The sequence below is a fragment of the Plecotus auritus genome, assembly GCF_963455305.1.
Source record: "Plecotus auritus genome assembly, chromosome: 12".
In the NCBI taxonomy this organism is placed as follows: domain Eukaryota; kingdom Metazoa; phylum Chordata; class Mammalia; order Chiroptera; family Vespertilionidae; genus Plecotus; species Plecotus auritus.
The window spans coordinates 44,182,264-44,253,832 of NC_137778.1; the positions used below are offsets into that span (position 1 = coordinate 44,182,264).

The window sequence follows — 71,569 nt, forward strand, 5'->3', positions numbered from 1 at the left end:
GGCAGTTGCTTCCAGGCGGGTGGGGTGCCGCTCCGTGGGCGTCGCTCGGGAAACCAGTCGGGGGACCGGGAAGCGAGGCATTCACCGAGCGTCTCCGAGAGGAGCGGCTGTGTGTGCTTTATTTTGGATGCTTCCGACGGCCGAGGAGCGGGGTGCACAGACACTCACCACGTTTGCTCTTCGAAGTCCCCGCACCACCTGCACCTCCAAAGTGCCATGGACAAGGGACCTGTCAAAAAATCCCCCCAAATCTAGTCTTCACTCTGGAGGAGAGACTAGAAACACCAGAGTGTCCCCCATGGGAGGGGGGCGGGCAGGGGGGCTGGACAGGGGGCCGGGGAGGGGGGCCAGGCCGGGGGCCGGGGAGGGGGGCCAAGGAGGGGGCCGGGGAGGGGGGCCGGGGAGGGGGGCCGGGCAGGGTGGCCGGGCAGGGGGGCCAGGCAGGGAGCCAGGCAGAAGGCCGGCAGAGCCAAGAACAGGTATCAAAGCGCCTGCTCAGTCATTTTCAGGGCAAACGTGTCTTCCTGTTACGACATTCCCCAGCCCGGCCCGCATGGCTGTGCTGAGCAGCGACCTACGAACCAGGAGGCAGCTGAGGGCCCAGTGTCAGGGGAGACGGGAACGGGAGTGAGAGCAACTGCAGAGCCTGCACCCCCACAGGCCATGCGCCCTCCACGCCCACCGCGCCCCCCACGCCCTCCATACCCACTGTGCCCTCCATACCCACCGCGCCCCCCACGCCCTCCTTACCCACCGCGCCCCCCACGCCCTCCATACCCACTGTGCCCTCCACGCCCTCCTTACCCGCTGCGCCCTCCACGCCCTCCATACCCACTGTGCCCTCCACGCCCTCCATACCCACTGTGCCCCCCATGCCCTCCATACCCACCGCGCCCTCCACGCCCTCCTTACCCGCTGCGCCCTCCACGCCCTCCATACCCACTGTGCCCTCCACACCCTCCTTACCCACCGCGCCCTCCACGCCCTCCTTACCCACTGCGCCCTCCACGCCCTCCTTACCCGCTGCGCCCCCCACGCCCTCCATACCCACCGCGCCCCCCACGCCCTCCATACCCACTGTGCCCTCCACGCCCTCCTTACCCGCTGCGCCCTCCACGCCCTCCATACCCACTGTGCCCTCCACGCCCTCCATACCCACTGTGCCCCCCATGCCCTCCATACCCACCGCGCCCTCCACGCCCTCCTTACCCGCTGCGCCCTCCACGCCCTCCATACCCACTGTGCCCTCCACGCCCTCCATACCCACTGTGCCCTCCACGCCCTCCATACCCACTGTGCCCCCCATGCCCTCCATACCCACTGTGCCCTCCACGCCCTCCATACCCACTGTGCCCTCCACGCCCACCATACCCACTGTGCCCTCCACGCCCTCCTTACCCGCTGCGCCCTCCACGCCCTCCATACCCACCGCGCCCCCCACGCCCTCCTTACCCACCACGCCCCCCACGCCCTCCATACCCACTGTGCCCTCCACGCCCTCCATACCCGCTGCGCCCTTCACGCCCTCCTTACCCGCTGCGCCCTCCACGCCCTCCATACCCGCTGTGCCCTCCACGCCCTCACCGCTTCCTGAGGAGGGGGCTCGTCATGCCGCCAGGCGACCCCCCACAGGGCCTCTCTGCCCGACTGAACCCCCTAAGTGTGTCCGGGGCGGGTGAGTGGGCTCAGAGCCCCTCTCTCGTGCCTCGACGACAGACGCTGGGACTGAAGAAGCGGGGACGGGACCCCACACCTGCACAGGGGGCTGGGTGGGGAGGCGGAGCTCCGGCGGACCGTGGGGGGAATCGTCTCCCCAAACGCTGCTGGGATCTGAGTGGGGCCGTGCCCCTGGCTCCAGTGCCCGCGGGCTGTTCCCGGGCAATCACCGGAGCGGGCGGAGGGAGAACGCCGAAACGCTCCTGGCGCCCAACTCGCAGATTTATGGCTTCAATAAAGGGCAGCCCCTTCCCGCTCCAGCCCCGGCTGATTTATAGGGGCTGTGCTGGCACAGAAATTAGATTAGAATTTTTACCGCATCTTGTCTGAAACGCTTACACTTGAAGGGGGACTTCAGGAGAGAAATTCCCGCTCCCAGTCCCCTCGCTGGGCCCGGCTTTGGGGAACCGACATGGTTGGGGTGGGGGGGCGGGGGGTGTCCGCCGGCCGTGGGGGGCGTGTGGGATTGCTCGTCCTGCTCGTCGCCCCAGCGCTTGTCACTCGGGCCCCGCGTGGCGTGTCAGGAGCGGCACCCTCGCCTCTTCGCCGCCCATGAACACGGGAGTGAACTCTTCGGGACCCGCCGTGAGCCGCCTCCCTCTGCCGCCCTGTCTCCAGGACCCTGGAAGGCCGTCCGCGGGCTCAGCACCTCGTCTGGGGCAGCTCCCCGGCCTGGCCCTGCTCCCCGGAGCCGCGTGCCTTCCCAGCACCCGTGAGCGTGGCGCAGGAGATGGACACGCGAGGCCTGAGCTCGGGACCCTGCGTCCCTTCTTCATTCACCCAGGCGTCCTCGCGGGCCGGCTCCGAGGGTGACAGGACTCGGGTTTGACCCTCCGCTCCGGGTCGGACACGGCGCTGCCAGGAGGGGTCCGGGGGGAGCAGGTGCGCTGGGGGGTCCTCCGAGCAGAGGGCCCTCCGCTTCCCGTCCCCGCGATGGGGTGGGCGACCACGCAGACACCGAGGAGGGGCGTGGCCAGAGGCACCGACCACCGTGTCCCGGCAGGAGGCAGAAGCCGTGCCGGCGCCTCGTGTTGTGTGTGAAGGTCTTGGGCCTCGTGTTGTATGTGAAGGTCTGGGCCTCGGGTTGTATGTGAAGGTCTGGGCCTCGGGTTGTATGTGAAGGTCTTGGGCCTCGGGTTGTATGTGAAGGTCTTGGCCTCGTGTTGTATGTGAAGGTCTTGGGCCTCGTGTTGTATGTAAAGGTCTGGGCCTCGTGTTGTATGTGAAGGTCTGGGCCTCGTGTTGTGTGTGAAGGTCTTGGCCTCGTGTTGTATGTAAAGGTCTGGGCCTCGTGTTGTGTGTAAAGGTCTGGGCCTCGTGTTGTGTGTGAAGGTCTTGGCCTCGTGTTGTGTGTGAAGGTCTTGGGCCTCGTGTTGTATGTGAAGGTCTTGGGCCTCGTGTTTTATGTGAAGGTCTTGGGCCTCGTGTTGTATGTAAGGTCTTGGCCTCGTGTTGTATGTAAAGGTCTTGGCCTCGTGTTGTATGTAAAGGTCTTGGGCCTCGTGTTGTGTGTAAAGGTCTTGGGCCTCATGTTTTATGTGAAGGTCTTGGCCTCGTGTTGTATGTAAAGGTCTTGGGCCTCGTGTTGTGTGTAAAGGTCTTGGGCCATGCGAACGGCTGCGGCTGCTTCCACAGCAGCTGGGCTCTCGCGACCCTATCGGCCCCAATTGCTCAGTGGCCCTTACAGGAGGGGGTGCAGCCCAGGGTGCGGCCCTGCCTGTGGCGGGCGCCCTCCTTTGTTGGGAAGGGAAGTGAGTAACTGGCCGGGCACCCAAAGGGAGGCCTGAGACTTCCTGCAGCTCCACCCCCTGGCCCGCCAGCCCCCTGTCCTCCTGTCCCCCCGACCTCATATTCTCCTATCCTCCTATCCCCCTGACCCCCTATCCTCCTATCCCCCTGACCCCCCGGCCCCCGGACCTGAGTGCCTGGTTGCAGTCATCACCTTCCATTCCTCTGGGCCAGGGTCTTCCATCTGCCACGTCCCTTTGCTCCGCGTGGGACCAGCCAGTCTCTCCGCTGTGTCTCGCACCGTCTGTATTCCTCCAGCTTCACAGCTTCTAAAGCCCATCCGCTCATCCAGTCACTCGAGCCAAACAGCACGTCTGTGCAGCACCTACTGTGTGCGCCGCGCAGACTGCCGAGCACAGGGAGACGGAGGGGCCTGTGGTCTTCCAGGGAGAGGCCGGCCGGGGGCCAGCGGGAGCGGTAAGCGGCCACAGCCGAGGGCTCTCCCGTGTTTGTGTTGGGCTGCCTGGTGAGGAGGGTCGTACAGGCTCCAGGCGTGGTTTCCTGGTACAAGGTCTGGGTATCGCACTGCGCCCGCCCGCCCGGAGCCCAGTCTCCTCCCGTCACTCCCGCGCTTACCGGTGCGTTTTCTTTGGGACCCGAGGGCGTGGGGCTGAGTCCCCTGCAGGCGGGAGGCCTGTGGGGGAGCGAGCCGCGAAGCTGCTTCCTCGCCCCGTGGAGAGCGTCCTGAGAGGCAAGCCGGCAGCATGAACTCAGTGAAACAGAAACAGAACGTGACTGGCCTCCCTCCTTGGGAATGCATCAGCGGCTGCTGGTCGGGTTTACAGCTTCCCTTCCGTGGAGATGGCGCGGGGCCGGAGCCGGACGGCGGGACCTGCAGGTGAAAATGCCGAGGGGCGGCCGGGCGTTGGGGTGGTTTCTGCTGGTAACGCAGCCACAGCGCAGGAGGCGGTGCGAGTGGCCACGCCGCCCCGGTGCTACTGGGAGCAAAATCCCTTACCCTCTCCGCCGCCCACGGGATCCACGTGCTGGGACCACGGCCTGGACGCGTCTCCTTGGTGCTCAGGAGGCAGGAGACGAGGCTTTAGACCTAGAAACTGAGACATGTCCGGGGGCGAGGGGAGCATCCACGGCGAAGGGAGAGTGTGCGCAGAGCGAGAGGCGGGGAGTGGCCATGCGGGCGGTCGGGGCTGCGTGTCCTCCTGTGCACCAGGAGGTCAGAGTTCGATTCCCGGTCAGGGCACATGCCTGGGTGGCCGGCTCCATCCCCAGTGGGGGCCGTGCAGGAGGCACCGATGGATGTTTCTCTCTCATCATCCATGTTTCTCTCTCTCCCCCTCTCCTTCCTTTCTCTCTAAAAATCAATAATTTTTTTTTTTAAAGAGAGGTGATGAATGTTAGCCAACGCTGGCGCCCGCCTCCGGGGGGCTGGGCGGTGAGGGAAGGTGGGTCTGGAGGGAGTGGTGGGAACACAGCGTTTCACCTCGCGGTTCAGGCGTGTGGCCGGCTCCCAGGCGGTGGGCTCTCAGCGAGCCTGCAGGGAGGCGGGGTGTGGCCGGATGCTCCCGAGATGAGGTCCGCCTGGCCATTTAAAAACATAACTCCGAAAAACGCCCACGTTTGCGGCCAGTGCGTTCACGTTAACAACGAAAGAAGGCCGTTGCGCCTCGCTGTCACTGGAGCCACAGGAATAAAGGTAGTGCGGCCCATCGAGGCGGCGAGCGCGTTTGTTACTGGAGTTCCTTTGCGGTGACTTCACGTTCCACGGGCCTGAGAGGTAATTTTCCATTCCTTCTGCGTCTTGGTGAACGATGACCTTAAAAAGAAGACTTCACAGCCATGATTCACAAATCCACGCAGCTCCCGTGTTGCTTCGGGAGTATTGTCTTTAAAGGCCTTCCTCGGAGCATCCGACGCGGTCCAGGCTCCCGGCCCTAAGCGGCGGCCGTTTGCATGCACAGTCAGCGCTCTTCGGACAACTTGGCCTCCAGATTCCTGGCTCAGGGGGCCGTTGGCACGCGCTCACAGCCCGGGGCCATTACGATATTAAGAAGAATGTAAAGGCGCGTAGCCGCGTTCTGCACATTGCCACGCGCGGGCCGTTACATACACCGCACCGGCGTGAGGGTGCGTGAACGCCATGCCGGTAGCCGATGTGCGTTGGGAGCACACCGGACGCTCGTTCCCGTCGCCCTTGCTCACAGGACGCAGGGCGCTAGTGGCCCCAGAATGCGTGATTCACGGGAGCCGTCTTCATTCCATCGCCTTTAACCCGGTGTGAGTGCGTCGTCTCGGGGGGCCTCCTTCCTGGCGACAGAGGCGGATCGAGGTTGGCTGCCCGTAGAGAGGTGGGAGGAGGTGAGCAGGTAAAGTGAGTCGCCTCCCTCCGACCTCAGGGCAGAGTGTGTGCATGTGGAAGGGACTGGCTCGGCGGCCCGGCCTCAGCATCTCCCGGCTCAGCCCGCAGGGAGGCGGTGTAAACGGAGCAGGAGAGGGAGTATTTCTATTCCAGCAAACCGAGGTGTGCGCTTCGCCCCACCACACAGCAGCTGTGTGACCTCACCCCAGGACCTACCCTCTCTGGCTGTCCTTGACACGGAGGTCCAGCCCTGGCCGGCTGGGCTCAGTGGACAGAGTGTCGGCCTGTGGACTAGAGGGTCCCGGGTTGGGTTCCCGGTCAGGGCACATGCCAGGGTAGCAGGCTGGGTCCCGAGTAGGGGGCGCGCAGGAGGCAGCCGATCAGAGGTTCTAATCATTGAAGTTTCTATCTCTCTCCCTCTCCCGTCCTCTCTGAAATCTGTACAGATATATTTTTAAAAAGTAAAACGGAGACCTGAGTGCCCTCCCTGAGAGTATTGCTGGAAACTGGAGCCAAGGTTTACTCCCTCTTATTTCCACAGACCGAGGACCCCACCGCCGCCTCCGGGGAGGAGAGAAGAGCGGGGGCCGCCGCCTCCATGTCCCCGCCCGCCACTCGCTTCTTCCCCGAGACCAGGAGAAGCTCCGGGCCAGGTCAGTGCCTTCTGGTTCCTTCTCTTTGCGAACCGCCCGCCTGTCGAGAGGCTCGTCCGGGATCGGCGTGAGCCACGCGGTCAGCGCCAGTGACTGCATGTGCGTCCGTGGGGGAACGTGTAGGACTCGGGGAAACGTGGGCTGAGGTTCCCACGTGACCAGCTCCCGCGTCCTGCCCTCGGCGCTCTCCGAACTGGGGAGGGAAGTGAGGTTACGCTTGGCCCCCTAAACCCGGGTTATGGGAAGTGCCCAGTGCGTTCGCACACCCAGGCGCCCCGGCCCGGTGCAGGCCCTGTGGCTGCCCAGTCCTGGCTCAGCTCTGACTGTCCCGTCCGTCCGCTCCCACGTCCCCATCTAAGGCTCACATGCGGGCCTTGGCCACACTGATGGTCTTGCATCGGGCTGCTCCCCTGCCCTCACCCACATAAACGCACCCCTCACTCCTAGAGCACCTCAGCGGTGGGAGCCGACCTCACTGCCGCCCGTCTCCCTCCCGCCAGCGCAGGCTCCATACGCAACTGGAGTGACCCGAAGCCGCTACGCGCTGCGTCCCTTACCACGAGCTCAGTCTATTCCTGTTTCCCTTTCTAGTCTCATGTCCCATTACTTCCCACCGTCTCCCCACACATGTCCCACCGCTCACAGACATGCACCCCAGGTCAGGATCCCTGCCCCGTGGCTCCACTGCCCCTGACCACGGGCCACGTCGGGGGGATTCTGGGATCACTCACCTCTCCCTAACGGAGGAGGTAGACTGAGGCCAGCCCGAATGGCGAGGGGGGTTTGGGGAAGAGAAGCTGGGCTGCAGGTGAGTCCCCCGAGGGAGGGGCACGGGCTGCTGATGGGCAAGCGGCCACGCAGTGCGCTCATCGGCTGGGAGACGGGAGACGCTTGGCGGACGCTCATTGGAAGGTGAGTCTGGCTCTTGTATAAATCGGGCATTTCCGGGAAACCGGTCTCTGAATTCTGAAGTCCGTGCTCCTGACTGCGCGCGTGAGCTATCTGTCACGTGTCCTCGGGGTCCATCTGCACGGGAGTCCTTCCCCCTCAGGGGCCCACACTGAGTTCATTCTCCAGTTGCCGCAGGTCGGAAATGGCTGCTGTGCCTGTGTCATCTGGGACAGTGCGTCCCCAACCCCAGGGCGAGGAGAGATGCTGTGACCACCACTCCTCCAACACGCCGCTCCCGGGCCTGACATTGTCCCGTCTTCACTGACGTGCCCGGCGCCCTCCCCTGTGGAGCTGGCCCGGCAGGCAAGGCTGTCAGAGTCCAGGGGGCTCAGTTCACATGTTTCCTCCTTCGGACTCACATCAGTGGATAGCAGACGCTTGAGTCAGGGCTGGCATCAGACGTCCGTGTTATCAATGGTGACACGGCTGGAGCCCCCGCAACCACCCGACAGGGACACACCGGATGCGGTTGCTACTCCCCCGGGACCAGGGCCCAGCCAGGGGGAGACTGACCATGGGAATCAGAAAGCCAAGCTCCTTGAATCCAGGTCCACAGCCCTGAGCATCCAAGTGTGTGAACCCTGTGGGAGCCAACACCTCCCCGGCGGGGCCCGCAGAGAGGTGAGGCCCGTGGGCGCCAGGCCCCGCCCGCCTCCCCAGGGAGCTGACCCGGTGAAGGGGCAGGGACAGGGCTGGGGGACACCCCTCCCCCCAAGGGCTACAGGAGCCTGTGCGTGTCGGGGACAGTCCTCCTGCTGGGATAAGGGGGGATGAGAGGGAGAAGGAGGGTCTCCCGATTTCCCATGACGCAGGCGTTTATGATAAGGAGAGACCATTTGCTCTCCCTCCCTGTCCTGGCACCGAATACCCTCGGGCCTGCCTGGGTGGCGCGTGGTGTCTTTGCTGTGTTTGTGGGTGACTTTTGGGAAGCCCCGGGGTGACTGGGCTTGGGGGCTGGTGGTCAGGATCCACCTGTGATTAGAATTGGGATTCAGCCCGCCCCTGGCCTCCTGGGGAAGGGGCTGGGCTCACCAGTTGTGTGTGTGATGAAACCGCCATGCAACCCACGGGGACAGGTCCGGGGCCTCCGGGTGGGTGCACGCGGGGGATTCGGAGCTTTGGTGCCCGCCCCCCCCCCCACACACACACACACCCTCCCTGTGCGCCTCCTGGGGGCTGTTCCTGGCCCGGCCTCCTGTGAGTAGCTGGTGAGAGTAAGAGGGAGGAACCGGTGCTGAGCCCGCAGCCAGTCCCCTGAGCTGAGGGCTGGGCCCCTCCAGCTGCAGCCAGTTAACTGGTCTGTGGCCCGAGGCCCAGGCCACAACCTGGACCGTGGCTTTGGGCCTGCAGGTGGGGGTGGGGAGCTGGCGGGAAGCTCCAAGCCCTCGCAGGGGGTGTCAGGGAGGAGCTGAGTTGCAGGAGGCCTGGTGCAGGACTGCCTGTGTGCCAGCCAAGCCATGGTAACCCCAGCTCACCTTTCTTAGCCTGGAGCCCGCTGCGCCCCCAGGTGATGCAGGCCTCCTGTTAACAGGCTTGCTTTGCTGTGTGGGGAGTGCTGGTGGCCCCGGAGTGCTGGTGGCCCTGGAGTGCTGGTGGCCCCTGTGTGTTTAAGACACGTGTTGGTCTGTGTTCCGATGCTTGGCCTAAGTGCTTCTCAGTATTTGAAATCGCACGCAGCAGCGTTTCTCGTCCAAAAGGCTTAAGTGCATTCTAGGCGTCAGATGAACCCGTGCCGAGGGTCTGCAGACCAGCTGGGCCGCCTCCGTGTCGGGGCGCAAGGCCGGCCCCAGCCGAGGCGGCCATGGGGGGAGGGGGCGGGGCACATGTCCGCGGCAGAGTGCGGGCGTGCTGGAGAGCGGGGAGCTGCAGGTGGGTGTGGAGGGGAAGCGGGGTGTGGAGTCCAGCTGACGGTGTCACACCGCGGCTCAGATGCTGGGCCGGGGCAGGTGAGGGTTGCTATGCAGGGAAGCAGATCCGATTCCCGGTCAGGGCACAGAGAGACCCCACCAATGAAGGCATCAGTGAGGGGAGTGGTGGCTCTCGCTCTCCCCTTCCCCTCTCTCTTTCTCTCAAATCCATCTCCAAAAAGCAAATATTTAAAGCAGTGTTCTGCCCTGGCCAGAGAGGTTCAACTCCTGGTCAACCCGTGGTGCCCAGACAGGAGTGGGACAGCAAGCTCCGTGTTCCTCTCCCCTCCCCCACTCCCTGTAAACACCATCGGTAAAAACCATTGGAAGTCGCTCTGTGACAGCCGTGCGTGTGGGTTCACAACCCTGTCAAAGCTCACCAGGCCTTCGGTCCACACGCCCGTGCTGGCCGCCGTGAGCCTGTGGCCCAGCGATGCCCAGGGCCCAGCGATGCCCACGGCCCAGCGGTGCCCACGGCCCAGCGGTGCCCACGGCCCAGCGATGCCCAGGGCCCAGCGATGCCCACGGCCCAGCGGTGCCCACGGCCCAGCGGTGCCCATGGCCCAGCGATGCCCACGGCCCAGCGATGCCCAGGGCCCAGCGGTGCCCACGGCCCAGCGGTGCCCACGGCCCAGCGATGCCCACGGCCCAGCGATGCCCAGGGCCCAGCGGTGCCCACGGCGCAGCGATGCCCATGGCCCAGCGGTGCCCACGGCCCAGCGGTGCCCACGGCCCAGCGATGCCCAGGGCCCAGCGATGCCCAGGGCCCAGCGGTGCCCACGGCCCAGCGGTGCCCACGACCCAGCGGTGCCCAGGGCCCAGCGGTGCCCACGGCCCAGCGGTGCCCACGGCCCAGCGATGCCCACGGCCCTGCGATGCCCAGGGCCCAGCGATGCCCAGGGCCCAGCGGTGCCCACGGCCCAGCGATGCCCACGGCCCAGCGATGCCCAGGGCCCAGCGATGCCCACGGCCCAGCGATGCCCAGGGCCCAGCGATTCCCAGGGCCCAGCGATGCCCACGGCCCAGCGGTGCCCAGGGCCCAGCGATGCCCCCGGCGCAGTGGGCTCACTCCCATGGGCGGCCAGGCCGGGAGCTCAGTGCCACGCACCCTAGCAGCTCGCCCACCTCTGGGACCCCTTATCCTGTGACACACAGCGGCTGGGGGTGCAGGCCTCCGGGGCTCCCACCCAGGAGCGCATGTCCTCGCCTCCTCCCCAGCCCCTCGCCTGCGCTGCCCACATCGCTCCCTGGCGTGGACTGTCCCTCTCCACCAGCGGGTCCCGCGAGGACAGGGTCACTCAGAGGAAGCAAGAGGCCTCATGGGGGGGGGGGGGGCCTCGCACTAGGGGTCACTGGATGGGCTGGGGGCCCCCTTTCTCAGCAGCAGGAAATGAAAACCCCAGCACCGCGAGCTTTGGGGGGCTCTGTTCGCCATCCGCATTCGTTAGCACCCGGGGCGCCGCCCGGGCTCAGGAAAACAAGGGCCGGCCTCGCATTGCCTCTGGGACACCGGTCCCAGCCTCCGCCGAGCCTGACCATCTCTGGTCCCGTCCCAGCGTCTGACCCCGCGGGGCCGAGGGGGGAGATGGCGTTACGAAAGTCTGAAGTTGATTTTGAGACCGGGATCTTCATGTCCTGGTCAGGCTTGGCAGCGATTGGAACTTTTAGGGAGAAAACTAAGAATTGTTAGCGCATCATACGCCATAAGCGTCTGTGGACACGAGAGGCGGCCTCCCCTACGCGCCACGCGTGTCCATCAAAAACAAAACCTTTTCCCCCGAGTGGCAGCCCTGACCAACTTTAAAATCGTTTTCTGTGAGAGTTTCCAGCTGAGAACCTTTACGAACACCCGAGCTGTAATGTTCCATAACACGCATCGCGAACTGATGTTTTAAGTTAAACCCAACCATCGAGGCGCGTGGCCCGGCTTCCGTTTCGGCCGCGGCGGTTACCCGGTTAGAAAGAGAGCCTTTGCCAGGACGCCCCGCAGCTCAGCCAGGCCCACGCGTGCCCGTTCCAGTCCTGCTGGGGCTCCGATGGAGCGTCATCGCTCATTGTAGGAATAGGGTTACATCTTAAAGGCCGTGAGGGCTACACGAGTCACATGTCGTGTCACGACCCCGGGACCGGCGTCCTCGGCCCACGGGGGTCTGTGCCCGGAGGTGCCGGCGACGTTGAGCACCCGCTCCCCAGCCCGCTGCGTGCAGCTTCGTTTCCGCGCACCGGGGCCTGCGAACAGGAGAGCCCCCTCAGGGCTGTGGTCCCCGCCCTCCTGGGCGCTAAGGCTTCTAGGGCCTCAGTCCACTTCTCTGCCTGGGCCCTCAGCCCTGCGGGCGCCCAGGGGAGGCTTGGGGCCCCATGTCAGCCTTGGACTAAAGCTCCTCACCCCAAGGAGAGGGGGGTGCAGGGGGCGGGGCTGCGCAGACAGAGCCTTCCTTCCGAGCTTGTCTGCGCCTCTGACCCAGCGCAGCGTCCAGGGGCACCTTCCAGCGGGCTGCGCGCCAGTTAGTCCTCCGGGCTCCGCTCCCCTCCATGCGGCCCGCAGCAGTCCGGCCGGCCCCCTGCCCCTCGGGGAGCGTCTTCTCTCCTGGCTCCTGGGGAGGCAGCACTGCTTCCTGTTTGTCCCGGCGCCTCCCAGGGCCACAGGCCAGCACCTCAGTGGTCTGTCATTTCCCATTTACCCCAACGCCCTGAAGAGCATGCGGATGCTCAGACCCCCGGGGGCAGGGCCGCCAAGGTTGGCTATCCCTGCAGCTGGAATGGGGCCGGGATTGCTCTGGTCCCCGGGGTGGGGTGGGGGGGAGGAAGTGATTGACCTCCTGTTCCAGGTCAGAGCATCCATTTCTCTGCTGAGCAAAGGCTCACCCCGGGCTGTTCAGACCTCAGGAAGCCAGACGATTGACAGCGCGTCCCCCTCACCCTGTCCTGGTGGCGTTACAGGCTCCGCGCGCTCGGCACTGGCAGGGCTGCGCCGCTTCCGTGGACACTCCGTCCTATTAACCGGGCCGCAGAGCCGGCCGCCCCGCAGCCTCCTGGGCAAAGGCGTCTATTCAGGGGGAGGAACCTAAAAGCCCGAGGGCTTACACTGGTCAGTGGAATTCTCCCCAACGTTAAGCCTCCGTTTTTAATTAAAAGACAAACCCGATCCTTCGCTGAACGCCTGTGCTCTAAGAGTTCAGGAGGGACATGGACAGAAGGAGGGGATCCCCGGGAGGGTCCCGTGTGGGGTCACGGCGGGCTTGCTCTGCTCTGGGCTGTGATCGGACTCGGCACCCTTGCCTGAAAGAGGCAGCCTGTGCGAATGGGGGAACCAAGCTCTTCTCCCTACAGAGAGGGGCCGTTACCGAGGGGGGGCGCAATGGGAAGGGACAGCGGAGCGTGATCCAAGGCGTCTTAGGCATTCCGAGTTCTTGCCAGATCCAATGCAAATGGAATGGGACCTGCCTGTACTTCCTAAGGTCGGACGGAAAGGCTTCGAATTTCACCCACACACACGCCTCTAGGAGCAAACCCACCCCGGCGTTAGGTCGGGAGAGAAATGGGCTGTTAGGGGTAGACCCTCCCGTTTCTGGACCAGGCAGTTTCCTCCATTCGAGAACTGAGCTCTGAGATGCTCATGCTCTTTCTAAGAAAGGCAGTTACCGTTGGAGCAATTTCTAGAATGAAGAGCTTTTGTCACCACCAAAGGCTATCTTTTGAAACAACGGCCGTGTCACTATTAGACTTCAGTGGTGGGGGTGAGGAAACCATGGTCCCAGCGGCCAAAGAGGCCGTGAAGCCGCTGCCCGCGTGGACGGCACCCCAGGCACCGCACCTGCTCACCCCCCGCACGCACGGCCGGGCGCGGCCACGCCCAGGGACAGCAGGGACTGTGTGCGGCATCAGGAGCTGTGTGTGTAGGATTTGCCCACTTCCCGGTACCGAGAGTTAAATAAAGAAGAGACACACATGATAAAGGTAGTAATATATGCAGCGTCACCCCCAGAGGATGCTAAATTGAAATTTATATTAGAAAATAAATAGAACAGGCGATAAAACTGGGACTGACTGATAGGAGTAAATCTGAGCCCGACTCGAAGCCCGTCTCCGCACTGACTGATTTCCTGATAAACTAGGTTTCCTGAGATTTAACTGGAGGATAAATGAAATTTCTAGCAGCTTCATTACAGCAATAAGACAACTTTAAGACAGTGCTTCTTGAAATTATAATCATGTTTGTGAATTTCAAACAAAGCTCAAGTTCAAAATGCCTCAAGGTCATGTTTATACGAAAACCCGAAAATCTGTAACTGAATGTTGTCTCGCTGCCTTTTAATATTTGAAATGTTAACGCCCCGGGAGAAACTCGGAGCTGAGGGCCACTGCAAAGCCCTCCCAGTTTCACAAACCGGATCATTAACACCGGTGAGCACCGAGCGGCGAGCAAACAGCTGTAAGCGTGTCTGGTGACTGGCCCGACCGTGGTTAAGTGTGAAGCAGCGAACGGTGTGACATGCTCCCTGCTCGGGGATCACGCAGGTCTGCACCAGGACCTGCACTGACGGAGGGCGGGGTGAGGAGCGCGAGGACGGGAAGGCTTGAGCTCCGGTGTCCTCACCGCAGGACGCGTGGGGTCTGCGCTGGCACCTGCCCAGGGCTGCCTTTCTGCCCCTTCCTGCTGCAGCCGCTGACCCAGCTGTGCTGCACTTGACCTCACGGTGAACTATTAGGTGCTCCCAGGTGACAGACACACAGGCACACCTGCCTACACCCCCCCCCCCCCCGCCCCAGCTAACGTGTGCCCACCCACCTCCAAGAATTCTTCCCTAACCAGTAGGGGCTGAATATCCAGTAACAGCTTCCAGTAATTCCATGAAAAACACATCAAACCACATACCTGCTGGCTTCCTGACCTCGCGCCGAAAGAAACCCACGACGGGGACCCGTCACTGCAGTTTCACGGGACCTAGGCGGGCTCCTGGTTATGTCCAATGAAAGGATGAATTTTCAAGAGATTGGAAGATGTTCAAGAACGTATTGCGGAGAGCGGCTGTGCGTTCAGACAGGATCAAGCCTCAGACTGACTTGCGGCAAAGCCCCCCGGATGACGACAGCCAATAGGCCAGGGGCGGGCAAACTTTTTGACTCGAGGGCCACAATGGGTTCTTAAACTGGCCTGGAGGGCCGGAACAAAAGCATGGATGGAGTGTTTGTGTGAACTCATATAAATGCAAAGTAAACATCATTACATAAAAGGGTACGGTCTTATTTTTTTATTTCAATGGTTTTATTCATTTCAAACATTTTAACAAGAAGAATGTAAACACTAATTATTATAATTTGAAACTTCAAAAAATGGAGGAATCATAGCACAATAACATACCTTATATTGAAGATGGCAAAGGCAAAATAAAATTGCCTAACAAAGGAAAGGTACAAAAGCCTTTCAAATTAAACTTAAATATAATAATTTAAAACTAAAACAAATAGAAAAGAACAAAATGTGTAAACAGTAAATTAAACATTTTCTTTAGTGCAACTTCCAAATGATGCCCAGGACGTAGATGTAGATGGCAATGTAGACTGGGTTGAAAGGTTTTTGGTCTTGAAAACATCAACTTCAGTGGGAACAGTGTTGTTGGTCTCCTTTTTAGCTAATGCTCTGATACTGTGCTCTCCAGGGGCGTGTTTCCCTACATCACCACGATAACGTGTCTCCGCATTCCCAGGGTGATGTCGGGGGACGTGTTCGCGGGCATTACAAGGAGCCTCTGGAAGACTGAGAGGTTGTTCCTTCTACTGAATGGGGATATAAATCCGCCCACTCAGAAGAAGGAGCTGCGGCCGTGTTTCCCGACGTTGCCATGTTAACACTGCTGCTGGTGAAGGAGCGGAGGGGAGAGCAAGAGAACCCTCTGCTCTTTCGGCTCCGCGGGCCGGAAAGAACAGCTGAACGGGCCAGATCCGGCCCGCGGGCCGTAGTTTGCCCAGGGCTGCAATAGGCTAAGGTTGTAAGCTGAGCTCACCGCCCGGCCCTGCAGCCCCGGTAGCTGAGGGACGGGGTGCGGGGGGTGCAGCAAGGGCTGCCTAAACAGAGCTTGAGTTCAGAGCAGGCAACAGCAGGGAGGAAGCAATTTGAAACTCGCAGGGACACTGTGTGCACCTCGCCCTGTGCTTCGTGGACCTGACGTAAACTAAAGCTTCGCTTTCAGGCGGGTTCGCTGTGTCCGCCCTCCTCCAGGCAGGGATCGCCCGGCCGCGCCTGTCCTCTCTTCCGTCGTCTTTAACCCTTCAGCACCTCCTCAGGCTCGCCCGGCCGTGGTTCACGTGTAAGACTGTTTCTCGTTGGTGGAAATCCACCGTTCTGGGGTCTGGTTTCATAGGACGATATTTATATCTTCGTGTTTCTGATAGAGTTACAAACACAGGCAACTACATTTAGTTATTTTTAAAACACAAAGGCGAGTGGGGGGAAAAATCACAAAACCTTGAAGCTGATCTTAAAACAAGGTATACGTGGGCCTCACCTGCCGATCCTGGGGAGCTTCTGACAGCTCCCGGGACCGCTGCTGGTCTCAGGGCTGAGTTATGAAGGAAGGTTCTGGGGCCGGAGGCAGTTGTCCTGCTGGTGTGCCAGGCCGGCCCAGCCCGCTGCCACCACAGGCGTGCCTGCAGCCAGGAGGGCGGCGAGGAGGCCTGGCGGGGCCGCGGTAACGGGGTCAGGGGTGGTGGAGGCAGGGCTGCACGCTGTCACTGGAGCTCAGAGCGGTCTGCGGCAGTCCCAGTCTTTGCGTCTGGAATCTTCCATACAAGGTGGAAGTTCCTCGAGTCAGAAACCCTAAACGAGACCAGGACCAAGTGCGCTGTGCCCGCTGGCCTGGGAGGAAGGCGCGCAGGCGGAGAGGCGGAAGGACCGCCCCCGGGTTCAGCCGTGAAGGACTGACTGCTCACTGTTCACAGCGTCTGGAGAAACTTGAGACTCAACCCATTCACATTCATGTTTATTGAAAAGAAATCACTTTAAAACCTCCTTAACATTAGCCGCCATGAGACTTGATGAGGGGAGTGTCCGTGTCCAAACATCCTCATCTTGAGACTCTGAGGTGTGGAGAGCACGGAGCGCCCGTGTGCTCGGCATGCTGTCTGTGTCGGTGCCTATTTGCACACTTTAATTCTATTACTTGCAAAATCTTTAAACTAAAAACCCACTGACTGGAAGGGAGTAAATATGTGGAGAGTAAGGACTCGGTGTAAAGTAGAAGAAAACCCTTCCTGTGCTCACAGACCATTCTGTGCCCACTTCCCTGCGGTAGGTCCCGGCTTGAGGAGGCCGTGCCCTCCACACGCTCCCCGCCGCCCTCGCCCGACACACTCAGCGGCCACTTCCTGTTCACGCCTCTCCACACACACATTTGCACTGTGAGTCATCACAGGACCAACCTAAGCAACATATATGACTCTGAAGCATTGGGACACCAGTGTACCTGTTTGTAAAATTGGCCCGAAGTATTTTGAGTAATATATGCAGCGCCTTATTCAGAACCCTTTCAAAAGCGAAAGCTGTGAATCAGAAATCACTGTTAGGCTTCAACCACCCGAGTGTGTCCCTGGGTGAGAAGACCCTCCCGACACGGCGCGCTCACAGCGCAGGGCTGTGCAGGACCAGACCTCAGCAGACAGAGAGGACGAGAGGTGAAACCGCGAGAGAGCATGGCAGTGGGAGAGGGCGCTGCGTCCCCCAGGGGCCGGGAAAGCGACGGCACGAGCTACAATCGGCTAAGCAGCAGATTGTACCGGGCGGAAAACGTAATTCCGGCTCCTCCTGGGAGGCAGTCCCCGTCTTTCAAATTAAAAACAACCCCCCCACCCCCACCCCCGCTGCATGTTCACAGCATGTGGGTGTGCCTGTCCCCCCCCCCCACCCCCCCTGCCGGGGCCAGGGCGCACAGCACAGGGACAGGAGAGGCAGCAGAGAGAGACAGAGGTGAGCAGAGCTACAGTGTTTATTGAGCATGCCACAGAGGGAGCAGAGTACACACAAGGAAAGTAGACCACCATCGACCTCCTGACTTTGTTAGAAAAGTAATTTTTAATTGTGCCGCTTCCAAACTAGACTGGATTTTACATTTCTAAAGATGTAAAAACTCAACTAATAGAAAATATACATGACCATTCTGTCTACATAGGTAACAGAATCTATGAATCTTGAAACTAAGTACATCAATTTCAAAAAAGTATTGGTCATTTAAACAGAATCAGCAATTCAGATCGACAAGAACTGTTCAAATTAATTTGACCTGTAGATTCTGAGCCATGTTTTTATTAAAGTCAGATCTATTCCTAAATACAAAATATCTTGAAGAGTTATTAAAACTGAATATTACAATGCAAGGTAAATTAAGACTAAAGGCACATAAACTTTGGTCCCACCTGGCTGTCAGTTTTAGGAAACTGTCACAAATTCATCTTCCTGCAAAGGTCTGCGGTGCCTCTGCATCCTGGAAAGACATGCACCTGTCCGCACTAGCTAGACCCGCCTCCATGCTCAGAAATCCACAGCCATGTCCAGTCGTCATCACAAACTAAGGATGGCAATAGGTATTGAAATGCACATAAGTCATGTCAACTTCAAAAAACATCTACGGAAAATATTCAGCCACAAACAAGACGTTACTTAGTGCTGACAGTAGTTATATGACGCGTCCCACAAGAGCGTGTACAAAAGGTTAAGGTTCCACAATGCTTTCCACGTAGGGCTCAAACTTACAGAAATTAATACTCTGCATCTTGTTAATTCAACTAATGCCTACATTCCTAACAGAATCTAGACCAGAATGGTGAGATACAAAAAGGCCAATGTTTTTTAAAGCAATAAAGCCTAAGGTAATAAAACTAAAAAATGCTGCTTTGTTCTTTCAATATCCTGCATCTTATTTGACTAAATAGAAAGAAATGTGACAAGCCAGTAATTCAAAGTACGTTCCAAGCAGGAGAAACAAAAGCTTAACCTTTTCACACACCCCTGCCTATACATAGTGAACCCCATGTAACAGTGTGCCCGAGACAAGCAGTCCTTGTAAATGCCTAGTCAATTGCACAATAGCAACACTAGTTTTCCTTTAAGGCACGTATGTCAACTAAGTTGAAAAAGAAAAGGAAAATTAAACAAATTTTAAACAGACAATAAAAATGGCTTCCCTATCGAACAGATGGAATCAGCAGTTAATACTCTGCCTTTACATATGCCATTTCGTTTAGAACCAAGGAATGGTAACAGCGTGAGAAAAAAAAAAAGGAAAAAAAACAAACTCTGGTCCCCACTTTCTGAACAGTCACTGGTGATGACACAACACTGGGATCCCGGGCCTCGCGCTCAGATGGTGGACTTGGAGAAGGACACTCGCAGGTGGTGGTTCTCGCCCAGGTTGTAGTTGTGCAGGTCGATCAGGGCCTGGATGGCCTCCTCCACCGTGGCCATCTGCAGGAGGGCCATCTTGTGATCTCTTCTGAAACAAAAGAGGAAGTGAGACACTGGCCAACAACCGGGCAGGCCTAGTGACATGCTTGAGCTTTGCCCATTCCAGAAACCACCACGTCTATAAACAAAAGAATAAAACTTCCTTGAAGAGAACTTTCCTTCCATCCACCACCAGAAAGACCGGAAGGGGTGCTTACTGAAAAAACTTAAATGCCTTCACAGTGCCCCCCGTGTTGGCAAACAGTGTTCTCAGGTCCTCCTCCGCTACTGACGGGCTGGGGATCGGAGCAAAACGAGAAGGTTAGTCATCAGCTTTACTCTTCATTTCTCAAGGGCCCACCCTCATCGGCTCCAGCTAACTGCTGATACTCACGGGATGTTGGACAGGTGAAGGGTTGCAGAAGGAGGAAAAATGTTCTGAAAATTTTTGGATCCAGGTTTCTTAAAACGATGCAGTGGGGAATTACCAAAATCTTTAGTGAGACCTTGATCATCGAGCCCCTCCCGAGGTAGCTGGACAGTCTGATGTTTGGAGAGAGTGACACGGATAATCTTCCCGTACATTTTCTGTCCATTAAGATGGTTCATGGCTACAAGAAAAGAAACAATGCCCCAGTTTTAACAAAGTACAGAGCCAAGATGATTCTCATAGTCTAAAATCTGAACTGAACTCTCGGGTTTGAAAGAAGTCCTGAGTGTCTAGTAACCACTGGTGTCACGTTTAATCCACTTGCCCCAACGAAGCATCTGGCAGAAAAGCTGCCTTCACAGAATGAAAACCCCGATGACCACCCCCCAGCCACACCCCGACAACCATCAGCCGTGGCCCCGGAAAGGAAGTGAGCACGCCTCTCTGCCCTCTCCTCCCACCCCAACCCCAAGCTCATCTTCCCCCATCCCCCAATCTAGGCACACTGCACTCATGCCAACAGTCCGGACATACAGCAAAACCAGAAACGAGTCGGAAGGACTTGGTTTAATCCCCCCCTGGTACTGCTCAGCCACAGTGACTGTGGGCACCCGTTCCCCGAGGCCCTGCCCCCCGCAGCTCCCTCGCGATGAGGAAGAAATGCTCCTCACGAGGACCAGCGCCCTGAGCAGAGCGGCCCCAGTGGGAGAAGGGAACACGGTGCCTAAGCCCCCTCCTCAGAGGCAGGGATCTGCACTTCAAGTAGAAAGACAGATGCATCAAGTTCTGTGCATTGTCTGAGCTACCACCATCGCTGGTAAGAAACCCTGCAATTCAAGCTTGCTTGTCTCCAAAGGCCAAAAGGCCCGGCTATCACGTGGTTAGCTGGTGAGTCTCCTTACATGTAACAGCAAAACTACACCAGTCCGCACCTCAAAAACGGCAAACGTCAACATAAAAGTTGTGACTGTGCAATCAGCCGGAGGCACCATCATTCCTGAATCTCAACTAACAGAATTCTCAGCGAGGAACATGCCATTCAATCAGTGTGAGGACTGGTTAGGCCCAAGTATGATATCTGATTCTGATGTAGTCAAATGAGGTACCAATTTAATTAAAATCACTGACTACTTACATGAGCAAAACTAGGTGTAACTTGACGAAAGTGTATTTCTTAAGATCCCAAAAGGGATTGATGGTGTATCTGGCTCAGGTTTTTCATTTTGAAGGAACCTGGTCGCCGTAAAATACATTCTCCAGGTGACTACTGACTTTGAAATGACGTTAGAATTCAAGCAGTCTGGCATTAACTGGAATCCCGGAGTGTATGGACAGCTCACTTCCGTTACAGGGGATAAGCGGGAAAAGGGCTTTATAACGTAAATGCCGTAATTTGTACGTAGTTGTTACTGCATTTTTGGAGCCTGAACCCCTTCCCATGAGACTGAACATGAGACAGTGAGGACAGCAGCACGTTCACCTACACCTCCGACATGGAAACAGGAACATTAACACGACAAGGTGGGCCCTGGCTCCGGACACAATCACGGACGGACCTGCGCTACGGGAAGACGGCAGGGCCGCGGCTTCGCCTTACCCAGCTGAGACTGGTGCCCGTCCGCCATCTGGATCAGAGCGCTGTCTTTCTTATTGTACAAGATCTTCACGCGCTGCACGTCTCCATAAACACCTTTGGTGGAGCCACAGAGGTAATCCAAAAAGGGAATTAATTTTATGTGCAAGTCAGCTAAAGATTATCTTTCTGACATATTAATGAAACATTCAGACATCAACATGATCACTCATTCAAACTCATCATTCTCACAAATGAATAAAGAAAGATCAAGATTTTGAACAGTGAATTTTGAAAAGAACAAATTTTGATAAACCCTCAAAGCTATGTGAATGATATTAAAGACCATGCAAAATAAATCAGCATGCATTAAAACAAATTTTGTGTCTATGGAGAGTTTTAAATAGCAAAGAAAAATAGCAAAAGATTTACTATTCAACTTTAAGCCAAAGTGCTAGCTACAAATAAGAATTAAGGTGAAACCAAAATCAAATCAATAATAAAGTATAGTGCTAACAATAACATACCGAAGAGGGTAAACAGACTTTGGGGCGTAACCATCTTTAGAAGGAGAGAAGAGCAAGCAGCGTAAGACAAGGAGAGAGGAGAGTCGAGGAAGAGCGGAGATGAACAGATCATCCATACGAAGGGTGGTTCCCGCAGAATGGTGAGGTGGTCATGGATCATGGTTCAAGGCGGTTAATTGGGGCAAGTTGGTCCGAGGAACATTTGTTCAAGCCCAGAAGCATGAACAGAGGGAATGGAGACAGGGAATGAAGACAAGGACAAGGAAAATAAAGGATCAGACAGGGGAGGGATGGGTGTTTGGAAAGACAAGGAGAGGGAAGGTGCACACACAGGGGAAAGGATGAAATGGGGAAGGGAAACAGCAATGCAGAAGAAAAAAATAAGGAATTGGGGAACAAAAAAAAAAATAAAATATAGGTCAGTACATAGGAAATGCAGGAATTTGGTCAGAAAATGGTTGGTTTATGTACTGTACAAGAAAAACTGAGTAAAATGTAGTCATCCAAGACAAATATGGGTAAAGTACATCTACATCAAAGAGTAAATTACAGCATTTCATCTCAACACGGGGCAGGAGCATGCACAAGGGTGTAAACTCTGACTGTAACTGCATAAGCATGGCTGGTTATGAAATGCAGGCAGGATCTTTACAAGAAAAACAAAGGCACTCTGATTCAAACCTTTTCACATGCAGAGCTGCGAATGACAGTAGTACCAATGATAAAATAAGCTCAATGTTCGTATTGACAGAGGCCAATTAAAAATGAAACAAATGTTCAAATTAGACACCATAAAGTGATACACTGAGCCTCCCACATTTCATACCAGCTTTCATAGCAATCAAAATAAAACATACCAGACATAAATGTACAACTAAAAAATAACTCAGCGGTAAACTATGTAACGGGGGCGATAACACTGAAAATATCTGTAGGAGACAGTGACTAATAACTGCAAAGAAAAATTACTAAAAGGCGGGAGAGTGCCTCGGCAAGATCTTTGGAAGAACCTTTAAAGAAACACGGATTAGAGTCGTTCACATCAAAGAAGATTTAAAAATACAATGACACATAAGCATGAAATGAACAAGCAAATAATTAGACAAGGCAAAGAGCAAAAATTTTTACAGTTAAATCTGCAAACTGGATTACATTTGCCTTTGAAAACAAAAGATAAAAAGCCAAACTACTGTACTTCACCATATTTTTCTTAGGAAAAATAGGTAGTTAGGTTAAAAAATATATATTTAAAGAGATATGACTATCAGGAAATAAAGTATTACTTAAGTACATAGGTTTTATTCAGAAGTAGAAATATACAAAAATACTTTGACTAATGAATGTACATAAAAGAAAGGCAAGTGCAAAATGAAATCCACATGGAAACTTGCACAGATGGAATGGAGGGAAGGGAGGACAGGACAGGCGGCCACTAACCTCCTCGTTCAGATTGCTAACCAGCAGGACCGTGTTGCCGCCCGCGGAGACTCCGGGCATCCCCACGCGGCCCGCCGCGGCCGCAGCCGCAGCTGCCGCGGCGTTTGGAATGGCCAGAGGACTCAGAGCTCCTGGAACAGCTGCAACAGGAAGCCCTAATTTTAAAATAAAGCGGATTTTACGAAACACACACAAGTCGTTTACAAACACCAACTTTAGCACCAAGGCTGCAGGGCTCAGGCCGCACTCCCGTGGTTCCTGGAAGGCAATCTGTGTAACACGGAGACAGAGCGCTTGCTGACAGGGAGTCTTACAGAAAGACAGCTGGTTTCGGGGAAATCGTTAACCATGAGAATTAAAGGACGGCTGTATTAACAAGTTAGACGGTCCCGTTTCCTATGGAAACGCAAAGGAAGCATGACGGGTGGAATACAGTCAGGTCAAGACGTGCACGCCCCGGGTTTACAGAGAAGCCACATCTAAAAAATCACCTTCAACATACGAGTGACTCACTTTTCACACAGTGCGGTCTTCATGAGCTCACGCCTGAAATCAAACCAGTCATCCCAGCTCATAAACCAGGGGTCCCCCGTTGTATGGACACAGATTTTCAACGGGAGGCTGGGAATGTGTTTAAAACATGCAACCCCTGACTGGCAGGAACACTGACCATGTCCTGGATGGTCCAATAACACCAATGCCCACAGCCAATACGACAGCCATCTGGTGTGAAAGAACCAACATTACACCTATTTTTTTTCATCATATTGGCAAAAAATAGATTTTTTGGAGTGCCACCGAATTTTAATAGTTCATGCACGCCATGAGATGAAAAGGGTTGAAAATCGCTGCCTGAACAAATCACCCCAAATAGTATTTAATGTACTCAAAGGGCCTGAAGGAAGTCTTACCAAAATCTGCTGGCCTTAATTCCACTCAAGTAGGTACCACGAACCCAAGTTCCTCCACTACAGTGCTCCCGGGAGGAACAAGCACACGACCCTGTCACACGGCCTGCCAGGGCTTCCTGTCCTTCCCCACTGGTGGTCGTCCTCCTTCGGACTGCTCGGCTCTACTTCCCAGTCTGCTGCGCTTTCACCCTTAAGGCACTTCGGTTATTTCTTTAGAGAATTCCTTCTACCTCAGCATCTTTACCCACTTTTCAGAGGCCGGTGAACTGCAATCCTTCCTCCTTGCACACCAGCTTACTTCTCAGTGACTGCTCGTTCATAAAGATATGAGTATGTGGTCTCGTCCTCCTTCCCATGATTCAAACCCCACCTCAATGGCGTTAGTGCAGACATACCTGGGCAGGCCTGGCCCTGAGCACTGTGGCCCCACAGCTGCCGTTTCACTTCCTTCCTTCTTTCCAGCCTTCTTGTCTGCGTCACAGGGATGTGCTGTCACCTTTGGTTTCAGATACTTTTCTTTTAGCCAAAGTTTTATCTTTTTACTCTGGAAACTACTATGACCTTCCACTGTCAGTCTGAGGGTAAGATCCACAATTTCTTAGCCTCTAGTTTTCGATGTGAAAACGGCCCCTCCCAGCAGCTGCTTCTTGCCTTCCCTCTGTACGGTTTTGCTCTGGCTGAGTTTATTTTACAACCTCTCGCCCATACCATGGTTTGGGTCCCCCCTGTCTTTTCTTATTTCTCCACATTTTTTTAGATTTCACTTTTTGTCTTGGAAAATTTCTGATGTACCAAAGTAGAGAGACTAGAATAATGAACTCATGTGCCCATCACACTGACCTACAGTCTCTAACTCAAGGCCAATCTTGTCACCCATGCGCCCAGTTTAACTTAGGAGACCTAGAGAGGAGGACCCGCGTCTGAAACGGAGCCTTTGCGTCAGCGTTTCCTCGCGCTCAGCGGGCTCCTAACCAGCGAGGCCAATGCGTCTCTAACCGCTCACGTTAACGCACCACAGTCCTCAGGACACCGACCGGCTGTTGCCATGTAACGTTCCGCGGGCAGCTCTCTTCACTTGATGCCCGTGTCGTCTACGAAGATACATTCTGAACGCCTCACAGCCACTGCGCTGAGCAGGGACCCCCCTCCCAATCAGCACCGTTTCCCATCTTTCCACACAGCTGTGGCCGACGCACGTGGCACCCACCCCAAGCTGGCACCAGCACAACCCACAGTGGTGCCAACGACACTGTCAAGGCACTCCTGTCTCCCTGCCTCCACTGGCTTTTAGTAGAAAGAGTCACTGACACTTCTGTTAAGTTCCTTGGTATTAACGGGATCCAGTTGCCTTCTCTCTCTCTCTCTCTCTCTCTCTCTCTCTCTCTCTCTCTCTCTCAGGAGAAAGAAATGCAATATCAACTCTCAAAATCCCTTTTAACAATATAAATCTTTTAAAAAAGATCCATCAAAGCCACTTGACTGGCTCTTTTCCATAATAAAAAGTTAAAATCAGTTTAATTCCTGGTTTCATTTTCAATTCTAAGTGAGAAACCTCTGAATCTACTAAGAAACCTTACTGAAGAACTAGTTCGTTTCCAAAATTAAAAATGACCTTGCCCTGGCAGGTGTGGCTTGGTTGGCTGGAGTGTCGTCCCGTTCACTAAAAGGTGTCAGGTTCGATCCCCTGTCTGGGCCTGTGAGGGAGGCAACCAATCCATGTTCTCCTCTTTCTAAAATCAATTACAAAAATTGTTTTAATTAAAAAATCTCACCCTGGCCGGCTTGGCTCAGTGGATAGAGCATCAGCCGATGAACTGAAGGGTCCTGGGTTCGGTTCTAATCAAGGGCACATACTTCAGCTGCAGGCTTGATCCCTGGCCCTGGTCAGGTGTACGTGGGAGGTAAACCACTCGATGAGTCACTCTCACATCGATGTATCGCTCTGTCTCCCCCCCTCCCTTCCACTCTAAAAAAAAAATCAATGGAAAAGTATCATTGGGTGAGGATGAACAAAAAAAAGTCTCAAACAGCTCCTAATCCTTAGCATTTTCTAGTACATTCTTTTTTTAAAAAAATATACTTTACTGATTTCAGGGAGGAAGGGAGAGGGAGAGGGAGATAGAAACATCAATGATGAGAGATAATCACTGATTGGCTGCTTCCTGCATGCCCCCACTGGGGATCAAGCCTGCAACCTAGGCATGTACCCCTGACAGGAATCGAACCCAGGACCCTTCAATCCACAGGCTGAGGCTCTACCAACTGAGCCAAACCAGCCAGGGTTCTAGTACATTCTTGACGCAGGACTGTCTCCTGTCGACTCGCATACTCTCACCTCCTCCCACTCAGCTACCCTATGCCCTTGGCCCCCCAGTGAGAAGTTCTCTTGCTCCACCCTTGTCTCCTTCCCCTCTCCCTGCTCAGCCATTCATTCCTTCCACTTCCCAATCCTCCTCACACCCACCTCCAGACCCTTCCACCCGCTCTTCCACCCCGTGCCACACAACCAGAGCCACCTTCACCTGCCTGCTCTCCCGGCACGGCCTGACCGTGAGGCCCAGCTGCTCTAGCTTCCTCCCACCACCCGCTCCCACTCCGCGGGGCAGGCGAGGCTAGACCAGGCTTCCATTCTGGCTATGCCTTCACCTGAGTTTGTAAAGCAGTAAGAGCGACAATCGCGTGCGCGCACCAATTCCACCTTCTGTTAGCCAGCAGTCGCGGAGTTCCCTAAAAAGTACACTAGACTGAAGTCCTGACTCCCACTGTAAATCTCATTGTTCAGGAGGATCAGAAACCCCTAAATTCTTCAACCAATTTCCGAAGTCCTCTCCTTCCACCTGCCCCCCTTTCCCTTTCTTCAGACACAGAATGGGGAAACGAACATGGATTGTAAGGCCGATGACTTCATTTCTGACTCCAGCTCTGCCCCTGAACTTCCGCAGCTTAATAAAAATCCCGCCAGTTCTCAGGGTGGTTCTAGCCAGTATCTCCATTTTCCAGACCCCTGTCCTCCTAATCCAGCCACTGCAGGGAATTCTACAACTGAAGCCAGCCTTAAACACAGCCAACATGAATTGAGCACTCACTATATGCCAGGCCCTGCCAAGTTCATCGAAGGCTCTAGCACATGGAACCCGCACCACGGCCACAGCACCACGTCCGTTACAAGTGAGACGGCTGGGCCAGATCTTGGACTTGGACGTCTGGGTGTGGAGTCCCCGCTGGGGCTAGTGACTGTGCACGTCCCCACTGCAGACACTGCCCGGGCCTGCTGTCCTCCCCCCCCGACCCCCGCCCCATCCTCTTCCTGTCCTCGGCACCCTGCCTGCCTCCCTCAGGGGAGGTGCTTTCTTGTCCTGGTGTATCCTCCCCCATCATTATCTGATATACATACCCTGTGACCATCCTTACGGTAACTACTGAACTGAATAGGCACTTCTCGTTTTAATCCTATTTACTTCATCCCCGATTCTTGGTGCTTTATCTCACCCATGATTTAAATGTGCACTGCTTCAAGTTTCAAGTCTTTAACCCTCTTCCTCTCATGCTTGGCGAATACTAAACTAGGCCACAAAATAATAAACAACCATCTGACATATTCCTATCAAATGAAGACCCTACACCGCAGAAAAAGAGCACTCACGCAGGCGGGGGAAGAACAGCCAGACTCACGTACCGCTCCTGCTAGTGTAAACTAACAGCACCTTCTAAGGCGACATTTGCAGTAAGAATCTGAAGCCTTGAACATTTTCCTTGATCTAGTAATTCTAATTCTAGGAATCCAGCCTAAGAAATAGTTTGAGAACCAAGTTATGCACAGGGTGCCTGTCATGTGCCACTTACAGTAATGAAGAGTATGGAAGCATGTCCAACTAAGTTGCCCACTATCACACAATGCAGCTATTAAAATGATCATTTAAAAACTTTCTTAATAAAATGACACTTATACACAAAACTGCAAATAAAGTGGTTTTAACTTTGTACAAAAGTTTGTATTTTCAGTAAAACTATAACAGTGGTTCTCTCTTATAAATTATCCAAATTACTAGAGGCTACATTATTTGATTTTTAAAACTTACAACTCACCTACTTGCAAAACTATTTTAGGGTACTTCGGGAATAAAAAGCCCCGTTACATATAAGGAGATGCAAAGCCATCGGAAGAGGTAAATGATGAAGTCGCGGAGTAAAGGAAGGCACATTCACCTATTTTCACCCCAGAACGCTCTCCTGCTTCTCCTCAGGCAGAGAACAAACAAAAACAACGTATTCGCCCCAGAGCTGGAAGACAGCAAGCACTCTATCAGGAGCTGAGCGGCTTTACTCCTAGGCTTTCAATGCAAAGATGTAGGATGCTTGAGATTGCAGGGAAAACAGGGATGAGTTCCCTAGAAAAAAAACCGGGACGTCTAAGCAAATACAAACACGGGCAAAGGCACCCAGCACCTTCGGGCCCCAGGACGTGGGTATCTGGTATCAGCTGGGGTGTCTTGGTGTTTTCCTGTGACACCGTTTCTTTAATGAGTTGCATGCGAATCTTTTAAGCTTCTCAGAAATGACGTGTAAGACCTTGATGTCATCTTCTCCTTTGTTTGACACCTTTAGGGTCACACTGTGTGCCTGCCACGTCCCTAACAAATTGTCTAGGGCCTACAAGATACTCAAGAAACCTAACAACACAACTTCTACTGATGAAGTCTTTAAGAATCTACAGTGATAATTATAAACAAAGGCACGTGTCACTGGTTCTCTCAGCTTTACCTTCACAGAGGGTACACCTGAAATAGTAACTCATTTATAAACTGATGTGAGGGAATAAAGGCTTAAATTAGATCCATAAAGTAACAGAGCTTTTCAGGAAACAATGTTATCAAAACAAAGCATCCATTATCCTCAGGATGAGCAGATGGCTGGTGCGAGATGTAGCAGAAAATTAGAACAAAGGGTCAGTTTTGTCTGAAGTCACCAGAATTCATTTCAAATGTCAATTGCTTCTCTTGCATTAGGGTGCCTCTATTCCAGATGTATCACTTCCATTACATTTTTACAAAAGGCTAGTGCAATGTTACATATCCACAGTAAATAAATATCTATTTTTGAGAATTATTTCATTATAATACTTTTTCCTTTTTTTAATTGATGGACATAAACTTAACTGTAAGAGCTTCTTTGAGACTCATGAAATCTTGGTTCCATATGGATAGGAATTCTAAAGACAACTTTACAAATGTCAGAAATCAAGAATGTCCCAGGCACATCAAGTAAAAGGAAACTAAGATTTCACCTTAAGTGATGACTTCATTCATTTTACTTACAAAATACCATTTTCCTTATTTTTTCTCCACCTTGACTCCAACTCTATCAGCTGCAAATTTGTGCACTGTTTTTGTTAGGTGGGTCACATCCATTGTCAAACAAGGTGAAATAAAATAAATACCAAAACTAATCTTATAGAAAATTCTTTCCAGTGTAAATTTTTTTTAAGAGTATAATACGCCTTCCTCCCGTTCCACATTTGTCTGTTGACATCTCACTGCTTCTATGCTGCGCGAAATGAAAACAATCAGATTAGCTCCCCTGCCGCCCCCCACCCCGCCATATGCACAAGGGGCCTGGACCTACACTTAACTCCAGGCAGCATGACATCCACGTGAAAGGGTCAATATTCATGAAGAACTCGGCATTTTCTCCACGAGAGCTTTTCTCCTCTGCTTTGGGGACACGGTGAGGGTGTGAAGACACATAACTGATGTAATTTTGATATACCTTATAAAGAACACTAAAGTTTTTCTCAACAGTATCCATATGGCTTCTTGCCCAAGAAAAGAAAGATGTGACACAATTTGTTAAATTCCAAACGGGGGGGGGGGGGGGGGGGGGGGCGGGGGCTCCCTGAACTTACTGGAGTTTAACAGGCCCTCTCCCACTGGCTAACGGGGGACAATGGCACAGACAGAAGAAGCCATACCTAAGAGGGAGGTCTCCTTGGCAAACGCTGCGGCAATAGCGGGGTCCAGTGCGGGCTGTCCATCCCCAGACGGGAGGTCAGGGCGAGTGTAATCCCTACTTTTATCATTGTTGTATTTTACATTCAAATTCACAAGTTTGGAAAAATCAATCCTTAGAGTACAGCAAGCGTTGTAAATATTCTGACCATCCAGGGCCTGTGAAAGGGAAGAAAGCACACGAGCATGTTAAGGAGTGACCGTTAGCAGAAGGCGTGACTGACAATGACACAGGAGCGGCCAGGAAGGGATCAGACCCCGTCCTTCCCTCCTTGCTGTCCCCGCTGGACAGGAACTAGCTGTCAGAGGGACTTTCTTCTTGAGAGAGAAAGTGCTGCTTGAACCTGCACTTCAACCCGTCAAGCACATGCACACACACTTCTCCTTTTAAAAAGCTGCGAAAATTAACAAGGGTCCCACACAGTCCTGCCACCAGTGCCCGAATGGCCGGCACGGTGACGGCGACGGCGACGGCGACACCTCCCCCTCCCCCTCCCGCGGGGCCTGCTGAGGCTTCCTGGGCTTCTGTGGCTGCCGCACTGACGGGCGCCACGCAGGTAACTATCCCTGAGGCGCATCTGGCAGGTCCCGTGGAACGGGCAAGGCCGCTCCCTCCCGTGCGGCGTGCAGCTGCCTCCGAACAGCCTGGGACGAGCCGGGCTGCAGAGCTGGAGGCCTGCTCTCCCTCCAGCCGGTCACCCAACACCGACAGGCGGGCAGCGGCCATGCATCCCCAGGTGGCACCTGGCGGAGGGCCCAGGACAGGGGGCCCAGGACCACGCAGCTGCGCTAAGTGCGCTGGTCCTGCACCTCGTCAGTGCCAGGCCAGTCCCGCCGGACACCAGCCTGGGGCAGGGCGTGACCGTCCCTCTTCGTGAGCGCAGCCCCGCCCTGGGTGAACAGTTGGGACCGAGGGCTGCGCTTAGCACTTCTAACTCATGGGAAAGGAAACCCCGTCTCCTGTCAGGTCAGGGCTGGCGTTGGCGAGAACTGTAATATTTAACACTGAGCCCGCACCTTCCCACCTGCGGGATGTGGGAAGCGTTTTAATCGCCTCCGTCTGACTATTCTGACTGCACGTGCTGGCTAAGGAAGTAACGGAAGCAGACTGAGGAACGGCCAGGAGCGTCCTGTTACCACCGGAGACCGCGGTGACCACTCAAGCCCACAGGTTTATAATTCACTCAGCGACTCCCGCTCTGAAAAAGGACGCCCCTTCCCTAACACACAAGATTAAGTTTATGTTAATACATTACCAAGCTTAAAACTAAAAAATAAGTCAACACAAGTTCACCCATTTCAAAACAATACCGGTGAAAACTCCCTTAAAGGGACCACACGCACACGCACACGGATTCCAATCTCGCCTGCGTGGGCAGGCACCTAGCATGGGCTGCCGGCCAGCGTCATGTCCGTGTCAGGGCAGCGCTCCGCCGCACAGGCAGACCGAGCCTTTGCTCTGCGGCTCCCCACGGGGAACCAAGGCCCTGACTCAGGACCGGCCTGCGGCACAGCAGCCTCAGCAGAGACCTGGGCGACAGCCGCAGTGCCCCGCCCGACCCTCGCTCACCAGCCTCCACCCTTCCTTCATGCGCTTTCCCCGAGTCGTTATTCTCTTAGAAAGCACAATGCTGCATTGACCAGCAGTGTCCCCAGTTTCCAAAAAACCTCAACCAACCGATCCCCGAGTACAGGGCTCCCCGCCCCAAGGCTGGCTCACAGAACACGGCGCGCTCCCCCAAACGGGAAGGGACGCTGCCTGCTACTGGATCCCAGGGCTCCGGAGCGGCTTTCCACGCCCACCCTCTGAAAGGGCATCGCTGCACGTGACAGGGAGGCTCGAGTCTCTCCCGAGCTCTGGCTCCTCGCAGGGAGCACAGCAACCAAGTGACCAAGTTTAGAACCCACTGTGTACGCTGGGATGCACGCGGACGGCTGAGAGGCGAGAGCTGTGGCACCAGGTGTGGGGAAGCTGTGAAGGGGGAGCAAGTCCCAGAACCCACATCAGTGCCAGTTCTAGGAATGCAGCAGAGCACAGCAGGCGTGGGAGCAACATCACCCCACGGACGCCAGTCGGCGCCACCTGTAAGGCTACATGCACGGCGCAGCTGAGCTAATCGGCATTCACAGGGCCATACGTGCAAGTGCGTACCCGCCCAGGAAAAGATCACATCTCACAAACAGCTCTACACTTACTAGTTTTGCTTGCTGAGCATTGACTGGATCGCCGTATTGGAGGAGAGCTTGAAACTGGTTATTTTTTGTAAATGTGATTATCTTCAATACAGCACCAAACTTAGTAAATATCTGGTAAGACATTAAAAGGAAAGCGTTATCTACTCCATGATTACTTCTCCAACCTGTCGGCTGACGTGCACACGCAGACAAACGTACCTGGTGAAGAACGTCCAGGGTCACGGGGTAGTACATGTTGTCGATGATGATTCGGAGCACCGGGCTCTGGGCGGGGGTCACTGCGCTCTCGCTCACGGTGGTGCCACTGAGAGGCGTGTTTGCTGTCTGCACGGCGGTCACAGCCTGGAGAACAGCTTGGGCACGCTGAAACGCAAAGACCAGACTTTGGAAACACGCAGGGTTTTCACTTACATTCTGCTACATGTGACAAACTCAGCTCGTTTCTTTCCTAAACACACACAAATAAAATTTAACACTCAAAGTATCCTTTTGGCCAGGCACTGTTTTAATTCGAATATCCTAGCATTGACTCCAAAATAATCATCTAGCATTGGGAGCAATGCTGAACAGGCCAAGACAGGCCATGTGCTTTACTCCCACAAGAACGTTAAGATGCAAGTTTTAGAGAACAATAAAATTTCAATCTAACAATATTCACCCTCTATAAAAAAGGCAAATGGCCAACCTCAAAAAGGATTACTCTATTATCCAAAAGATTTCCCACAGTCTTATTTCTAATACAATCTTAAAATAAGAATATTCACAATACAATTTAAGTCTTTTTTCATACTAGTGTAACATCTGACATCAAAGTTTTTAGAAAATTGTTGTACACTTTAGTTTATAACCATTAGATTTTCAGGAACACTTCAAGATAAAATATGGAAGACATTTCCTATATAACGTTATGGTATTCAATACACTATTATTTCATGTTTGACTAGTAAGACATTGCTAATAAACCATGATACTGAATACTATAACAAACGTCTCGATATCTGAGATTTTAAAATGTGAAAAATATATCTACACTAATAAAAGACTAAGATGCAAATTGACAGTACCTTCAAGACACCCACCAGCCAATCAGGAGTGAGTATGCAAATTAACCCAACAAAGATAGCGGGTTAATTTGCATATGTAGGCGCTGAGTGGCCAGGGGCATTCCGCACCCCCCCGCCACCCCCACGCAGCCGCTCTGGGTCTCTGTGCAGCATGGGAAGGCAGAAAGGCGGCTCTGGGCCGGTGCAAAACGTTGGCTCCAGCTGGAGCGAAGGCAGTGCCGGCAGCCAGGGGAAGGCCCATTCTTGCACGATGATTCGTGCATTGGGCCTATAGTATATACAGAATTGAATGAGGTACAGTTTTTTTTGGAAATCTGTCAACTAAATCATATGTTAAATACTCCAAAATGACTACCTTGACTACAACTACTATGCTATTCCTATTATTACTATGACAGATTCACTGATAAGAAAATTTCTTTCCACCTTATCTGGGGTCAAAAAATCATTATAAAAGGAAATAATGGTTAAATGTAACAATGACAAGTACTCTACACTGCTCCACTGTTTACAAAGCTGTACTGGCAGATGAGAAGGAATACAGAAGGGATCAGTGATGAAGGAAAAGGAGAACACAAAAGAAAACACTTAGAGAGCAGACAAGAGTGTCAGTGCTGGTTTTGGAGGCTCATAGACTAAAATCAGAATAGAGATTAGCATGGCTGCTCTGCAATGACGACATACAAACAAATTCGTAGAGTTCCTTTTCTTTTTTGAGATGTGAGCTGCACTATGGCGGCAATCTCTGCGCAATATGTAGGTGTCAAATCACATTGTTATGTCAATTATATCTCAAAGCTGAGGGAGGGAGAGAGATGTTCATTTCACTGAAATACTACATAACCAAGGGTCACATATAGCTTTTAAATGCTGATTAAGTTAACCTATAACTGTGTTAGCTGAAGAGACTAACAAATACAAACTATAAAAAGTCAAACCAAAGGCATTTAACTGATGAAAAGTAGAGTTGTGTAAATGGCTTATGCTAATAGTCCTGCGGCATAAACAGTTTCTATATAAAATTTTAACTTGTAACAAGAATATTTTGACCAGGTCCTTAAAAACATTGAAAAAATACTATTTAACTAATTTACATAGTACTAATTTAAAATATGAAGAGATCAACATACTTTTTTTTGGTAAATAAACATAATATTTAACACTTAGGAACATATTGCAAGAAAATGTCTTAAAAATAACAAGATGCCCATAGACACAGCTTCAGAATGGTTAAAAACTGTACTTTCTGTTAATATGAGATTCTTACTATGTTGTAGGCCATTTCATTTATGTGCCTACACATACTCACTTGGTTTAATGTGTTATCTGTTTTCAGTTCCTTGTGATTGGAGTACTGGATGTAAATCGGTTGGTTACGAAGATGAGGTGTCACAGCAGAATAGTAATTCACCATAGTAATAGCAGCTTCCTCTGTTGCTAGTTCCAAAAATGCCTAAAAATTTAAATGCAAAAATATCTCACGCTATGAATTAAATTCGAATGGGCTTTAATGTTTGCCTAATCTATTCAGCTAACTAAAAAAATCAGTATCTACAACAGGGGTGGGCAAACTTTTTGACTCGAGGGCCACAATGGGTTCTTAAACTGGACCAGAGGGCTGGAACAAAAGCATCGATGGAGTGTTTGTGTGAACTAATTTAAATTCAAAGTAAACATCATTACATAAAAGGGTACCGTCTTTTTTTATTTTTTTATTTCAATAGTTTTATTCATTTCAAACATTTTAACAAGAATGTAAACCAGGGGTGGGCAAACTTTTTGACTCGAGGGCCACAATGGGTTCTTAAACTGGACCGGAGGGCCGGAACAAAAGCATGGATGGAGTGTTTGCGTGAACTAATATAAATTCAAAGTAAAGGAGCAGAGGGGAGAGCAAGAGAACCCTCCGCTCTTTCGGCTCTTTCGGCTCCGCGGGCTGGATAGAACAGCCGAACGGGCCGGATCCGGCCCGCGGGCCGCAGTTTGCCCACGGCTGATCTAGAATATAACCTTTCCGGTGACTAAGATGCTCTCACAAGCAGAAGTGGAAACCCTTCCCTGAAGGCTAGGCACACAAAACCCTGGGCCACGGTACTTCCGTCTTCCACCTGTTTCCCAAACGTCACCAATGTACTTCCCCCATAAAAGCTGGAGAAGCCCTAACCGGTTTGGCTCAGTGGACAGGGTGTCGGCCTGCGGACCAAAGGGTTCTGGGTTCGATTCGTCAAGTGCACGTATCTTGGTTGCAGACTTCTCCCCAGCCCAGGCCCTAGCCTGGGTGCGTGCAGGAGGCAACCAATTGATGTGTTTCTCTCACATTGATGTTTCTCTGTCTTTCCCTCTCTCTTCCACTCTCCCTAAAAATCAGTGGAAAAATATCCTTGGGTGAGGATAAACAAAAAATATAAAATTAAAATAAAATAAAATAAAATAAAATAATAAATAAAATAATAAAATAAAATAAAATAAAATAAAAAAACTAGAGAAAAATAAATCTAAGTTTTTTCTAGCATCAGAATTTTACCACTAACCTAAAGAATAAAAGAGATCTCAAAGTCATTTTTAAAGCAGTATGATTTAAGAGACAAAAGAAAAAAATTAAATGTCAGATTAGCAGTAGCATTAATATTTAAGGGAATGTTAAATTTCATAGTGCTTCTAAATGGTATTGGAATTTAAAAACAAAATGATTTTTAATATACCTGGACCCTACTGTGACGGGCTCGTCTACTCGATGACGAGTATCTAGGACTAATGCCTGTTTCTTCCAAGGCTGTCAGCTAAGTACTTCCAGGGCCTAAGCTCAGAGCCCAGAGCACAGGGGCAGAGACACAGCGAAGCCCTGCATCCCACGTGGGGGAGCCTCGATCTGAGTCTCAGAGCGCACGCCAGGTGCTCCTTCGGCCCCGGCCTGACTTCCCAGGAAGAGCACGCTCTGCTCCACCCTCTGCCCGCCCGTGCCAGGAGACAGCCAGCACGCCTGCTGCCGGGCTGGCTCCCAGCTGTAGGTCTGAAAGAGGCGCACCTGGTTTTTCCCTTTCAGCATAAGGATGTTGGTCACCTTCCCAAAAGGTAAGCCTAGAGCAATGACCTCGGTCTCTGTCACCTCCCCAGGCAGCTTTCGGATATGGAGAACACGAGAAGGAGCCCCATCCATTTTATCTTCTCCTTTAAACTTTTTACTGTCATTACCATTGGCTGAAAGACATAAGCAAACAGTCTTCAGATTAATTTTCCTTATCTGCATTACAAAACACAAAGCAATGTTTATAAAAGAACCTAAAAACACAGCGGAGTGTACTGGAATAATTCCTAAAAATTCAAAAACGGGGGTTTCAAAGAAACGAAGAGAATCCTATCTACCAATTAATTAAGATTGCCACCGGGTAAATGTTTCTAAACAGCGTATGTAAAAAATAGTAAGTGATAATGTAAGCTCATAAACAGATTGTCCAATGGCGAAAGAACATAATTATCTTGCAATTTAAGTATATTACAGACTAACAGAAATTTTTTAAAATGTAAAAATTTGAGTTGGCAAATATTAGGATTATAATTTCACCTGAAAATTATAAATTGTTCAGTTTGGGAAATATCATATTCCAAAGTGGGATCCAAGAAAGCAACACTGTAAAAATAATTATGTAGGCAGTCCACATGGTGCTTACCCCCGGAACCTCTGCTAATTCAATATTACCACCTCATCTCCCTAAATGTCTTACCGCTGTCAACATCTATCTACTATAATCATTCATGGACTTGACTACCTTACCACTGAGCGAAGAAAAACGAACGCTCACACTCTCCATTCCTGTCCGGGAAACAGACTCCTAGAGAGTTAACCAGAAACGAAGGTATGTAACAGATAGACGGTACTTGGTTTTTCTGCTAGCTCTTTCGTTAACTCCAACAGCTAGCACACATTTACTAGGCTGACGGTGACGTCTGCTGTGACTTGCCTTTCCGAGTAGTGGCACAGCCTAGCTGTCTCGGTGCCCACTGCCCGAGGTGGAGAACTCAGAAGGCTCAGTGAGAGGAAGGCAGGCTCTCAGGCCTCTCCATGGAAGAGGACATGCTGGCTAGAACCCCCACGAGCATTCAAACTGTGACACCATGTGCGGGAACACTTTAAGCATTATAAAATGAAATGACAACACTGCCTGCACATAAAAATTAAAATCTCAGAATTCTGAGTAACGTACTAGAATGTGAGATGATGTCAGTTTCAGAATAAGGCAAACCGTCACACTTTGAACGGTAATAAAGCCTGCTCTTCTGAAGTAACAACATGCAGCACTGGCAGATATGTCTCCCCACCTGAAAGGCCAGTCCACCTCCACAGCCTGAAGAAATGACTCGAGAGAGAGCAACGTGACAATTGTCAAGCCTCTGCCCAACCACCAAATAGCTACAAATGTCTCTCCATAAAACCCAATCCCAGGACTAGCCGCAGCTAGCTGTATTTTGAAACGTCTCACTTTTATTTCTGAAAAAACTAGTTTATTACAAAATCAGTCTTAATATATAATGAGTTAAAGTGAACATTAACTTTTCTCACTTGTAAAATTTTTTATTCTCTGACATAAGGAAGCAGTAGGAAAGCTTCTGACAGAGCAAGGCTGTTGAGACAGACACGCTGGAAACAGAATCCATAGTAACGTGAGTCAGGAGAAGCATCTGGTAAAGCGGAAATGTAAGAATGAAATCCTGCCCTGCATCTGCTAACCCTGACAGTCTCCTTAGAGTAACGTCTGTGGCCGTCCTGTTGAGACATCCGAACAATGGTGTATTTTTCCAGGGAAGCGTGATCACTAGCTTTTGAAGGTTTTTTTAAGCTCTTATAATAAGCAACAGTATTCAAATGTGGGCTTGTTAGCACACACACAGCTGCTCATCTTTCTCCGTTAGAAAAAAGAAACCTTAAAGCTCAGTGTTTCCTCTGTGCATAAGGATAACGAAGTTCACTGTTCCTTAACTTAAGGTAAATGTGCACGTGGTCTTCTCACGTGACAACCAGGCTGGAAGGGATCTCGCTCCATCACGACAGGGACTGGCTTCATTCTTTACAGCAGCAGCTGCCAGCCCCTCGGCGACTGCTGCCTTATAAAGTACATTAAGTGTCATTCCTCGGCATAATTTAAAAAGGTACAGTAACAGATTATTCTTTTCAACCCAAACAAACCCTGTTCCACTTCATCCCTTTGTTAATGGGGCTGTATCACTCAGACCCAGTGATCCTAACAACATTAATATGTATCTCTCCCCAGCCAGTGTACTTCCCAATAACTCAGATGTTCTGATTTCTTACACATTGTTCCCTCCATATTCTGAGACCCTAAAATCTCTGAATTAGTGTAGTTTTTAAGTGTCTTCCCTATGTATAGGATAGCAGTAAGCCCCCCCCCCCACCCCTACAAAATGACCAATGGAACAAAAATCTTTTCTAAAATGTAAATCAGGTCAAGTCCAGCTCCTCAGCACTTCCTAACAAATCAAACCCTGTATCTAGACCACTGCCTCCAAGGACCCCCCCCCTTTAGCCCTTCGCTACTTCACATTCCAGCAAGACAAAACTGTGAGTGGCTGACGGTTCCCAGAGGTAGCCTATTTCCAATAAACTTGGAATTTGTTTTACAACTTGGGTAATTGATAGAGAATATGCCCATCACCACAGAAAATCCCCCGTACTTCCTTCTGTTATCCCCAATACCTCCAGGCCACTACTGTTTAGGTTTCTATATTAAAAATTAACTATGTTCTTTGCCTTTGTAGAAAAGGAATCATACAATATGTACTCTCTTCTGTCTGGCTCCTTTTGCCCCCTATAATGCTAATATTCGCTCACGTTGCTGCGTATAGGAACAGGCATTCTTTTGTGATTTAATGAGTAGTAATCATATATGGGCCCACGTAGTGCACATCCTACATAATCCTATATAATAAAAGGCTAATATGCAAAATCGACCAAACGGTGGAACGACTGGTCGCTATGTTGTGCACTGACCACCAGGGGGCAGACGCTCAACACAGGACCTGCCCCCTGGTGGTCAGTGCGCTCCCACACGGGGAGCACCGCTCAGCCAGAAGCCGGGCTCACGGCTGGCAAGCGCAGCGGCGGAGGTGGTAGACCCACCTCCAAAGCAGTCAGCCATCCCCTGAGGGCTCCTGGACTGCGGGCTGAGGGGACCCCCCCACCAAGTGCACGAATTTTGTATACTGGGCCTCTAATCCTATATAATAAAAGAGCTAATATGCAAATAGTCATCACGCCCTCACGCTGTAACAGCTCAGGCACTCAACATTGGGGAGAGGAATGGGGACCAGCCAGGCACAAATGAGCTTGTGAGAGAGGAATAGGGACCAGCCAGGCTGTGGCCAGGTAGAGGGACAAGATGCCTGCCCTGTGGTCCTGGGCGCCAGCGGCTGGGACTGCGGCCCGGGAGAGGGACAAGATGCCTGCCCGTGGTCCCGGGCGGCTGCGGCTGCGGCCCAGGCAAAGCCGGCCGGGGTGCTTGCGGCTCGCCAGAGGGAGGGAAGCCCAGGTCTTGGGTACCTGCGACCAGCCAGAGGAGGGAATCCTGGGTCCTGGGTGCGGGGCTAGGCAGAGGTGGTTAGGGGCGATCAGGCGGTCGGGCAGAGGGGTTAGGGGCAATCAAGCGGTCAGGCAGAGGTGGTTAGGGGCGATCAGGCGGGCAGGCAGAGGGGTTAGGGGCGATCAGGCGGGCAGGCAGGCAAGTGGTTAGGAGCCAGCGGTTCCAGATTGTGAGAGGCAGTCAGACATCCCCTGAGGGGTCCTGGATTGGAGAGGATGCAGCCTGGGCTGAGGGACCAACCCCCCCCCCCCCCGAATGAATTTCATGCACCAGGCCTCTAGTATATGAATAAAATCCTAGATGTAAAAGTACTGGGTCAGAGGCTAAGTTTATCCTTACCTTTGTAAGAAACTGCCAGCCTGTGTTTTAAAACTTTTACATGCTCACTAGCAATAGAGAACAGTTCCAGTTGCTCCACACCCTCATCAACGTTTGGCGTTGTTGCTTTCATTTTAGCCTAGATTCTAGCTGAAGTAGTCTCTCACATGGTGATAACTGTGTTTTCCTGATGACTCTTCACAGATTTACTCGTCATTCATATACCTTCTACTGTCTCTTTTTAAAACTCAGGCTCTCTCTGTTTACTGATGTGAAGAATTCTGTGCCTACTCTAAGGCCAAGTCCTCTGTCAAACATATGTACCGATATGTGAATGAGCATTTCCTCCCCGTCTGGCCTTGCTTTCTAATTGAGGGGATATGCTCTAATTAATGCCTTTTGATGAAAAGTTTTCCATTTAGATGGACTCTACTTTATAAATAGTGTTTTTTGTGTCTTCTCTAAAGAAATCGTCATTTACTCCATCTGTTAGGTATTGTCAGTTACAGTAGCTTCATAAAGTTAATTAGGGAGTATCCCCTCCTCTATTTTCTAAAAAAGTATATTGAAGATGATTATTTCTTACTTTGAAGTTCATAAAATTCAACAGTGAAGCCACCTATGCCTCCGTGGAAAGATTAAAGAGCCAGTTTTTATAATACAGAATCTATACCTATTATGTAATGGCAGGTTATGTCAGTTTTGGTAAATTAGACTTTAAAGGAATTTGTCTCATCTAACTTGTTTATTGGCATTACCAATATCCATAATCTTTTCCTTCTACACTGTGTGGGATCTGTAGTAATATCTTCACGTTCATTCCCAATATTGGTAATTTATGTCTTCCATTTCTTGAAAAAAACTGTAAACCTTTCTTTTTCCTAATATGGTTCTTTTCTAATATAGGTAGACAGGTATCTATTAGAGGTATAGACTTATTTTTTCACCCTATGCACTTCTTGGGCTGCATCCAACAAATTTTGGTACATTATGCTTTCATTTTCATTCAGTCAGAAATATACCTTTATATCTTCTTTGATTCACGTGTTCTTAGAATTATGTAAATTTATAAATATTTGGTAACTTCCTAGATTTCTAAATGTTTTTAACTTCTATTAAATTCCAGTATAATCAGGTACTATCTAAGCTTTCAATCATTTGAAGTTTATTGAGAATCACTTTATGTCATCATTTATGGCCTATCATGGTGAATATCCTATGTACATTTGAAAACTTATACCATATAAACAGAAAAGGTTTTTTTGTGTGGACAAATACAGCTTCACAACACTAGGACTATATTGGGTAAATATTTAATTGTAATTTGTACTTAGCTGAACAGTCAGGAATGTGTATGTGTGCACTGAGGTACAGGTCCAGGCCCCCCTCAGAGACAATCGCAGTAAGGCAAGAATCGAATAGGTGAGTCTCAATTTCTTTCGCTGTGTCGGACCTTGCCTTCTATTAGTAAAAAATGTAACATCTGTGAAGTGCAATAAGATCAAGCCTGCCTGTATAGTATATACAAGCAACGACTACCTGGAGGAAATCAGTATGTGTCCCGTCTTTCACAATCCTTTTACTGCCAACACATTTAATTCCTCAAGCAATCCAGGGAAGTTTTAGAAAAAAGGAACTTTGGTCTTCAGTAAAAAATGTGAAATGTAGGATTATAAGGCAAACTAAATCAATCACCATCATCATATTAAAATTTTGGTCTCAGCCATAAAACTAAGGTCTAAAAATTAGTCTACATTTGTTTATAGACATAAAAGCCAACAGTATTATTTCAGACATATACAATTTTTTAAAAATCCTAACTATAAAAGTAAATAAATTATTTTAAATGTCCAAGTAGATAACATAAAAAAATCAATTCAAAGAATTAAAATATTACAGCAAAAGAAAAAAGTTGAAAGCATAGAATAAATACAACTTTGTAGTTGAAATTTTGGGTTTTATCTATAGTTTGGGCTTTATGATTTGTGAACTAGAGAAAAATATGACACACAAAACACAAAAGCTAAAAACAGAAGTGTAGAAAGGGTGAGAATTAGGAAACTTGTAACATGAACAAAAAATATATATTTTTGTGACTTAAAAAAGCAATCAGTTACCTGCCCTCAGAAGTCACCATCTTCAGATTTCCTCACTTGACACATATATACTCTAGTAAAATTTCCTCTAAAATATGTCAACAGAAAGCATTTAAAAATGAAGTCTATTCTGATAAAAACAGACTACATTTTAGTTTTAATACCCTGCTCTCTAAAATGGCAAAAAGGACTGTTAAAGAGAGTGAAGACTTACCTGTAACCACCATGCTGCTCATATTAGAGTTTGGACTACTGAGAACACTACCTGAGAGTAGTTCGTCAGATCCTCTCTATAAAAACAAAAAGCGACATAAGACACCTTTAAATTTAGAAATGTCAATCTGAAATTTCATCACGTATCTGGAACTCTTCAAGTAGTCACTAACAAAGTGCCAGGGGCTAACGCTAAGGGGAACAGTCAAAAACTTTAATCCCTAAAATAAAAACTTAAGTAAGGATCTTGCTCCCTTTCCCACAAAGCCAAGAGGTTTTTTTTTCTCCCTTTCATCCAAGTCCAAAGACAATAAATAGGAAAAATGACTGGTTCCATACTCAAAAGCTCCGGAGAATTACGTCAGTTACTTATAAACCACCTACTGCTACAGCAAGCGGGGCTTCCTCAAATACTCTGAAGCCTCCAACCCCACAGCACTGGGTTCATCCAGAACAGCTCAGGTCTTTAGGAAATGACAACTTCGTTCAGTTGAGTTGGACAGCTAATCATCATCATTAAAATTAATTATGCTTACATTTCAGTAGCTAAAATCCACAGAATGAGAAATTTATTTCTGCCTATATAAGCAGAAACTGAATCATGTCTTCAAATCCTTTAAAGCAAGCATGTCAAACTCGTGACCCACAACGAATATTTTTGCAGCCCCAATGTAACGGTATATAAAAAACGTTTTAATAAAAATTTCGTAACTTTTACAATATTCTGTTATTCACAATTATTAATAACGAACCACAACGTTTGCTGATGACTGATTACCATAATCGTGTTGCATTCATTTCCCTTACGCGCCTTACGCGCAGGCGCACCATTTCCCTCCACTAATACCCGCAGCGAGTATTTTAGCAGCCGATGGCCAGTCATTGGTCTTGGACTGACGTGTTTGGTGTGCGCAACAGGAAATATTTCACTTTCGGAGAACACGAAAAATAGGTTTATTTGTGTTACACTTATTAGTTTGTGCAGTTACTCAGTGTCTGATAAGTTAATGTTCAAGAGAAAATATTAGTTTTTGTTAAAATGTTTTATTATTTTATGTTAACGATGACTCATTTATTTCAGCCCGTTGTATTTAGCATGTCTCTATTGAAATAAACCTACGTTTCTATGAAAATTGAAGTTTTTGTTTGTTTGCGGCCACATACATGTAAACCTTGTTTATTTGGCCCGTGTTTGACATGCTTGCTTTAGAGAAAAAGTTATAAATTCACATATTCTCAGAAATGCACAGTTGTTCAAACAAGCCAATGTTGATTTGGCTATTTTTAAAAAAAATGTGCATTTATAAAAAAATATGCGAATAGATTAGCATTAAAACAGCTAAACCAACTGTTTTGCCCATTTTAAGTAGGTATATATTTACATACATGGGTATTATTATTTCAAATCACTAAATCAATAGAAGCTGATCTAAACAACCACAAGTACAAATAAGTTCAATGCAACTATCAAAATAAAAAAAGTATGAAGGACATATCAAAGCATTTTAGAAAGTCCAAAACAATACAAATTAACCAACAACTTCATGCTAATTTGTGTTCAAACTCATAATAAGTTGCATTATAAAAAAATACCAAAATGGTAAAGAAATAATCATCTCCCTAATTGCTTTACAAGCTCAGAGAAATAAATAAAAGCTCAACAAAAATGAAAGCATTACCTTGAGCCCCGTTAACACCACATGCACATCACCGTAACTTCTCATCAAGGCATGAAGAGTCAACATGGCACCCTTTTATTTGATGGAGATGATGAACACAACCAGACACCTGGCGATTCTCAAAGCGTGGCCCCAGACAACTAGACCTGGACACCTGTTAGCAAGCCCTGCTCTCACATGTCCCCGGCCGTCCTGAACGAAAACTGAGGTGGGACCCAGGGTTCTAGTAAGCCCTCCAAGTGCTTCTGATGCACGCTCCAGTTTAACAACCTCTACGTTAAATGTCCACTAGTTCTCCTTTTTTAGAACAGTGCTAGGTTTACTATAAAATGGGAAGGAACGGTTTCCCATGAAACCCGTAACTCCACACATGCACAGCTTCCTCCATTACCAATACCCCACTAGAGTGGTTTATCATGACCTGCACTGAACATCACAATCACTCCAAGTCCATAGCCAATGGGCTCCCATAAAAACCTGGGCTCTGCTTATATACCCCGCACCCGCACCCCCTGGCAACCACTGACCTTTTCATTGTCTCAATCATTTTACCTTTCCCAGAAGGTCGTATGGTTGGGGTCATGTACTATGTAGCCTTCTCGAATTGACTTCTTCCACTTAGTAATGTGCACTCAGGCTCTCCCCATACCTTTTTGTTTTAATGCTGAAAAATATTCCATTGTCTGGATGCACCTATTTATTTGTCCATTCACTTACTGGGGGGTTTCTTGATTCCTTCAAGTTTTCGGCAATCATGAATAAAGCTGCTAGAAGCATCCATATGCAGATTGCACGTGTACGAAAGTTTTCAACTCCTTTGGGTCAATACCCATGCGCGTGATTGATGGACACATGGTAAAAGTTTGTTTTGTTTTGTAAGAACTGCCAGGCTGTTGTAGTGGCTGAACCACCTTCCATTCCCCCTGGGGATGTATGTGCATTCCTGTTACTCCACACCTCACCAGCATTTCCGGTTGCCAGTGTTCCACAATTTGGCTATTCTGATAGGCTGTGTAGCAAGATCACAATTTGCACTCCCTGATGACAGATACTAGTAAGGAACATCTTTACATACGCTTATTTGCCATCTGCATATCTTCTTTGATGACGTGTCTGTTAAGGTCTTTGGCCCATTCTAAAAACAGGTTGTTTTCTTATTGAGTTTGAGTTTTGTTGTTTTTTTAATATTTTGGATACCTCCGAGTTTGGCTTATCTAATTCTCTTGATACTGTCTTTCACATAGCAGAACTTCTTTATTTAATGAAATCCAACTTCTCAATTACTTCTTTTCATGGACTGTGTCTTTGGTGTTTATCTAAAAGGCATTATCATAACCAAGGGCATCGAGACTTCCTCCTATGTTATCTTCCAAGAGTTTTCCAATACTGCGTTTTACATTTAGGTCTAAGGTACATTATAAAATACCATAAATTCTTACGATGGGTACAATGTCTCTATTTTCATTGTTTTGCATGTGAGTGTTCCAGTACCATTTGTTGCAGAGATTGTCTTTGCTCTCCAGAGTCAAAGATAAGCAGACGATATTGATGGGGGGCTCTATTCTGGACTCTCCATTCTGTCCCATTTGATCTATTTGTCCACTCTTTAATCCAAACCACACTGTCTTGATTACTGTAGCTTCATAGTAAGTTGGGTAGCATCAGTCCTCCGACTTTTTTCTCCTTCAATACTGTGCTGGCTATTCTTGGCCTTTTGCCTCCACATAAATTTTAGAATCACTATGTTGATATTCACAAAATAAATGGTTGGAATTTTATCGATGTATAGATCAAGCTGGGAAGAACTGATATCTCAATACTGAGTCTTCCTATCCATGAACATGGAATACCTATCCATCTACTTGATTCTTTGGTTTCATGCATCAGTTCTGCAGTTCCTCTATGTATATCTTTTGTTAGATTTATATCTTAAATGTAGATCAGTATTTTGAGACTAATGTAAATGGTATTTTGTTTTTAATTTCAAATTGAACTTGTTCATTGTTGATATGCAGGACAGCAATTGCCCTTTGCATATTAATTTATATCCTGCAACCTTGCAATAATTGTTTATTAGTTTGAGGAGATTTCGAATTTTCTACAGTCTCTCAAGTCATCTGTGAATGACAGTTTTACACCTTTCTTCTCAATATGAATATCGGTTATGTCTTTTTATTGCCTTACTGCATTGGCAAGGACTTCCAGGACGTTGAAAACAAGTGGTGAGAAGGGACATCCTTGCCATATATCTGATCTTAGTGACAAAACTTGAGTTTCTCAACGTTAAGTATGATCTTAGCTGTAGCTTTTTTGATGTTCTTGATCAAGATGAGGAAATTCCCCTCTATTCCTAGTTTACTGTGAGTTTTTATCATAAATGGGTGTTCGGTTCTGTCAAATGCTTCTCCTTCTAGTGATACAATCATGAGGTTTTTCTTTTTTTTTAGAGTCCATTGATGTGAGAGATTAACTGTTTTTATGACAAGTATGGCATTAGGTAAATAAAAAAAAATAAGGGCTCTGTAGTTCAGCTTCCACCTACTCTGTAATGGTAAATTACTTACCTATTCTAAGCCTTAGCTTCCTCATTTGTATAAGAGGGATAACATCTACATCACAGTGCTGGGGATGAAATGTGATAACACAGGCATCCCTCAGAGACATTGTGGGTTCTGTTCCAGACCATCCCAATAAAGGAATGTGGCAATAAAATGAGTCACGCAGATTTTTTGGTTCCCTAGTGCAAATAAAAGTTATATTTATACTATACTACAGTCTATTCAAAGTGTGCACTAGAATTGGCTAAAAATACAATGCAAATACCTTAATTTAACAATACTGCTAAAAATTGCTAACCATCATCTGAGCCTTCAGCATGAAAACAGACACATAAATCACTGGGACAGAACAGAGCCCACAAACAAAGGAACTGAAGAGAAATTTTACAAACATTTTACAAAGAAGGCGTACAGACGGATGGCCAACAGGTACATGAAAAGGGGCTCAGCACCTCTAATCCTTACAGAAATGCCAATCAAAACCACAATGAGGTATCACCTGTTAGAAGGACTTACCAAAAAGAAAAGAAATGACAAGTGTTGGTGAGGATGCAGAGAAGAGAGAACGCTTGTACAAGTTGGTGGGAATGTAAATTGGTGTAGTCACTATGAAATACAATATGATAGTTGCTCAAAAATAATTTATAAGTACAATTATATGATCCAGCAATCCCATTTCTGGGTAGTTCTCCGAAGGAAGTGAAATCACTATACTATTTCACAAAAGCTCCTGCCCCTCATGCTCACTGCAGCATTAATAGCAACATATGGAAACAACCTACACATGTCCTTCGACAGGTGAACGGATGGAGAAAATGTGAGATATAGACACACACACAATGAAATAGTATTCAGTCATAGAAAGAAGTCATTCTGCTGTAACAACATAGATGAGCTTTGAGGATAGCATGCTAAGCAAAGTAAGTCAGAGAAAGACAAATATACTGTATGATCTCACTTATATGTAAACACTAAAAAAAGAAGAAACAAACAAACAAAAAGAAACCTCATAGCAACAAAGAACAGACTGGTGGTGGCCAAAGGCGGAGTGTGGAGGGAAGGGCAAGGTGGGCAAAATGGGTGAGGTAGTCCAAAGACACAAACTTTGCACCATGCGATAAATTATTTATTTAACAAAAGAAACTAATTAAGATGAGTTCTAGGGATACAGTGTACAGCATGGTGAATACAGTTGATAGCTATGTGTGGGGACAGATGTTTACTATTAATCATTTATGTATATACTTATATCAAATCATTATCAATCATCTCTCAATTTAAAAAGAAAAACTCAAAGTTAAAAAAACTTATTGCCAACGATTATCCATAGCAAGTATAACTAACAAATTTTAATATCCACAATATAAAAAACTCCTAGGACTCAAGAAAAAAACTACATTAAAAAGAAAATTAATAGACAATATGAACAGGCATTTAAAAGAGAAGAAACATGAATGGCCAATAAAATATATCATTGATACTCAGGGAATTCAAAATAAAACAAGGTACCATACACACATACAACATGCAGACACCATTAAAAAGTCCAACAATGCCAATTTATCAGAGAGGATGTGTAGAAACATGAACTTTCATGCGCTGCTAATGCAGTAAAAATCAGCACAACCACTTAGGAAAGCAACATGCCAATATCCAATCAACTTGAAAATAGACACAACCTATAATCCAGCAATTCTACTTTTAGAAAACTCTAGTCTTGACATATACTTTACTGAAATATGCACAAGAATGCTCACAACAGCAATTTGTAACAGGAAAAAATAACAATCTTGTATTTGTCAACTAGGTAATCATATAATCAAATACCTTACAAGAAAAATGAATTAGAGCTACATACAAACTTAGATTAATAAACGATTATTGAACAAGAGCAAGTTACAGAAGACACAGCATGACAGCACATAGGTATTGTTTAAACATGTAAAATAAAACTAGAGGGTGTCCCCCAAAATGTATACACATTTTGAATTATTATAAAGGCAGTGTTTATTAAAATAGACTTCATTTTCAAAATGTAATAGAATCAGCCGTTACATTTTTAATACGAAGTCTCAAAAGTCCATGTGTACTTTATAATTAGAGATCAATTCAGATTAGCCACGTGGAGCGCTCAATAACCACATCAGTGGCCACCCTCACAAACACAGCTCAAAACAACTCTGCCGTGCTTTATGTGGTATCGTCACTTAGTGTTTTCACTTCTGTTTTTTAAACTCCCAATCAAGCGTTGCTATTATTTTCTTATACATTCAGTACTGACATTTACCCTCAGGCTGACTTCTTGGTTAACCTCACTCCTTCCACCTCAGACCTCCATGTGGAGTCACTGGCCTTCTTTCTGAAGTACAACCTCTGGAATTTCCAGTGGGTCGGTTAGCAATGGCCTCATTTGTCGTGTGTGTGTGTGTGTGTGTGTGTGTGTGTGTGTGTGTGTGAAGAAAGGGAGGGTATTTCCTGAAAATGTCATTGTTTTGCTCTTAAGGGTAATTTAGCTGATTATGGGATAACAGGGGGATAGTCATTTTCACTCAACACTCTGAAGACACTATTATTTCCACTATCTTTTGGATGCCCATGTTGCTGAAGAAGATTTTTGTCTTATTCCTTTGTAGGGAATCTAATTTTTCTCCGGCTGCACTGAAGATCTTCTCAGTGTCTCTGGTGTTTTGCTTTTTTATTGTGATGTGTCCAGATTTCCCTATGCCTCCTAAACCTAAGAATTCATGTAACTCATCAATTTTGGAATATTATCAGTCTTTGACTTTTTCAAATTTTGCTTCTCTGCAATCTTTAATTTCTCTTTCTGGAACTCTAATTAAATATTTGTTAGAATTCATCTGCCTTTCCTCCCTTATCTTCTCACCTTTCTATCTTCATCTCTTTAGTGCTCTGTGCTAAATTCTGAGTAATTTCTATTTTTCAGTTCACTAATTCTCTTTAGTGCTATCTGACCAACTCTATTTTTTAAAGGTCTGAGCTTTTACCACTTGTTTAAAATTGATTTGAGAGAGAGGAAGGTAGAGAGAAAGAGATACATCAACTGGATTCCTCCCTTAATGCCCCACACGGGAATCTAACCTGCCACCTTTGGGTGCATGGGACAGCACTCCAACGGAGCAACCTGACCAGGGCCTGACCAACTATTTTTAACCTGGACTCCAGGCTCTCCTATGTACCATATCTGACTTGCATCGAAGTGTTCCTTCCAAATCAGATGTACAGACTAAAGAACTATAACAACAAACATCACCATCATTTGAGCACTTACGTGCCATTCCATGCCAAATCTTTCATGGATTATTTTATCTAATCTTCAGAATAACTTCTGGGGTAGGTCCTACTTTGCCCATTTAACAATCTGTAAAAACTAAAACTCAGAGGTTATCTGTTCGGTGTTATAGAGGCCACCCCCTAGCCTGTTCAATTTCAAATCACTGCTCTGGACAAAACCTCCATTGAAAAACATTCCCATCCACCATCAACAATTCCAATTTCTGTTAAATTTTAATACTGTACTTCTACTATATAAACCTTAAGTAAGCTTTCAGCCAAGTCTTTGTAGATATCCTTTAAGAATCAGATGTTTAACGAGCAGATTATGCAGGGCACAAAAAAGGTGAAGAAAAAGCTATTACAGGCAATGTTTTTGGGAATAATATTGCTCACATGTGTGGATGAAAAAAATTAGATATCATGTCTTCTAACAGAAAAACATACCACTTACAAAACACAGAAAGAGAATCCGAGAGTCTCCAGATCCAACTACAAACTGACAGATAGATGGAGATTACCACCCACAACCACTAGAATGTCTGTGATCCAAAGACAGACAATAGCAGGCAGTGGCGAGGATGTGGACGGACTGGACATGTCATACACGGCTGGTGGCAATGTCAAAAGGTTGGACCACTCTGGGAAATAGTTTGCAGTTTCTTAAGAAGTTACCTAATGCCTCTGCCTATGTGCCAGCAGTTCCCACCACAGGCATTTCCCCAAGAGAAATGTTAACAAATGTTCCCACACAGACTTGTACAGGCATGTTCAGAGCAGCTTTATAAGAGCCCCAAACTGGAAACCTGCCAAACATCGACAAGAGTTGAAAGAATACAGCACATTGCTGTATACCCACACAACGCAATACTGCTAAGCAGTAAGGGATCAGCTACTGATACACAGTGAGTGAGTCTGAAAATATGCTGAGTGGAATAAGCCAGACCAAAAAAGGGTACATACCTTACAATCCCATTTATTTACAATTCTAAAAAATGCACACGAATCATAGTGAGAAAACGCAGATCAGTGGTTGCTTGGAGAAAGAAAGGTAGATGGGAGGGATTACAAAATGATACTCTGGGGGTGGTGTATGCTCACTGTCTTGATTATAGAAATGGTTTCATAGGTGCATACATAGGTCAAAACATGTATACTTTAAATGTGCAGCTTACATCAAATATCTCAATAAAGCTATTTAAAGGCAAGGCAAGATGTAGGCTACCACACATGACATGAATCCATTTGTGTAAACAAGGATGTTCACATGTGGTAATATAGAAACTAACTAGAGGCCCGGTGCATGAATTCTTGCACTGGTGGGGGCCAGCCAGCTGCCCCCCCCTCCCCCGCCACAGGGACCTGTCTGGCAGGGGGGAGGGGACGCAGGAGGTTGGCCAGCCCCGCTCCTGATGGGGGGGGGGGAGCGCGATCGGGGGGCAGGGCCAGCCAGGGGTAGGGGCCACTTCCGGAATCAGGCTGGTTGGCCAGTCGCAGTGCAAGGCAGTGACCGGTCGTTCTGGTCATTCTGGCGTTCCGGTCCCTTGGCTTTTATATATAGAGGTAATTGCAGGGAAAAATGTACCAGAAATATTTTAACATAATTACTTACACCCAAGAAATAGGATTGGAAATCAGTGAGAAATACTGTGTGCACTGAACATTTTTTAATCATGCACATTACTTTTATTTTGTAAAAAATTTATGAAAGCTTAATCACTTGTTTAGAGGTCTGATGCTAAAGCAGAAGTTCTTAACCACTATCCTAGAAAATCATATAAAACATAACTTTCGTTATTCAAACTTTTATATTCATTCACAATGGGCAAAAAAAACATTAGCAATTATTTTTACATCGTTTTCTAATATTTTTCTCTCAAACTACTACAAAAATAGAAAACTGGTGTAACCAATAACCCTTATCTGGACTCCTCTTCTCTGCCAAGCCTCGCCTCTCCCTGCCTTCTCCCTCGGGGTCTTGTCTGGTCCCTTCTCTCCGATCCATGAGTAGTGGACAGTTCAGACTGTATCATTTACTCTCTTACAAAATTCACTTCCAGTTTGGATGGTAGCTGTAGTACCTACATCTTGCACTCTTGAGCTGTTCCCCACTTTAAATCCTCCTCTATCTCAACTTAGAAAATATCATTGCCAAATAATACGCCTTCCCTGCAAAAAAAGCTCATTACCTCACCCCCAATGTACACCATCTGAACTTAAAAGCAAAGCCTAAACATTGAAACATGGGGAAGTATCTGGTTCACTATAAGGCAGAAGACAGAAAATAAGCAAGAAAACATAAGGTATCTCCAAAAGTATTCCGAGGACCACCACGCTGTTCTGGATGAAACATTAAAATTGTAAGAAACATGGTGAGCAGTCAGCATCACTGCACCAAGCAGCCTCACACACCCGAAGGGGGAAAGGTCACTGCACCCAACAAGTCTCCGGCTACAGTTCATGTTCGACGAAACCAATTTTGCCCCGAACTGTATCTGAGGACCTGCTGCTCTAGGCTTGGAGGCCAAGCTTGGAAAACAGATACCAGACAGGACCATGCCGTCCCAGGGCAGACAGGCTGGCAAACAAAAAACTGACGTTAATCGTGCCGTTAAAATGTGCAGGAGAACGAAGGTTTAAAGAATGAGCACTTTTCCTGGACAAAATGTGGCGGAGGAACCCCCAACGCCTCCCGCACGAGGCCTACACTTTCCGCAACAGGCAGCCAGCCAGCCCCGACCCGACTCAAACCTGAAGCTAACTGTGTAAACACGTTCTTTCCTTTTTAAGAATCAGGGTAACCGTTTCAAATGCGGCTTATTATCGGCAAAACTATCTTAGTCTGCGTAAGACAGGAGAAGAGTTTAAAAAACCCTTAGATAAATAAAGTTACATGCTTCCGCTCAAACCACTTCCGGCCATTTGAAGCCCTATCTCCCCTTTGCTCTTTCCAGGAAGCCGTGCCTGGAGCGTTTTTCATTTCCCGAACCCCGCGCGCACCTCCTTTTCGGTGTCTGGTTGTGGTCTGTGTAGGTGCGGAACCACCGGACCGGATTCCATGCCAAAACCCACGCACCTTGCAGCGAGCCCCCCAAAGCTCAGTGAGCATGCCCCCCCGCGGTGCTCGGGCCCCAGCACCCTGCGCCCAGCCGTTTCAGGCGGCTCCTACCTTCACGCCAACCGTGACATCTGTGACAATCCTGGAGAGAGAGAAGAAGAGAACAGTGTCAACGCCCGGGTGTGCAAACTTTTTAGGATCCTTCGGCGTCCCACCAGCGCGCACTCACAGGGCAGGTGAGGCCCGCGTCCCTACTGCTCCTCGTCAACTTGGGGTTCCGGGGGGGGGGACTGGCCCAGGGAGACAAACCCCGGGCCCCGCGTCCAACCACAACTGGCGCCGGGCGCCCCCGAGCCGGGCACGGGGCCTCTCAAACTTCAGGCCGGGCCTGGTCGTCCCGGGAGAACCGGAAGCGGCCCACGACCACCTGGGGCCGCCGGGCATCCTCGGGGAAACCGCGTCCGTGCGGGGGCCTTGGACACGAGCTCCACTTAGTTCTCCGGCTTCGCTCCCGCCGCAGGCTCTGGTGAAGGGGCTTTCCTCAATGCGGCGGCCCGCCCCGCCCCCACGCGGGCCGCGAGCGCCCGTCCCGACGGTTGGTTCCCCGGGGCTGGGGGAGGGGCCGCGCGGGGACCGGGCCTCGCCGCCCCGGCCTCTTGGGGGAGGGGCGAGGGGAGGGGAGGCGGCTCAGGCTTTCGAGGCCGGTTTTGTTTTCCCGCAAACGGGTCACCGGGGCCGAAGGCCGCCTGCGCGGCGGGGGTGCGCCGGGGTCGCGTGGCCCGCGTGACGGGGCCGGGCGCGCACGCCCCACGGTGACGGGGTCGCTCTGGGCCCGGCGGCCGCCCCGCGTGTCCCGGGCCCACTAACGGCCGCCCGCCCGCCCCCACCGGCTCCGGCGACAACAAAGGCGGTGACACGGCCGCCCCTCCCCCGCCCCGCCCGCCGCCGCGGAGCTCCCGCACCCCGCACCCCGCACCCGGGCCGGGCGGTGCGGACGGCGAGGCCGCGCGGGGACACGGACACGGGCCTCCTCAGACCCCGGCCTCGCCGGCCCCGCGCGGTCCCCGGTCGCCTCCCGGTGCCCGGCCGCGGTGGCTCTGGGGACAGGGCCGCCCAGGCTCCGCGGCGCCTCGCCCGCGCCCCGAGCTGTCCCTCCCCCGGAGCCGCCGCCGCCCCCGGTCCCGGTGCCGGCCCGTCGCGCCCGGTCCCCCAAGCGGCCCGGGCGGCGGGGGGTGTGTGCGAGGGGGCGGCGGGGACGGCGGCCTGCCCGCGAGGGGCAGCCGAGTGGCTCTAGACGGGACCCGCCGGGCCGCCGGGCGACCCCCTCCCGGCCCCCGGCCCGGCCCGTCACCTACCCGTCCATTGCCGAACCGGACAAAGCCTCGCTCCCGGGGACCGAGCCGCGCACCAGCAGACACACACGAGCGGCGACAAAATGGCGGCCAGCGCGCGACGGAAATGGCCGAGGCGGCGGGGCGCGCGGGCCGAGGCGGCGGAAAAAGCCGAAGCCTGCGCGGGGGGCGGGGCTACCGGGAGGGAGCGCGGGGCGGGGCCTGGCCGCTCGGGGGCGGGGCCTCTGGGGCGCGGGGGCGGGGCCGCGACTCCTGGACAAGAGATCTGACTCCAGCGCACCTCCGCCAGTCCTTGCCCGGTCCCGGGGGCCTGTCCTTCCAGCCGGGCAGCGGAACCGACCTGGGATCCGTGCCCCTCGCAGGCTGCACTCGCAGACCCTCCCGCCCTCTGCACAGCACCCCTGGGCCTGGGACCCCCGCCCAGGAGGGGCCAGTGGAGCTCATTACACCCAAGGGCCGCTCCCTCCGACACCTGTTCTGCACGCCTCGGGGGCACCTGGTTCCCGCCTGCCTGGGGGAGGATGAGGGGCACCTGGAGGGAATGGTCCCTGCAGCCTGGGTGGGAGGGATTGAGGTGGGCCTTGGGTGCCAAGCGGGAAGGACCCGCCCTGGGGTGGGCTGCTCCCTGAGTCCTCACCAGGACAGGGGCCACACCGACTCAACCTCCTCCTTTCTCTCTCTCTGCCTCACAGTCTCCACCGTAATGTTCATAGCATGTTGGACGTTTTCCTGGGACGTATTTTTATCAGCGACTCAACCCAGTTTGAAAAGGTAGCCGTTTTGGGGAACTTGCTCAGTGGGGACTGTTCTGCCAGTACCTTTTCCTCGCACCCACCTTCACCCCCAGCCTGGACACCTGCACAAATGCACGCCTCATCCTGAGAAATGAGAAAGATTCCCTCTCTCTCTCCAGTTCCTCCCCATGCCCACCTGGGGTTTTCCTATACCCCCTTCACGCAAACCTCCTAACCCCGTACTAGCTGGAATTTCACTGTGCCCAGTGGTGGTTTCTGTATCATCCATTAGATTATTTTATTTTATGTTGGACAGGCCTTAAAGAGCATCTTGTCCACATCTTCTGTTATAGACCTCTTCAGAGCCCTTAAACATTTAAAGTTCTTGATTTGCCTTAGGGATTGGCAATCCTAAACAAAAAGAAAGAAATCCATTTCCTACAATGCCTTCCCTTTGCCTTAAGCATTGACTTACGATACATAAAGGACCCATATTGGGCCGTTAATAATCACGCTTCACATACTTGTGGTTTTGAACATGTAATTTTCACCCAACAATTAAATATGGAAGCCCCCAACGGACAGGCCCGCGAGCATAATGCTCCGTGTTCCCCACAAGGACTCGATCAATATTGACTGATCGGCTCCTGCTATATCTTGGCAAAGACGAACCGTTCCACGAGGGGAAACCTGTCCTTAGCGGCAAAAGGAATTACATAGTATTCACAAAAACACATTTTCCTTTGTTTTGTTCTTTTCTCCTAATAAAGTACAACCCTGCAAACAATAGCCAATATGCTTGCTTATTTCAACCCATCACTTTCTAGAAAAGGCTTAAGGTTCTTTACAAGTCAAGACCCATAAAGCACAGACTGTCCCATGGAGTCAGGGACCAGCCTTGTGCAGCAATGGCCAGCACGAAGGCCTGTTTGCGAGAGGCTGTGTCCAGATTGGAGCCGCGTCCTGTAGCAGCTGCGTGACCCCAGGCGTGCTCATTAACCTCCAGGGGAAGAGGTCCTTTACTGAAAACGGAAATGGGATGAAAAGTCGGGCCTTGGGGTGGGCAAACTTTTTGACTCGAGGGCCACCATGGGTTCTTAAACTGGACCGGAGGGCCGGAACAAAAGCATGGATGGAGTGTTTGAACTAACATAAATTCAAAGTAAAGGAGCGGAGGGGAGAGCAAGAGAACCGGATAGAACAGCCGGATCCGGCCCGCGGGCCGGAGTTTGCCCACGGCTGTAAGATGGTTGCGAGGCCCACGTGCCAGCACCCAGGAGCCCAGGGATGGGCGGCGGTGGGTACCGGCTGGGCCATCACCCTTACTCTTTGGATTAACTCTCGTTACCCACCTGAAAGTCGGTGCTTGGATTTTCAACAGCCAACAATGTTCACACAAACAAACCCAGGTAGAGATTTTCAGGAAGATGGAACACGCCGCTAAAGTAAGTAGGTTGGCTGGTATCCAGTGGTCTAAATCTGAGAAAGTGTCACGGGTGAATTTCCACATCCCCATCCAAAGCTCAGTCTGGATGATGTTTAAGAGGTAACCATGGGCTAGGCTATGACTCTGCACATCCGCAGATGGCCAGCCTTGGTCATGTATGACAAGGTTACGTTAGGGTTTCATGGATTCCTAACGAAATAAGGCAATAAAAAGTGAAGCGCCCATATGATTGCCATACACCTATCTTTTTCTGAGCGTACTGATTTGTTCTTTCCCTTCTGCATGGCAAATGTTTTGACCTTTTACAGAGATTTACACTTAGGGGAGCGATGATTAATTCTAAATTCCGGTGTGCGCGGAGCCGACGCGAGGTCTGATAGTGGTGCAGTGCGAACAGGAAACAGGTTTGTTCATGGGCTCCGTCTGTCCGTCTGCCCCGCCTCTCAGCTGCTTAGAGCACAGAAGACCTGAACTTTTCCAGGCCGCCGTCTCTTCTCACAGGAGCGGGACTGAGTAGGTGGTTTTAACAATGGGATTGATTAGGGGATTTTTTGATATGCGTTTCTGAATAGGCAACTTAAATTTAAAAGAGGGAAAACAAACCCAAAGGTAAGAAAGCTGATACCAAATGCGGGAAAAGGGCAAGTAGAGGCAAAAAGTAGACCTGGTGGTGGCCTGGCGCTGGCAGGAGGAACGGGGGGGGGGGGGGGGGGGCAGCTGGACATGGACGTGACGTTTCTAGCATGATGGGAATGTTCTAAAGCTAGATGGTGATGATCGCTGTGCAACCTGCTAAAATCCACGCGATGACATTTCCTCCTGCTGAGATTCATGGTGTGTAAATGACAGGTCGGTGAGGCTGTTGCAAAAAGAAGACCCGTTTGCCTTCTCCTCCCGATACAGTCATTTCAGCTTATGGGGTATCCCTGCTAGAATGTTCCAGGCGTAAACTGATCCCATACATAGTTCTTCTTCTTTTTTTTTTAAATATATTTTACTGATTTTTTTACAGAGGGGAAGGGAGAGGAATAGAGAGTTAGAAACATTGATGAGAGAGAAACATCGATCAGCTGCCTCCTGCACACCCCCCACTGGGGATGTGCCTGCAACCAAGGTACATGCCCTTGACCGGAATCGAACCCGGGACCTTTCAGTCCCCAGGCTGGCGCTCTATCCACTGAGCCAAACCAGCTAGGGCCATAGTTCTTCTTTTTATCCCGAAGTGGTCATCCCAGTACCCCCTGTCCTGCAGCTTATTTCTTAACTTGCAGAGAGGTCTTTTCTCGTCCGTGTGTTTAGAAGTGCCCCGCTCCCCCGATGGCTGCACAATATCCACCAAAGAAGCAAGCCACAATTTACCTAACTAGGTCTCGCTGACGGGCATCTCCGCGCCTCCAGTCTGGTTATTTACAAGCAATTCTGCAACGAATATCCTGTTCATTTTCACATGTGTGAATATATCTGCTGGATAAACACTACATACAAAAAGTCTGGGTCTGACTTTTTTAATCTTAAAACATGCTATCAAATTGGCCTCAGGCCGAAACCAGTTTGGCTCAGTGAATAGAGCGTCGGCCTGCAGATTGAAGGGTCCCAGGTTCGATTCCGGTCAAGGGCATGTACCTTGGTTGAGGGCACATCCCCAGTAGTAGGTGTGCAGGAAGCAGCTGATGGATGTTTCTCTCTCATCGATGTTTCTAACTCTCTATCCCTCTCCCTTCCTCTCTGTAAAAAATCCATAAAACATATAAAAAACACACACACACACACACACACAAAAAAAAAAACATATTGTCCTCAGGTTCCTGGAGTCCTTGTGGGAAATATTTGCATTCCTTTGCTTTTAAAAAGAGCTGATTTCTTTAATTCATAAAGAGTTCCTACTAAAAAAAAAATGTCAAAAGCCAACAACCAAATCAAAAAAAGGGTAAAGCATGTGACTAGAATATGAACAAACGTTACAGGAAAGTTTAAAAAGGCCCAGCCTCACTTATAATCAGAGAAGTTCCAGGTAAAACTGTACTAAGTGTCTCTTTTTACCTGCCAATGCCCACCTGCCCCCTAAATCCCAGACAAACATAGCACCACGCTTCCTGACAACTGAAAGAAAAAATGATTCTTCTCCAAACCACCAACAATGTGAAGAGAGAATAAAGACACTTCTAGGTACATTGGGTATCTTATGCATTGTGTCTTTAAAATCCTCTGGAAGGTGTAATCCCAAAATGAGGGCACACATCAGTAAAGAGGAAGAGATGCGCTCCAGGACCTGAGATGGAAGAGAAGTAAATTAGAGGTTGGGAAGGAAGGCCGAGGCCAACAGCTGTGCACCCTACAGCTCTCACCTGTTCACCCCTACAGCTGTGCACCCTACAGCTCTCACCTATTCACCCCTACAGCTATTCACCCCTACAGCTCTCACCTATTCACCCCTACAGCTATTCACCCCTACAGCTCTCACCTATTCACCCCTACAGCTATTCACTCCTACAGCTCTCACCTGTTCACCTCTACAGCTATTCACCCCTACAGCTCTCACCTGTTCACCCCTACAGCTGTTCACCCCTACAGCTCTCACCTGTTCACCTCTACAGCTGTTCACCCCTACAGCTCTCACCTGTTCACCCCTACAGCTGTTCACCCCTACAGCTCTCACCTATTCACCCCTACAGCTATTCACCCCTACAGCTGTTCACCCCTACAGCTCTCACCTGTTCACCTCTACAGCTGTTCACCCCTACAGCTCTCACCTATTCACCCCTACAGCTGTGCACCCTGCAGCTCTCACCTGTTCACCCCTACAGCTGTGCACCCTACAGCTCTCACCTATTCACCCCTACAGCTATTCACCCATACAGCTCTCACCTATTCACCTCTACAGCTGTTCACCCCTACAGCTCTCACCTATTCACCCCTACAGCTATTCACCCCTACAGCTCTCACCTATTCACCTCTACAGCTGTTCACCCCTACAGCTCTCACCTGTTCACCTCTACAGCTATTCACCCCTACAGCTCTCACCTATTCACCCCTACAGCTCTCACCTGTTCACCTCTACAGCTGTTCACCCCTACAGCTCTCACCTATTCACCCCTACAGCTCTCACCTGTTCACCTCTATAGCTATTCACCCCTACAGCTCTCACCTATTCACCCCTACAGCTATTCACCCCTACAGCTCTCACCTATTCACCTCTACAGCTGTTCACCCCTACAGCTCTCACCTGTTCACCTCTACAGCTATTCACCCCTACAGCTCTCACCTATTCACCCCTACAGCTCTCACCTATTCACCCCTACAGCTGTTCACCCCTACAGCTCTCACCTATTCACCCCTACAGCTATTCACCCCTACAGCTCTCACCTATTCACCTCTACAGCTGTTCACCCCTACAGCTCTCACCTGTTCACCCCTACAGCTGTCACCTGTTCACCCCTACAGCTATTCACCCCTACAGCTCTCACCTATTCACCCCTACAGCTATTCACCCCTACAGCTCTCACCTATTCACCCCTACAGCTATTCACTCCTACAGCTGTCACCTGTTCACCCCTACAGCTCTCACCTATTCACCCCTACAGCTCTCACCTATTCACCCCTACAGCTCTCACCTATTCACCCCTACAGCTATTCACCCCTACAGCTGTCACCTGTTCACCCCTACAGCTATTCACCCCTACAGCTCTCACCTGTTCACCCCTACAGCTCTCACCTATTCACCTCTACAGCTGTGCACCCTACAGCTCTCACCTATTCACCCCTACAGCTGTTCACCCCCACAGCTCTCACCTATTCACCCCTACAGCTCTCACCTATTCACCCCTACAGCTATTCACCCCTACAGCTCTCACCTATTCACCCCTACAGCTATTCACCCCTACAGCTCTCACCTATTCACCTCTACAGCTGTTCACTCCTACAGCTCTCACCTATTCACTTCTACAGCTATTCACCCCTACAGCTCTCACCTATTCACCCCTACAGCTCTCACCTATTCACCTCTACAGCTATTCACCCCCACAGCTCTCACCTATTCACCTCTACAGCTATTCACCTCTACAGCTCTCATCTATTCACCCCTACAGCTATTCACCCCTACACCTATTCACCCCTACAGCTATTCACCCCTTCAGCTCTCACCTATTCACCCCTACAGCTCTCACCTATTCACCCCTACAGCTCTCACCTATTCACCCCTACAGCTATTCACCCCTACAGCTCTCACCTATTCACCTCTACAGCTATTCACCCCTACAGCTCTCACCTGTTCACCTCTACAGCTATGCACCTAGGTACCTATACAGCTATGATCCTATGTACCTATATAGCTGTGACCCTAGGTACCTATACAGCTGTGACCCTAGGTACCTATACAGCTGTGACCCTAGGTACCTATACAGCTGTGACCCTAGGTACCTATACAGCTACGACCCTAGGTACCTCTACAGCTGTGACCCTAGGTACCTATACAGCTGTGACCCTAGGTACCTATACAGCTGTGACCCTAGGTACCTCTACAGCTGTGATCCTAGGTACCTCTACAGCTGTGACCCTAGGTACCTCTACAGCTGTGACCCTAGGTACCTCTACAGCTGTGATCCTAGGTACCTATACAGCTGTGACCCTAGGTACCTCTACAGCTGTGACCCTAGGTACCTCTACAGCTGTGACCCTAGGTACCTATACAGCTGTGACCCTAGGTACCTATACAGCTACGACCCTAGGTACCTCTACAGCTGTGACCCTAGGTACCTATACAGCTGTGACCCTAGGTACCTCTACAGCTATGACCCTAGGTACCTCTACAGCTGTGACCCTAGGTACCTCTACAGCTGTGACCCTAGGTACCTCTACAGCTGTGACCCTAGGTACCTCTACAGCTGTGACCCTAGGTACCTATACAGCTGTGACCCTAGGTACCTATACAGCTACGACCCTAGGTGCCTATACAGCTTTGACCCTATGTACCCATACAGCTGTGACCCTAGGTACCTCTACAGCTATGACCCTAGGTACCCATACAGCTATGCAGCTGTGCAGTAGTCCTTCAGGTCCAATGCCATACGAGATCAGGGCGATCCAGTAAATATCTCCAAGAAAGAACATGGGCCTGAACGAGTTCAATGTCTAAATACATTGAACAAGAGTTTTGTAGAGCTGTTGGAATGCGTAGGGGGAAAAGGGAAAGTATATGGCAAAAAAAAAATTTTTAATTAACTCTAAGATAAATAAAAAGTTGTAAAGAAAACCTTAGTACACTCTGTGGTTCGGTTATAAAAACTTACATCTTCGTAATAAGGGAAGCACTGAATATTGATAAAATTAATAAATGTGAAAGAATCCTGTGGGAAAATGAAAGAGAATGTGTGTGTGTGTGTGTGTGTGTGTGTGTGTGTGCGTGTGTTCACGTGTGAGCGTGCGGTGCCCTCTCATATCCCAAAGGAGTACGCCGATCGATCGGGAACGTGCGGAGCGGCTGGGTGAGAGGCTGGCAGCGGCATGTGGTTCAGAAGGTGGAGGCAGAAGCCGGGGGCATCGGGGAGAAAGCGAAGGGCTGGTTTCTGGCCGCGGCTCTTGGGGATCAGAAGAGAGCGGGACGAGAAAGTCCGGCTTTGGCTCTGTGTGTTGCCTGGTAGATCTCTCACAACCTACCTCCTAAGCCATGCCCATGTGTTCCTTTGATGAAAACAAATGTTGCGTTTAAGGAAGAAAGGCTTCGATGGCAGCGAGCGCAGGAGCGGCCCAGCACAGACGCTGCCTGTGTGAGCAGCGGGGCCTGCTGGGCGTGCTCCCTGCAGAAAGCCCCGCAGAGCCGCCTCCTGCTCCCCGCCTTCCCGAGGGTTCTGGAAGGGAACGCCAGTTGGGTGGGTCAGCGGTGTTTTAAATGATCACCGGCAAGGCGCTGAACTAGGGGAGAGGGCGAGGAAAGGAAGCTGCACAGAAAAGTAAAAGACGAAAAACAATGCTGACCGCAAAGGAAACAGCTTCACGTGGGCTTACATTATAAACATGGAGCATTATAAAACCCATATTGTAACTTACGTGGCTTTCTGCAAACAGCCACAGGGATGATGTCCGCGGACACACGATTTGCAAACGAAAATACAGCATCTTAAGCTCCGTATAGCTGGGACCAAAGTAACGAATGGAAACCGTCAACCTTGGCAAAATCTTCTAATATTTCCAAAAGTTTTCAGAGGAGTTTGAATGCCTTTGCTCCTTCACACCAGCAGTGAAAAACGGAGTAATGAGAGCTGGAAACAGTTCGGATGTGGTTAAGTCTCTTAATTCTTTTTCTATAGATGTCTCTGTTGGGTATCATCTCCTCACCCCAAACTTCGTTTTCTGTTATAAAAATAAGACATCGATTGGTCGCCCGAGATCCTTCAGTCCGTGGGCCTACGCTCTATCCACTGAGCCAAACCGGTTAGGGCAAAGGGAAAGTTTTTTAAACCTTATTTTTAAAAATAATATATTTTTTTCTTGGTGTCAGAGAGGAAGGGAGAGGGAGAGAGAGAGATAGAAACATCCATGATGATAGAGAACCATCGATCAGCTGCCTCCTGCACGCCCCACACTGGGGGTCGAGCCCACAACCCGGGCATGTGCCCCCCTCTTGTTTATGCTAACATGTCACTTCTTCCTAATTCGATGGCTCCCTCACTCACAGCATCGCCCAGGGGCGCACCGGGCTCTGTTCAGCTGGGCCCAGGGAGGCAGGATCTGATGCCGGGCGCCCCTGCATCGGCACGCGGCGGCGTCACCTTCTCACGGGAGTCGGTCACCTGGCGTTGTCGTTGGCCTTGAATGCTCCTGTGTTCTGTGGAGGTCGGGCTTGTCCCCCCATTGGCCTTGAATTCTCCTGTGTTCTGTGGAGGTCAGGCCCATCCCCCCATTGGCCTTGAATTCTCCTGTGTTCTGTGGAGGTCAGGCCCGTCCCCCCGTTGGCCTTGAAGTCTCCTGTGTTCTGTGGAGGTCAGGCCCGTCCCCCCGTTGGCCTTGAAGTCTCCTGTGTTCTGTGGAGGTCGGGCCCGTCCCCCCGTTGGCCTTGAACTCTCCTGTGTTCTGTGGAGGTCGGGCCCGTCCCCCCGTTGGCCTTGAAGTCTCCTGTGTTCTGTGGAGGTCGGGCCCGTCCCCCCGTTGGCCTTGAAGTCTCCTGTGTTCTGTGGAGGTCGGGCCCGTCCCCCCGTTGGCCTTGAAGTCTCCTGTGTTCTGTGGAGGTCGGGCCCGTCCCCCCGTTGGCCTTGAACTCTCCTGTGTTCTGTGGAGGTCGGGCCCGTCCCCCCGTTGGCCTTGAAGTCTCCTGTGTTCTGTGGAGGTCGGGCCCGTCCCCCCGTTGGCCTTGAAGTCTCCTGTGTTCTGTGGAGGTCGGGCCCGTCCCCCCGTTGGCCTTGAAGTCTCCTGTGTTCTGTGGAGGTCGGGCCCGTCCCCCCGTTGGCCTTGAAGTCTCCTGTGTTCTGTGGAGGTCGGGCCCGTCCCCCCGTTGGCCTTGAAGTCTCCTGTGTTCTGTGGAGGTCGGGCCCGTCCCCCCGTTGGCCTTGAAGTCTCCTGTGTTCTGTGGAGGTCGGGCCCGTCCCCCCGTTGGCCTTGAAGTCTCCTGTGTTCTGTGGAGGTCAGGCCGGTCTCCCCCGGGTGGAGGCAGCTCTCATGGCCCCTGTCTCGATGCGAAGAGATGGAGTGGGCAGCAGATAGGGTCCTGAGGTCCTGGGGCCCCCAAGCCCCTCCCACAGGGAGAGGCGATCCTCTCAGGCCCTGAGCGTCAGGAAATGAGACCCCTGCCCCCCCCCCCCCCCCAATACTCCCACAGGGGCATTAACAGCAATGAAGGCACAGGACTTCACAAAGCAAGGCGCACGTAAATGGAGGCCCGAGCAGAGGCGTTTTCATGCCTGTTCGTCAGAGAAATGTACCCAAGTCGTCCGTTTTAGTTTTGCCACTGAAAATGAGCTGCTTTGGTACACAATTTCAGACAGTGGCTACACGGGGAGTTCACTAAACCAGTCTCAGTTAGAGATAACTAGTTTTCAAGATAGTTCTCAAGTTCTATATGGGAAATAGTTTGATATATGAAATATGTATCAAAAACGATTCTCCGATTGTATTATATATGTACGGGGTGTCCCCCATAATGTAGACACACCTTGAATGATTATTAATTCCCGTGGGTTGAATCTGAAAAGAGAGACATATCGCCGAAACCGGTTTGGCTCAGTGGATAGAGCGTCGGCCTGCGGACTGGAGGGTCCCGGGTTCGATTCCGGTCGGGGGCATGTACCTTGGTTGCGGGCACATCCCCAGTGGGAGGTGTGCAGGAGGCAGCTGATCGATGTTTCTCTCTCATCGATGCTTCTGGCTATCTATCCCTCTCCCTTCCTCTCTGTAAAATATCAATACAAATATATTTTTTAAAAAAAGAAAGAGGCATATCAATTGAGCTATCAGATGTTGAGGGTGTACACATTTTGGGGGACACACATATATATAAATACCTTTTCATTTTCTGCCTATTATGATGTTTTGACGTCTTGGAAACAAACCTCTCTGGCTGGGGAGAGACGGTGGCTCCTGGGCCAGCTCGGAGGGCCAGCAATGGGCTCAGCCAGCAGCCTGCCTTTGAGGTGCAGACTCCCCGATGCAGGGCCACGCTGCTCACCCCGGAGGCGACACCCCTCTGCCTGCGTCACCCCAAGGCCAGGAACCCTAACAGAGGCCACCCCGTAGTTCAGAGCCCACCCAAACTATTCAGGCTGGCCCTTCTTAGACCGCTCCCCACCTGCCTGCCCCTCCCACAGAAACCCCATCAAGGCTGTTCCAAACCTGCCCTCGCACCTGCCCCTGCCCCTGCCCCTGCCCCTGCCCCTGCTCCTGCCCCTGCCCCTGCCCCCTCCCACCTCCGTGGCCCTGCCCCCCCTTCGTGGCCCTGTGAGCTTCGCCCCCCGGTTGTGAGTGCATCAGCTTCACCCTCCCGAGCCTCGTCTCCTCGCGTGGCCGCCCCTGACTGACCGTCTCATAACAGAGCGCCCGCCACCTGACAGCCAGGAAGGTTTCACAGCGAGGACACAGGACAGCGCTGCGGTGTGACGGCGCTTTAATGAATCCTTCTGGAAAAGCAGTTGACGTGGCGATTGAGATGGAGACGATATGTCCCTGTGAAGATTAAGCCAAGCGACTTGGTGTCAACAAACATCAAGGGACATTGAGCCCGTGGGCCCCGCTCAGAAGGCGTGCCGGGCGGTGTTTACCTCCCCCATGAAGTGCCCCCCCCCCCCCCCCCGGGCCCAGGCGTGGAAGCTGCTGCCTCTTCCATGCGACCTCTGGCTGCCCTGAGGTCTTCCCTTTGGCCACCTGCACTTGGAAAGCAGTGTGAGGGAGCATGTGCGTTTTGAGTCTGAATCCTAATTTACTGTATAGGCATCCTTCACTCATTCATTTAGTCTTCATAAATGTTCTACTCAGACATTCAGTGATTGATCCACTGGCTTTGTTACAGATGAACTGTGAGTGCAGCGCGGATTATTTTCGACATGTGTAAAATGTGTGCGTGACACTCCCACGTGTAAAATGTGTGCGTGACACTCCCCTGTGTAAAATGTGTGCGTGACACTCCCACGTGTAAAATGTGTGCGTGACACTCCCCTGTGTAAAATGTGTGCGTGACACTCCCACGTGTAAAATGTGTGCGTGACACTCCCCTGTGTAAAATGTGTGCGTGACACTCCCGCGTGTAAAATGTGTGCGTGACACTCCCCTGTGTAAAATGTGTGCATGACACTCCCACGTGTAAAATGTGTGCGTGACATTCGTGGGGCTCACCAATGGTTAATTAGCTCCCCTTTCCTCTCCCTCCAGTCTTTTTTAAATATTTTTTAATTGATTTTTAAGAGAGAGAGGAAGAGAGAGAGAGAGATCAATGGAATCATACATCGGCTGCCTCCTGCACGCCCCCTACTGGGGATGGAGCCCGCAACACGGCATGTGCCCTACCGGGGAATCGAACCGTGACCTCTCGGAGCACGGGACGATACTCAAATAACTGACCAGCCATGGCTCTCCCTCCATTCTTTTCTTCCAAACTGTCACATCTCAACATAGGACTGTCCCCAGCTCTCTGTTTCACATGAACGACCACAGTCCTGATGCTGGACAGCTTTGCACAAATATGCTTCAGGTCACAGCGTGGGAGAGACAGGGAGTGACAGGCCGTGGGAGACACACTGCAGTCCTGTGGGGCCTCGGGGGCGGTCTAGACGCCTCTGTAAGAAGTCACATCTGAGCACCATAGGCGCCTAAGTTCATTTTCAGGAACACTGTTAAGCACGAAACAATTTTATTTTATTTTATTTATTTATTTATTTATTTATTTATAATAAATCTTTATTGTTCAGATCATTACAATTGTTCCTCTTTTTTCCCCCCATAGTTCCCCTCCACCCGGTTCCCACCCCACCCTCTGTCCTTACCCCCCTTCCCCGTCCTCATCCATAGGTGTACGATTTTTGTCCAGTCTCTTCCTGCACCCCCCATACACCTTTCCCCCTGAGAATTATCAGTCCACTCCCTTTCTATGCCCCTGATTCTATTATATTCACCAGATTATTCTGTTCCTCAGATTTTTTATTCACTTGATTTTTAGGTTCACTTGTTGATAGATATGTATTTGTTGTTCATAATTTTTATCTTTACCTTTTTCTTCTTCTTCCTCTTCTTAAAGAATACCTTTCAGCATTTCATATAATACTGGTTTGGTGGTGATGAACTCCTTTAGCTTTTTCTTATCTGTGAAGCTCTTTATCTGCCCTTCCATTCTGAATGATAGCTTTGCTGGGTAGAGTAATCTTGGTTGTAGGTTCTTGCTATTCATCACTTTGAATATTTCTTGCCACTCCCGTCTGGCCTGCATAGTTTCTGTTGAGGAATCAGCTGACAATCGTATGGGTGCTCCCTTGTAGGTAACTAACTGTTTTTCTCTTGCTGCTTTTAATATTCTCTCTTTGTCTTTTGCTCTTGGCATTTTAATTATGATGTGTCTTGGTGTGGTCCTCTTTGATGTGTCTTGGTGTGGTCCTTTGTGTTTGGGGTTCTATGCACTTCCTGGACTTGTAAGTCTATTTCTTTCACCAGGTGGGGGAAGTTTTCTGTCATCATTTCTTCAAATAGGTTTTTAGTATCTTGTTCTCTGTCTTCTTCTGGCACCCCCATAATTCGGATGTTGGTACACTTGAGGTTGTCCCAGAGGCTCCTTACACTATCTTCATATTTTTTGATTCATTTTTCTTTTTGCTTTTCCAGTTGGGTGTTTTTTGCTTCTTTGTATTTCATATCTTTGACTTGGTTCTTGCGGTCCTCTAGTCTGCTGTTGGATCTTTGTATATTATTATTTATTTCAGTTAGTGTATGCTTAATTTCTAGTTGGTCCTTTTTCATATCCTCAAGGGTCTCGCTAAATTTATTGGCCTTTTCTAGGAAATTCTTGAAAAACCTTATAACCGTGGTTTTGAACTCTATATCCAGTCATTTGCTTTCCTCCATTTCTTTCATTTGTGACCTGTTTCTTTGTCTCCGCATTTTGGTTGCTTCCCTGAGTTGATAGAGTGGCTTTGTGTGCTAGGTGTCCTATAGGGCCCAGTGGCTCAGCCTCCCCAGTTACCTGAGGTGGACACTCTTGGTGCACCCCTTTGTGGGCTGTGTGCACAGTCTTGTTGTAGTTAAGCCTTGATTGTTGTTGGTATCACTGGGGGGAATTGACCTCCAGGCCAATTGGCTGTGAGGATCAGCTGTGTCTATGATGGGAGAACTTCTGTGCTGGAGACACCCTTATGAGACAAGACTTGCTTCAGTGGGGCTTTGGTGCTCACTGAGTCTGCCCCCTGAGTGTGTCCCTTATGGATCTGAGGAGTTGTAATCTGGATGGTCCTACTCTGACCCCTGGGAACACTGGCTCTTGGATCTCCAAGGAGGTGCTAATTTAGCCTCTGCCTGAGGCCACCCAGCAGGAGCTACGGAGAGATCTGCAGATTCCTCTTCTTTGTTTGGGGTTTGGAGGTGCCCAGATGAGGCCCAGCTGTGAAGCAGTGCAAGCTGCTGCGGGGCCTTGGGCCTTCTTTTGTATGTTCTGGGTCTCTCTGACTCAGCTGCAGTTTGTTAGGTAAGTTTAGAATTCAAAGGACCAGGCCATTCATATGCAAAAGCCTCTGTGCTCAGCTTGGATGGGGCAGAGTCTCAGGGCAGAGCAGACAGCAATGGCTTCCTGTCAGCCCTGCCCTAAGAAGCCCCTGGGTCTCAGTGTCCTGTGGTAATCGCTGCAAGCACCTCTGAGAGAAAGCCGCCCTCGAGTTTCGCCCGCTGCCAGACAGTCCAGTTTCTCCCTGAATGAGTCTGGGTCCCCAGAGTCTCGCCCGGAACTGGAATTCAGAGCTGTTGGGAGCTTTTGTCTTTTTCCCGATTGAGAAAGCCAGCCGCGTACTTAGTTGCCAGCCCTCTCCAAGCACGCGCCTCTGTACCTCTGCCGTCTGCAGCTCCTCTGAGTCTCAGTGTGCTTTTCTCTTTCCTTCTAGTTGTAAAATTTCCACTCAGCCAGCCTTCCTGTGGTTCTGGATGGTGTCCAATTTGTCTTTTAATATTTTTTTAATATATTTTATTGATATTTTACAGAGAGGAAGGGAGAGGGATAGAGAGCTAGAAACATCGATGAGAGAGAAACATCGATCAGCTGCCTCCTGCACACTTCCCACTGGGGATGTGCCTGCAACCAAGGTACATGCCCTTGACCGGAATCGAACCCGGGACCCTTCAGTCCGCAGGCTGACGCTCTATCCACTGAGCCAAACCGGTTTCAGCCATTTTGTCTTTTAGTTGTAGTTTTGAAATTGTTGTGCGAGGCAGCAGTTTAGGTGTTTACCTATGCCGCCATCTTGGTTTCTCTCACGAAACAATTTTAGAGTAATACCAGCTCAAGCAAAGCAGGGGAAATGTTGATTACCCCTCACCTTTTAATCTTTTCATAATAAATATTAATGACGTTCCTTATTTATTTACTTCTTTTATTTTTTTAAGCTCATTGATTGCTTTTAGAGAGAGAGACATGGACTTGTTGGCCCACTTATGGGTCACTCATTGGTTGCTTCGTGCATGTGCCCTGCCAGGGATTGAGCCCACAGCCTTTGTGTGTCGGGACGGCGCTCTAACCGGCTGAGCCACGCGCCAGGGCCAGGGCCAGGGGTGTTCCTTAGCTAGCTGTGGCCTAATGCACTGCGGAACCGACGGTCACTCCTTCCTTATCGGCCAGCCTTGGCTGTTCGCTTGGTCTCCCCGAATGGCTCGCTAGAGAAGAGGCATTTAAAAGACGGCAACGAAGACGTAGGGCAGTTCATTTGGTAACATGATATAGTCAAGGTTAAAAGTCCTTTTAACCCTATCGCATGCAATAACGGGTACCTGCTCATTTAACAAACTAATTGGAACTTTACCTGCTGATAGGAAAGTGTTTACTTTTTTTTTCTTTTTCGTAAATGCAGTCTGCCCCATCCCATTCCTGACAGTGTCTCTCTTCCCCTAAACATTCCACAAAGGAATCTACATAATAAAAAACATACGGAACGGGGTGCTTGTGGGTGGGATAATGGAACCTGCAAAGATTGGACACAAAGAGGATTTCTTAGACTGTTTACTTACAGATCTAACACCGCATGAAAGAAAGCCTTTGAAAACCATACGGAAATGGCCAGAGGCGCTCAGGACGTGGCCGCAAAGGGTGGATGCAGAGTTCTTGGAGTGACAAAGATCAAGTGTCAAAATGTGCCAAACACACTGGCAGCAGCCGGGCAGGCGCAGGCGTGTTCGGTGGCGCCGTGGAGAATCAATGTTCTTTTAATCAGCGACGTGGCCTCCTTTCCTCAAAGGTAACATCAAATGTTAAATGCGTGAGTCACATGTATTTAGGAAGGAATTTCGCAGCCCAGGGCTGGCCTGGCTTTGGGGCCATTGTGCTCAGGGTGGTGTTTGCAATTCAAAGCCACCCCCTCCCCCAGGAGGGGTCTCTGGCTCAAGGATTCCTGTCTGAGCTGCCGCCAGCGCCTGAGGCTGGCAGCTGACTGGGCATCGAGTAAACCGTCTCCTAAGGAGCAGGTGAGAGGGACCCGGGGTTCTGGCAGCCGGAATCCTTCACTCCCTGACGCACTGCGCACAGGCGATAGCCTAGGGACCCTGTCCGGCTGCGGCGGGGAGGGAAGGGCGTTGTTTGCTGGATCAAGGGATTACCTGCTTCCTGTGCGGGGCTGGCTAGCACCCTGGCGTCCCCTGAGGAAGAGCCAGGCCCTGCGGGTGTAGATTGCCCTGACCGGGAATCGAACCCTGACCTCCTGGTTCACAGGTCAACCCCCGCCAGGCATGAGTATTTTGGACCCTAACCAGCAGGAGGGCTCTCCTCGCCTCTCCTGGGGTGCATTTCCTTGGAAGGCCAACAGGTGGCAGCCTCGACAGCTGCCTGGAGCCGCCCCCCCCCCCCTCCCCCCCCCCCCCCCCCCCCCCCCCGGCTCCTGACCCCAGAGCACTTCCAGGGGGAAAGGTGGGGGTTTAAGGATTGTGGGGGGCCCCACAGTCCCCTTGCTTGGGCCTGGATAGGTTCTGGATGTGTGTGTCCCCTCAAGCCGCCGTACAGTGTCCCTGCAGGAGGACGGCGAAGCTGAGTGAGCAGTTGTGGCTGTAAGAACCCACACGTGGAAAGACGACATTTGCTAAATGCACTTTTAAAATAAAAAGTATATTTTTGTTGTTGTTGATGTCAGAGAGGAAGGGAGAGGGAGAGAGAGAGAAACATCCATGAGGAGAGAGGATCATGGACCGGCTGCCTCCTGGACGCCCCACACGGGGGATGGAGCCCGCAACCAGGGCCTATGCCCTGACCGGGAATCGAACCGTGACCTCCTGGTTCCTAGGTCGACGCTCAACCACGGAGCCACGCCGGCTGGGCTAACTGCACTTTTTTTGTTTGTTTGGTTAGGCCAGTGGTCGGCAAACTCCTTCGTCCACAGAGCCAAATATCAACAGCACAACGATGGAAATTTCTTTGGAGAGCCACATTTTTTAAACTTAAACTTCTTCTAACGCCACTTCTTCAACATAGACTCGCCCAGGCCGTGGTATTTTGTGGAAGAGCCACACTCCAGGGGCCAAAGAGCCGCCTGTGGCTCGCGAGCCGAGGTTTGCCGACCACGGGGTTAGGGAGTTGAGCACCATCCCCCCCCACCACCCCAAAGCACAGAGCTTGGTCGCTGGCTGCATTGAAGGCGCTTCCCTGCTGCAAATGGAGCACACTTTGTTT

The 71,569-nt window shown here is 50.3% G+C and overlaps 1 protein-coding gene across 4 annotated transcripts; it reads right to left on the minus strand.

Moving 5' to 3' along the window:
* Positions 1-17,297: 17,297 nt before the first annotated feature.
* Positions 17,298-54,175, minus strand: PTBP2 (polypyrimidine tract binding protein 2). 4 transcript variants are annotated; one of them, XM_080649378.1, is made up of 14 exons: positions 54,073-54,175; positions 52,829-52,859; positions 42,133-42,208; positions 35,937-36,109; positions 34,221-34,364; positions 32,046-32,210; positions 31,848-31,958; positions 29,615-29,810; positions 22,736-22,875; positions 21,299-21,332; positions 20,796-20,888; positions 19,163-19,379; positions 18,987-19,064; positions 17,298-18,814 (listed from the first exon to the last, which is right to left on the minus strand). In XM_080649378.1, exons 1-14 carry the CDS (start codon positions 54,078-54,080, stop codon positions 18,685-18,687), a joined length of 1,596 nt encoding a protein of 531 aa, XP_080505504.1. In that variant the 5' UTR covers positions 54,081-54,175; the 3' UTR covers positions 17,298-18,684. The 4 variants fall into 4 exon arrangements, with proteins under 4 accessions (XP_080505504.1, XP_080505503.1, XP_080505502.1 ...); XM_080649377.1 differs by having other exon boundaries at positions 17,298-18,817; XM_080649376.1 differs by having other exon boundaries at positions 22,736-22,890.
* Positions 54,176-71,569: the final 17,394 nt, after the last annotated feature.

Coding starts and splice junctions, on each gene's coding strand:
- PTBP2 (XM_080649375.1), bottom strand. Junction 20,889..21,298: donor AAGTCTGTTTACCCTCTTCG/GTATGTTATTGT, acceptor GCTCCACCAAAG/GTGTTTATGGAGACGTGCAG. Junction 18,818..18,986: donor AAGGCATTTAAGTTTTTTCA/GTAAGCACCCCT, acceptor CTTTTGTTTCAG/AAGAGATCACAAGATGGCCC.